General features: G+C 34.7%; 3 protein-coding genes and 1 pseudogene across 3 annotated transcripts; all 4 read left to right on the top strand.

Annotated features, from left to right (window-relative positions):
- Positions 1-28895: 28895 nt before the first annotated feature.
- On the top strand, positions 28896-29378 carry LOC137836029 (uncharacterized). The gene has a single exon (XM_068644839.1). It carries the CDS (start codon positions 28896-28898, stop codon positions 29376-29378), a length of 483 nt encoding a protein of 160 aa, XP_068500940.1.
- Positions 29379-53759: 24381 nt separating this feature from the next.
- LOC137836006 (uncharacterized) lies at positions 53760-57772 on the top strand (annotated as a pseudogene).
- Positions 57773-58571: 799 nt separating this feature from the next.
- LOC137824325 (uncharacterized) lies at positions 58572-60043 on the top strand. Its single transcript, XM_090297712.1, has 4 exons — positions 58572-58691; positions 58923-59201; positions 59405-59509; positions 59591-60043. The coding sequence occupies exons 1-4, from the start codon at positions 58650-58652 to the stop codon at positions 60041-60043; spliced, it is 879 nt and encodes a 292-aa protein (XP_090153838.1). The 5' UTR covers positions 58572-58649.
- Positions 60044-61606: 1563 nt separating this feature from the next.
- Positions 61607-62841, top strand: LOC137823484 (transcription factor bHLH162). Its single transcript, XM_068628650.2, has 3 exons — positions 61607-61790; positions 62070-62423; positions 62524-62841. Exons 1-3 carry the CDS (start codon positions 61662-61664, stop codon positions 62665-62667), a joined length of 627 nt encoding a protein of 208 aa, XP_068484751.1. The 5' UTR covers positions 61607-61661; the 3' UTR covers positions 62668-62841.
- The last annotated feature ends 9248 nt before the right edge of the window (positions 62842-72089 follow it).

Here is a 72089-nt window from a genome sequence, read left to right as displayed (position 1 = left end):
CTTCTTCTTCACCTTTCTCCAAGTGATATGACCCAACCAATCACTCTCCCTACCTATCATGTACCTTCAAGGAAACCATAACTCCATCCAAAATTCAAGAAAAAAATTCGGTCATTAAGGTACCAACCATCACAATATCTCCAATCGTTGATGGAAACTTCTTCGCTAGGTGAGGGGTGGACACTATCGCCTTTAAGCAATTTATGGATGATCGTCCGAGTAGTATATTATAGGAGGTATTTAAGTTAACCAATAAATACCTGATTTTATAGTTTTACTAAGACACCCTTCTCCTCCGAACATAGTAATGGTCGATGAAACCCCTTGTATTCACTCTCTCACCTAAGAATCCAACAATTTGTTCATCATAAGGTTGAATTCTTGTTTCTGGAATTCTCATTTTCTTCAAGGTCTTTCAATAGAGGATGTCCACCGAGCTACCCTAATCCACCAGAACCTTAGTAATTGCAAATTTATCTATTTCCACGATAATCACCATGGGATCGTCTTACGTCGGATCTATTGCAGTAAAGTCGTCGTTGATGAAAGTGATTAGGGGCATCCTCGGTCGATTTCGAGTGGAGGTGGAATGGGCCAACTAGATAGCCCAGAGATGCTTCTTTCTAGCTGAATTAGAATATCCATCTATCGTAAAACCTCCAGCTATTGTATTGATTCTCGTCCGGGAATGTCGAATGATATCGGCCCGTCTATAGTATTGATAACCTATTGGACCCTATGTCTGGTACGATTATTCCTCTCAGGACTTTCACTTCGTGGTCGAGTCCTTCTTACTGGGCTTTTGCTTTGTCTTTATTGTAAAACTTGATGGCTTTAAACTAGAGGGAGGTGAATGGTTTAAAGAAGGTTTTCACAAACTTTTTAGTCTAGAATGAAATTCTTTTAAGAAAACTTGATTCAAAATTCAGTTTGCCAAAAACACAAAGCAATTTAGCACAGCACCAGAAAAACAATCGGTTGTTTCGCAGAAACAATCGGTTGTTTATACCAGTTCACAAATATAAACTAAAATTAAAGACTTCAAGAGATAGAGAGATTGTACACACAGGTTTATACTGGTTCACTCTTAAACCAAGAGCTACATCCAGTCTTCCCAAAAACCACTGGGAATCCACTAAGCAATCAACCCTAGATTACTTACAACACCACCAAAGAAGTGACCTTGATCCCCTCAAGACACACACTTCCTTTGGCTCAGCACAAACACTACCAAGAATGCTGATCTTGACAACCTCAAGAGCACACAGCACTTCTCAGCTTCACACACAGAGTTTTCTCAAAGTACAAAAGGATTACACTTGTTACAGAAAGATCTGAAATCAATACAAGATGAAAATCCTATTCCACACTCTCTTGATCAAAGCAATCTCAAAAGCAAACTTCAACTCTTCAAAAGCCAAATCAGTGAAAAACTCAAATCTGTTTTTCTATGATTAAATCTTGGTTGTTTGTTACAAAAACATAACAAACTATTTATTGCTTTCAAAGACTGGTCAAAGCACTTAAGACTGGAGCGTATTCAGTTATAAAATCATTTAAAACTCAGTCAAAGCACAAAACAGTTTTCTGTTATGGTCCCAAAACAAACAATCGGTTGAATACTCGAATCAATCGGTGGTTTTGGTTTGACAGCAAGTCAACCATCAAAAACAGTTTTCAACCTTTCTAAAAACACCTAAGTATAAAACAATCGGTTGTTTCGACAAAACAACAGGTCATTTTTCACTTAGTTTGAAAAACACTTTCAATTAAAAGGTTTAAGAATGCTTAAGCTTTGGATTCAATCAAGAGTGGATTTACACAGATAATCTACCCCAGATCCTATTCTAAAACACCTCAGCAACAGCAAGAGCCAGCCTTCCATCAAACTTCAAAGGGTTTGGATTCTTCAAAGCTTGGACACATTTGATTCAACAATCTCCCCCTATTTGATGAAGACAAATCCCTGGTTGCTTGTGTTGGATTTGATTGAATCTGATGCAGTTCCTGCAAGACAAATTTTAAGCAAAGCACAATATCTCTGATAGAGGGTTAGAGCAAAAACATAAACAGTAGCATTAACACCAGCAGAAATAAGGCTTACTTAAACACTCATACACAACATAAAATTTGTTGGGTTCAATAGTGTCAAAGTTCAAGAGGGGGGCTGAATTGACCTTTTAAAACTTTCGCGCAGATTCAGATTTTATCACAGTACACAGAAAATAAATCAATTTATTTAGCAATGAACATATTTATTTTTACACTGTTTATGTATTAAAATCGTTTATATCAGTTAAGTACTTCTTGATGTTAAGCAGATTAATTTTCAAGCTACACACACATTGATAATACAAATGAAACTATGAAAACCAAAATCAGTGAACTTCAAATTCTAAAGCAAGTGATAAGTGTTCAATTACTAGCTTGACAATTAATTGGGTAACCTTCCACAATCAAACAGTTCCAGTTGTATACAACAGTTCGTAAACCTTTTTAAAAGAGCCAAATAGGTTTTCCGGAAATCAAGAACAGAACAGACAAACCCAGAAAGAACAGATTTATTATTAATTGAACAGATTTAATTTCTGACAGATTAACAGATAAAGCAATAAAAGAGTGCAGGGATGAAGAGAAATTGAACACACAACAATTATACTGGTTCACTCAAATGAGCTACATCCAGTCTCACCTAATCCAAGGTGAAATCCACTAAACAAACGTATCAAACACACTTACACAGCCACTGTTCTTGAACCCTACAAGAAACTTGGCGCACTAGCTGAAAAACACTATTCCAGCACACACATTTTTCAAGAAACACTATCAAGAAGAGTTTACAACACCACTTTACAAGGAATTGAAGAAAGAAACAAATACACCTGATAGAGAATGCAGAAATCTGCCTTAGACCAGTAGAACAGATTGCTCACACAGTGACAACACCTCTAACCAAGCCTTAGAACCAACCAAGAACAAGCACACTTTGTGATTTGGAAAATCTTTCAAAAACACATGCTAATCCTTTGAAAATTCTTATTTTTCTGTTGTAAAACTTGTTTTCTCAATTGTATGATCAATCACTAAGCGCAGGAACAAACTCTCCTTTTATAGAAAAACATCTTATAACAGTTTTTCAAAAAACAGTTAAAGCTGTTATAAAAAGAACAGATTGAAATTAAAATGAACAGATTTATTTTTAAAGGTAGTTAGAGAATCTGTTATGTGAAGGAGACTTAGTCAAAAACTCTGGTGCAAGGGCAAAACGTAAAAAGCCTTTTAAACGTAAGCATGGCACCAGACTAAAAAGAATCTATTCATTTACAGATGAACATATTCATTTTCAAAACGATAACAGAAACTTCTCAACAAGTAAAAACAGTCGTTTTGATTGAATGAAGACTTAGTCAAAGCAGTTGATGCACAAAAAATGATTTTCAAAAAACATTTAATAAAGGCATCAGTTTAAGAAAGAATCTATTCATTTAGAAAAGAACAGATTCATTTCTTTTTATGCAATAAGGATATTTTTGCAGTGAAAAACAGTTTCAGAAAACTTATGCTTGCTCTTATCACATGGTCAGGGGTTAAGAGGTGAGTTACCTAGCAAAAAGCTTACTCTAAACAACCTTTAAACTATATCTAAGACATCCTTAAAGCAAATGTAAATACAAGTAAAATTTACACAAATGGCTTCATCAAACACATGTCATGAAGGGGCAGCAACCATCTTCAACAAAATCCCCCCTATTTATCTTCACAAATAGACAAAAAGAAGAGATAAAAAGATAATTGTTCCAGATTATACATAAATAGAGAACAGAAGCACTTAAACTGATACAAAGCCAAAAACAATCGGTTGTTTCGTGAATTCAACCAGTTATTTTTCCTTTAATCATCCTTGCCATACTGGAGTTCAAAAATCTGATTCTGAACAGCTTCTATCTGTTCATCCAAGTTCATAAACCGTGTATTCATGTTGTTGAATTTGTTGTCTATATTCTAGAAGTTGTTTACACACAAATCATGAAGAGTCCTTTGATTCTCGGCAAAACCATCAAGCCTATTTACCATGTATCTTTCAAAAGAAGACATGGATGGCATTTCATCTCCTTGATTTCCTGCACTGGTTCCAACACCTAGATTGGTTTCAGGTTGTTCTTCATGGTGAAAATCCATGTCAGCAGTTTGATCTTCTTCATCAAAATCAGCAGCTGCAGCACTTGATGAAGCACCATGATCACCATCTTTGCTCACCCATTTCCCATTTATTTTGGTGAATCCCATCTTGCTAAGAGAGCCATTGTTCATCTCTTGTGTTGACTTAACCAACTCAGATGACTCATCCTCAAGATTCACTTCAAAAAATAGCAAGAATTTATAGATTAAAACAACATATGGATAGTGATAATCACTTAACCTCATGGCTTTTAGCATGTGTTCTTTAATGATGTGGGTCCAGTTGATTTTGATCTTCTTCATGATGCAGTAGATGTATACAAGGTCTTCTTCTGTTAGGACATAATGGTTGCTCCCCCTTGGAGTAAGAATCCAAGTTACAATAAGAGCAAGCACCCTTTCATCTAGCTTTAAGCCTTCAACCGAACAAGTTCTCACTTGGGAATTTTGATTCTTCAAGCAACTCTTGTAGTATTGGACTTTGTTAAAATCCTCCACTACTCCAAGATTTCCCTTATTGATTTTTAGACCAGCATATTCCAGACTAGCAACAGCAGTCCACACATCATAAGTGATCTCCATGTCAACTCCCTTCACATGAGAAACAAGATTGTTTCCCTCAAACTTGAGATTGGTGTAGAATACCCGAATCAAATCAGAGTATATGTTTCCCTTCATCTCCAAGAACCTTCTTAGAGATTGGTTTTTGAGCAGCTTCCTCACATTGTCTAGCTTTTGGCTTTTCAGCCAATCAAAGGAAACAACTTTGGGGTTGTTGATCACCTTTGTGCTAGTTTCAAACCTATACCTTTCAATGAGCTCATTGTCTCCAAAAAACCAGCCCTCTAAACTCCCTCCAGTCCTCACAGCTCTGGTTTTGACCCTCTTTGATGTAGGAGGAGTTGATTCCATGACAGCAGAAAAAGGGGCAAAGAAGACTCACACAAGGAGAGCAAGAGATGTTGCAAGAGATGGCTCAATTGATTGTTCTTATGAGAAAGAACAACTGCAACAGAATTTAAAGAAACACAGAACCAAACTGCATTCAATGATGTGAGTGGGTTTCAGTCTTCAGAGAGAAAAGACTTGACCAAGACCTGCACAGAAAACGTCAGAAAAAGCAGAAAATCACATGGTCATCACATGTGATCTTTGACTAGTCATAAAGGCTCTTAAATTTTCAAGATTTTGGAATATATTCCTTTATGACATGTTGTAACTTCCTCCAGAACGTGATCAGCTTTCAACATTGATTTATTGACTAAGGATTCTTTCATAATTGAGATCTGCAACAGACAGAATTGAAAAAAGAATTAAATTCATTCTTTCACAGTGTTGTCAGAGAGGAAACAATCGGTTGTTTCAAGGAAACAATCGGTTGTTTCAAGGAAACAATCGGTTGTTTTTCTACAGCAGCAAAACAGATTTTGAATTTTAAGAATTTGCAAATAGGATTCAATGTAGATGAAATTAAGTATTTAACCAGAGATATTAAGCATGAATATGAATTTAAAAAGAATTAAAGTTAAAGATAAGGAAGGTTTTATCCTTTATGATGTTCCTTCAATGAGTCATATGACTTTGATCAAAAAGCCTCTTTTGACTATTGAGAACCTTGGACTGATACATAACATTGATTTAGCTTCAATGTTAAACTTTTCCTTCCAAGAACCTGATCAGATGACTCAGCTCCTCATATTCTTCTAGATTCCCTACATGAACATGAATTTAAGCAACAAGGTTTTGTCCCCTTACAAATGTGGGTCCATTTGGTTTATTTTTATCATTTGAAACCTCACAACCTTTGGGAATCCATTTCATAAAGCCTCTGGGAACAAAAAATTTTCTTATTTTGCAGAATCTAACATAATGGCCTTTCTTCATGCAATAAAAGCATCTAACAACCGGTTGTTTCGACTTAACAATTGGTTGTTTTATTGGCTGTTTTGAAAAATTCTTTGAAAACTTATCTTGCTTGTTTTGTGGATTAAAACCTAATCCAGCTCTTCCAAAAACACAGTTTTGAGATGCCAAGACATTCTCAAAGTTAGATTTTCCTTTTGAAAGCTTATCCACAGTACTAACAAAAATAGTGCACTTTCTTTTCAAGATTTTCACAATTTTCACAAATGAGAGTGTCGCACTTGCAAGAAGAGTTTTTGCAATGAGTTTCTAGATTTTCAAAATCACTTTTTGATTTTTCCAGCTCTTCTTCAAGTGCCTTAACTCTCTTTTCAAGCCAGCTGTTAAGCTCTTTCAATCGGTTGTTTGAAAGAACCAATCTATTAACTTCATCATGTGTTTCTTGAAAAGCTTTAAGCAATTCACTATAATTTTCAACATTTAGAGAAGCACATGAACTTACATCACTTAAGTTGCATGACTCATCATCTCCTTCTGCAATCAAGAATATGTTTGCCTTTTCTTCTTCACTTGATGATGAGTTTGATGAGGAGACTTCATTCTCATCCCAAGCTATGTAGGCCCTTTTTGACTTTCCCTTCTTTTCTTTGTAGCTTGACTTCTTCTCCTTGCTTTCTTTATTTGGGCAATCTACCTTTATGTGCCCTTGCTCACCACAACCAAAACAAATATAGTTATTGGAATTAAAATCATTGGATTTTTTGTTTCTATACCTTTCTTTGTTGGTGTCTTTGTTGCGGTTCCTTTTCAAGAATTTGCTAAACTTTCTAGATAGCAAACTAAGGTTCTCATCATCACTTTCATCACTGGATTCTTGTTTGTTTTTGTGTTTGATAGCTTTTAAGGAAATACTCCTTGCATGCTTGTCTTCACTTTCTTGAACATTGAGTCTATTCATCTCCAACTCATGTTCCCTAAGCTTGCCAAACAAAGAAGCCATACTCAATGATGTTAGATCTTTTGATTCAGATATAGCAATTACCTTAGGTTGCCAAGACCTATCAAGACATTTGAGGATCTTGATGTTTAGCTCTTCTTTTTCAAAGGTTTTCTCAAGGCTCATGAGGTGATTGATGATGTGAGTGAACCTCTTCTGAACTTCAACAATAGTCTCACCCTTGAGCATTCTGAACATTTCATACTTTTGGATTAGAGTATGCTTTCTGGCTCTTTTCACTTCATTAGTACCTTCATGAGTTATCGTGTCCCACATTTCCTTTGCTGATTTGCATTGAGAGACCCTGAAAAATTCATCTGAATTCAAGGCAGAAGTTATTATGTTTTTAGCAAAGCAATCAAATTTGGCCTTCTTGCTTTCAGAATCAGTCCATTGAGACCAAGGTTTTTCAATGGAAGATCCATCTTTTTCAAATTTTGGAACAAAGGGAACATTTTCAATTGCATCCCAAATACCTTTATCAAGTGATTCCACAAAGATTTTCATTCTAACTTTCCAAAATTGGTAGTTCAAACCACAAAACAGAGGTGGTCTGTTGATTGAAGCACCTTCCCCAAAAGGTAATCTATCAGCCATATAAAAACAGTTTTAGGATCACACTTGAATAAATTTCAAGAACCAAGCTCTAATACCAATTATAAGAATGTATGGCTTTAAACCAGAGGGAGGGTGAATGGTTTAAAGAGGGTTTTCGCAAACTTTTTGTCTAGAATGAAATTCTTTTAAGAAAACTTGATTCAGAATTCAGTTTGCCAAAAACACAAAGCAATTTAGCACAGCACCAGAAAAACAATCGGTTGTTTCGCAGAAACACAATCGGTTGTTTATACCAGTTCACAAATAAAAACTAAAATTAAAGACTTCAAGAGATAGAGAGATTGTACACACAGGTTTATACTGGTTCACTCTTAAACCAAGAGCTACATTCAGTCTTCCCAGAAACCACGGGGGAATCCACTAAGCAATCAACCCTAGATTACTTACAACACCACCAAAGAAGTTACCTTGATCCCCTCAAGACACACACTTCCTTTGGCTCAGCACAAACACTACCAATAATGTTGATCTTGACAACCTCAAGAGCACACAGCACTTCTCAGCTTCACACATAGAGTTTTCTCAAAGTACAAAAGGATTACACTTGTTACAGAAAGATCTGAAATCAATACAAGATGAAAATCGTATTCCACACTCTCTTGATCAAAGCAATCTCAAAAGCAAACTTCAACTCCTCAAAAGCCAAATCAGTGAAAAACTCAAATCTGTTTTTCTATGATTAAATCTTGGTTGTTTGTTACAAAAACATAACAAACTATTTATTGCTTTCAAAGACTGGTCAAAGCATTTAAGACTGAAGCATATTCAGTTATAAAATCATTCAAAGCTCAGTCAAAGCACAAAACAGTTTTCTGTTATGGTCCCAAAACAAACAATCGGTTGAATACTCGAATCAATCGGTTGTTTTGGTTTGACAGCAAGTCAACCATCAAAAACAGTTTTCAACCTTTCTAAAAACACCTAAGTATAAAACAATCGGTTGTTTCAACAAAACAACTGGTTGTTTTTCACTTAGTTTGAAAAACACTTTCAATTAAAAGGTTTAAGAATGCTTAAGCTTTGGATTCAATCAAGAGTGGATTTACACAAATAATCTACCCCAGATCCTATTCTAAAACATCTCAGCAACAACAAGCACAGCCAGTCTTCCATCAAACTTCAAAGGGTTTGGATTCTTCAAAGCTTGAACATACTTGATTCAACATTTATCTCGTCGGACGTTGGTTGTCATCATGTCGATGTGAATCCCCTCGCCCAAGTCGATCGTAGTGTTCTCTCTGACCTTACACCATACTGTTTTATCAGTTCTGTAAAGAGTCATTTGTGTCTTGAAGATGTTTGGGTGCTCGTCTTGGTCAGTGAAAAAATCGTATAGTTTGATAGTTAAACCTTTCCACTTAGGAGGGAGTGGTGTGTCGATTATCTCATCTGTGAATGGATATCCTCTCGGGTCTTCCTCGTTGTTAGGGAGATGATGTTAGAATTAGAGGCCTTAAACAAGAGGGGGGAATTGTTTTTGAAAGATTTTCGCATGTATTGAAGGTAGAGTCAAAAGCTATGAAGAATTAATCAATTAAAAATTTGTTCAACCAAATAGAAAGCTGTTTTTAGATTCCAAAAAATCAACTAGTTGTGTTCACGAAACAACCGGATGTTTATACCAGCAGATTTGAAAAACAAAGATAAAACAATTTAATGAGTGTAGGGATAGAGAGATTCACACAAGATGTTTATACTGGTTCACTCTTAACCAAGAGCTACATCTAATTCTCAACTAACCACTAAGAATTCACTATGTAATCAAACCTAGATTATAAACCACACACCAAAAGTGAGATTTTGAACCCCTCAAGAACACACACCACTTTTGGCAAACTACACAGTTTTCAGAAACACCTTCTGAAACTGCACCACACCAGAAAACACAGAAATACAATGTTCAAGGAAGAATGGAATAGAATACACCTGGGTAAATCAAAGATTAAAGTTCAAAATTACAAGACCCAATCCTATTCCACACTTAAGATGATCCAAAAGCTCTTTTAAATCTTGAAAACTGTTTTTGATTAATCTCTCTTTCTTAGTTAATGCATAAGAGTGTAAAACAACCTTTTTGTACCCCAATCACATTGTCAAAGCAGTTAAATAAAAAACCAAAAGCAGTTGGAATCATTTAAAACAGATTAGAACCACCTAAAACAATTCTATTAAGGTTTTCAGAAAAACAACCAGTTGAATTCTCGAAACAACCGGTTGAATCATTTTGACAACAAAGTCAAAACAAAGCCAAGCTTTTCAAACTCATTTTAAAAGCCACTAAGTGTCAAACAACTGGTTGAATCAACATTTCAATAGTTTGAAATTTCACACTCTTTAGAAAACTCATCTTTTCAAAAGGATTAAGATTCAACTAACCTTGGATCATTCTAAAGAGTGAATTAACAATTCAAAGACTTCTAAAAACACACACACAACTAGCAGCAAGCTCTTCAAGCATTCCTCTTGGATTTGCAGACATCAAAGCATCTTGTTCAACAGATGAGTGTTTCTGGAACTTTGGTGAGTTTGATGAGTTTGATGGGTTTGATGGATTTGATGAGTTTGATGGGTTTGATGGGTCTGAGGGGTTGGTGGTGGTGCTCGAGATTGGTCTTCCCGTTCACACCCATCAAGCCGTTGTTGTAGATTTTTATTTTGCTCCTACAAAAGGGGCATTTCCTCCTCATGTCGACGTTGATCCTCTTCATTCCACAACTGATCCACGATGTTTTTTTGCCTTCACTCCTCCATTTGTGCCTAGAGGGTCTGGATTATAGTTATCTGCTCATCCTCCATACGGTCATTGTTAACATTATTCCTTGTTGACACCATCATTGTCGCTTGTGACTTGTTGCTGAAAAATCGAATACTAGCTTGGCCCCGCAGTGGACGCCAATTGTAATTGTATAAGCTAAGGGGCACATATAGTTCCTATGACTGGACGTACAGTTTGTTGACGTGTCGGTGGTCTCCCGGTTTCTTTAATTCTCCTTCCTTTAGTGTTGACGCTCTCGGTTGGTTAGGGGTTACCTGCAAAAGGTACTCAGACGCTTTTAGGTGTGTTATGGTAAAATGTGAAAAATGTACCTTACTCCTTCACAGAGGTTCTATTTATAGCATTGGTTTATGGGTCTTAACCCTGATGGGTTGAACATCAGTTATTAACTTATATGTATAGTGGTTCCATGATATCAGGAATGTGTATCTTTCAATTATTCAGTTATTCCGGCATATTCTGGGATGCACATTGACTCATTCAACGCTACTTGTAATTGTTTGTTACTTACTATATTTCCTATGTTTTTTACTCGGGAGGTCGGTCAATGCGACCAAGACTGTCTCGTCCGGTACCGACTGGTACACAAATGCTTCAGGATAACTCTTCAATTCAACTTTCCTTTGAATGAAGAATGAATTCACTGGAAGAATATATATATTCACTAAGGGAATGCATGAACATAATTTACTAAATTCTCTAAGAAAATTCAATGACAATAAGCACCCTTGGAAGGCTTCAAGGTTTGCTTAGTGAATTAAGATTTGCTCATTGAATAACAAATAAAGTTTTCCTTATATAAGTATAACTTAAACATATGAAACATAAATTGAATAAGTGTTGAATCTCCTCATTGTTTCCAATCATGAATCAGCTTATAAAAAACTTGAGTCAGTGATTTGATACTCAAAATTGATCTTAAGAGGATTTGAAAGAATAATAGACAGTACAAGAAAAACACTATATTTTTTTGGTTAAAAACATATGCAAATTATTCAAAATCGACGAAAAAACATTGGATTTGCGTCGGCCAAGCATCAGAGGAAAAAGTCGGGGAAACAAAGTGCCTTTTTCATCGGCCAGCATGAGCGACACATTTTGTGTAAGCCAAACCGAAGTAAAAGGGACGCAAATGTCGTCGGTCAGGCCAACCTAAAAGCGACGTAATATCGTCGGCTTATGCATGGCAAGCCGATGCAAAACTTAAGAAAAAAATAAAATTTATTTACATGAGCTTAGTCAACGCATAAGTGCTTTAGAAAAAATATTTTATATTTTCTTTCCAACCATTTTACCTGGAACATTTAGAACAACAAATCTCTAATCAGAAAAAATCATTCACAACACATTCACAATTCAAAATAACAAATCTTCAATCAACATTTACACCACATTCACAATAAAAAAATCATCCAAATAGAAAAAACAAAGTCATCCAAAAAATTTCATTCAAACTAAATATTAGTACATAAAATAGAACTTAGAATTAAAATAAATCATAAATTAAAATTGTACTTTAGAAATTAACTAAAAGTATTAGAACTTAATATATTCGATAATACAATTACATAAAAGAAGTACAAATGAAAATATAAAATGTGTCCCATGAAATAGAAATAGCAGTGATGTGATATGTAAAAATGTGTAAAAAAATACAAACAACGTGAATAACTAAAATATTTAATATATAATAAAAATATGAAATAATTAAACTTACAATCAGAGATGCACTTTAAGGAAAGGATTGGTCATCATGCTCTGGAGCAAACATGGGTCCATTCTGCTGCCCATCACTTTTACTCCATGCAGCCCCTATTTATTTTATACACCCCCACATATTTGTAATATTTTCTTGAAAAACTTGGCCAATTTCTGCTGCCCATGACTTTTACTCTATGCAACCCTATTTATTTTCTACACCCACCACTTCACTATTTGCAACATATTCTTGAAAAATATGGGCCCATTCTGCTGTCCAAGACTTTTTTACTCTATGCAACCCCAATATGTTTCCTAAACCCACCAATTCACTATTTGCAAGCTTCTTCTTCTTGCACCCCCACGTTTTTCTTCCTGCACCCCACAATTTTGAATATCCCAAATTAACCTTGACCTTCCTTTGTCACGGTTCATCTTCATCATTGAATATCAATCACTGGTGGAGAGTTTTTGTAGTTGTTCGAGGCAAGGTGGAGGAGTACGCTATGTTGCCAAAGTGTTGTTTGTAGAGGTAAGAATTAAGTTTTTTTTTTATGAGCATGGTGGTTATGGAGATTTCGGGGTTACCGAATATCGGGATCCGGTAATGTATTATGGATTCATGAATCCAGAATTGATTAAATTGTGTTTTCCGGATGAGGGGGTGTTCTAAAAGCAAATTTTGCATAAATTGTTGATTTCCGGATTGCTGAATCCGGAAGCCTAATTCTGTTACGGATTGGTGAATCCATAATGCTTTTTTTTTAATTATGGATTTCTGAATCCAGAATGCATATTTTTGTTATGGATTGGTGAATCCATAATTTTTTTTTGAATGATGGGTTTCTGAATGTGGAATGTATATTTTGAATTAAGGATTGGTAGATCCGAAAATTTACTGTCAATCCGAAAAAACGGATTCCATAATCCAGAATGTAAAAAAATAAGTACATTTTACATGCATTTTGGGATTTCTAAAAAATAATAGGGACAATATAGTCTTTGCATAACTTTTTGGTGGTGCAGGAAGAAAAATATAGGGGTGCAGGAAGAAACTGTCCTATTTGCAACATATTAATGAAAAACATGGGCCCATTCTGCTGCCCATCACTTTTACTCTATGCCGTCCCTATTTAATTTATACACTTACCAAATTACTATTTGTAACAGTTTCTTGAAAACTTGGCCCAATCTGTTGTCCATGACTTTTACTCTCTGCAGCACCTATTTATTTTCTACACTCACCAGCTTTTATTTTTTTTTAAATTATATATATGACAAATATTTAAAACACAACAATTTCCTTTAAGTAAAACGGAAAAAAAAAACCTCTATATAATGTACTTAATTATTACAACATAACCAATGAAAAAAAAATAAAAAACTTCTAAATGTATAATGTATTTAATTATTTCAACATAACCAACGGAAAAAATAAAAAAAATTCTGATGAAAAACGCAATTTCCTAAATCATTCTTTAATCTCTTTTCTTTCCAATCATCTCTCCTTTTATTAATTACCTTTCCTTTTATTCTCATTTTCATTCCTTGTATAAGAAAACTTTAACCTTCAAGTCATATTAATTTAATTTTAGTCAAATTGATATGATAAATCCTATTAAATCAGTTTTAGTTAAATTGAGATGAGCTTAACATATGTATTGTGATAATAGGTACACACTCAACACCTTCCTTCTCTTCCATTTTCACGTACATAAGATCTCAAGGTGTTTCATTACAATTCTGATTTTTTTAACTTCAAAACAAAATTATGTTTGTAGTATTCAGGTAAACTCAACAGCAATCACATAAAAAAACAACATTCACATAAACAACACATAAACAACAATAATCACAAAAAAAATTAATTAAAAACTCAAAAATTTTAAAACTTAACCCAGAAAGAATACACATTGGAGCAGCGACGATGAAGGCACTGGGAGCTGAACATGGTGGAGGGAACTGGAGACACGACGGAGGTAGTGAGGGTCACAACAGACTTCAGTTAAAAGAAGAATTTTAAACATTTAATTAAAAATTTATAAACTCAAATAAAACTTTAAAAAAATTAATTTAGTTTATACAATAAAAATAAATAAATAATTCAATTAAATTTAGGTTTGAAAAATCATTTATTCTTACCAGTGTTGTTTCTATCTACTATTATCTAAAAGTAATCAAGTTATTAATGTCTCGATAAAGAATATATTCTCTTATCATGCTTTTAGGTATCCTCTTGAGAATTACGTGCTTTACTTTTTTTTATCTTCATTTATAAACTCGTAAATAAAGGTGCATGGAACTCAAATTTTTTTTTATTTATAACTAATTAAAGTTAAATTTCTTCGGAAAAAAACACATTTTTTTAAGTGAATTATGCCATACAAGTTTCTTTGAATTCATGTGGAATTTTTGCTCATTAGTTGAGAATTTGCTAGGCAAATTATTCAATGTATGTAAATTAATTTTACTTAATTTCCTAAGTAAAATGTTTATCAAAGAGAATTCTCAAAAGCTAAGCATATATACACCTACATTATGAAAAATCTTAAATGAAAACTCACGCAAGATGCATATTTAAATGAAAACAACTAAAGATTTAAAAACTTTTGCAAATATTTAAAATATAAAATTAATGAAAAAAATAGAAATAATAGAAAATTGGATTGTCTTTGAGTAGCACTTCTTTAACGTCACTAGTTGAATGGATGGTGTGAGCACTAAGGATCATTCAAATAAAATATTGTGGTAAGTTTTTGAAATTCACCACCAAGATATGGCTTTATTCTTTGCCCATTAACAATCCAATTGACTTGGATGATGGTTATTCAATCTCAGTGACTCCATAAGGCTTGTCCTCATACATGGTGAAAACCCTAACTATTTGAAAACCAAAATTGATTGCTTTGGACTTAAGTCTCTTTTCATGTTTTTTCTTGTCATGGTACACCTTTAATTTTTCCTTGTATTTCCCAGAAAACTCATAAACACCCAATCTCATTGAATTTTAATCAATAAAATAATTAATTATTTTTTTTATCTCTAAAATTAGTTTTTATTTAATAATTTTCTTGTAGTTTACATTCACAATTTTTTATAAAAGATTTGTCCACAATATAATTAATTTCAATAGATAAATATTTTTAAATTAAAAATATACTTCAATTAATTGTTTTTGTTATATTAGTTTTTGTTGTTCTGATTAATTAAAATAAATGTTAATAAAACTGAAATATAGATAAATAAGTTGGATACAACTTTTAATTGAGAAGTAGTTGCTAAGTTAAAATTAATCAAAAGATAATTTTATACTTGAATTATTTAACTAAGGTCTAGGGTTTGATCTTTGCTTGAATATGAAGTAACAACTAGAGGCATCACTTTACCTTAAAATGGATTGATTCAATGGGAGGGAACTATATTTCCTAATTATAAAAGAAATTAAAGAATATTAGCAGCCACATAAAGAGTTGAAGTGGGTTACTAGGTTGAAGTAGGCTCAAAAGTAAAATGGAACCCATGGGTTTAATATGTATCGAGATAAAAGAGTCACTCCTGAAAAAGAGAAGGAAATGGTGAAAATACTAATAGGTCAAAAAGACTCAAGTGATCATGAGAAATATCAAATTTGATAGCCCAAAACTAATAGGCCAGCCGTTTTTCAGGTTAGGTTATTTTTTCTTTTAAATTAGTTTAAAGAACTATAGGTATCTTAAAAAAATTAATAGAAATAAAAAAATAAAGTAAATCAAATAAATTCAAAATAAAAGTATATATTTTTTAAGAAAAGAAAGAAATCACAAATGTAATAACATACCAATGTGGTTGAGTGGGAAAAAGGCAAGCTCCCAACCCTATGAGAGAATAACAAAATATCCATTATTACTAAGACTTGTATCTCTAAATAAATAGAGTAAAAATAACTATCAAACTCTATACTTATGTTTACTAAAACACATATTTTATGTTCACGTAGTTCTTTCTTCTTAGTCTTATTTATGGTGTTTTTTAAGGACAACTTTACATTCGCTTTAAGTATATATTTCGACATCAAAGATTTTCTCTAAGAGTGTTTCTTCCTGCAACTCCATACGTACTTCTTCCACCTCATAAATTTTTTATATTTAAAAAATGTCCTATGTAATATTTTGAATTACATAATCTGAAAGTCTTTTTCCAAATTCGTAATTAGTTTCTGGATTATGTAATTCATAAGCTTTTTTTATATGTATAATTAGTTTCTGGATTATATAATTTGGAAGTCTAAATTAGTTTTCGAATTACATAATTCAGAAGATACTCTCAAATCCAGATTTCTGGATTATATAATTCAAAAATACCATTTTTTAAAAATATATTTTGGATTACATAATCCGTAAGTTATTTTCGAATTCAATATTAATTTCTAGATTATATAATCCAAAATATAGTGATGACAGAAGAATGATAAAAAGGTATTTTCATGTTTTATATGGAATTTTTTTTTTATCGGCAATATGTTTTATATGGAGTGGCAGAATAACATATAGAGGTGCAGAAATTTGTGCTTGCATTTTGGGTAGCATGCATTTACTTTTCACTTTATGTTCTTCATGATCCTGGACTCGCTATTGGCATCTCTCTTATGCTATTAGCACTCCAACCTAGAAAAATTATCGCCGTGTTCCTCACTCTTTAAAACTCCCATAAGTGAGAAGCTCCTTAAGCCCTTTTTTTTTTTATGGAAAATTCCTCTGTTTTTATTATTATGTTGCTGATTCGACACACTACTTAAAATATTTGAATTTTTTATAGACTTTTTTATTGTATTATCTATATCTATATATAAAAAATTTATCGTTATACACATTTACTTTTTTATTTTATTATTATACTAATATTTTATTTTATTATTTTAAAAATATATAATTAAGAGATTTTTTTGTTATTTTATTATTAATTTGGACATTTCCATCATTTATTGTTAAAGTATTTATTTTTATTTTTCTAATTCTATTCTCTAAAAATCAAAAAGTAACTTAACAATTTTTCACTTTTTCTCTATAAAAAACTTCTCACTTCTTTCTTAATTTATTGTTGCTTAAACTGCAATATTAACATATCTCAAGGTTCATTCCCTTCTCCCACATCTTTTTCCCTTAGATACAAACGTCTCCATTCACACTTTTTTTATTTTCTTTTTTCTCTTTTTTTTAGGTACTACTAATTTTTTTTTCTATTTTCTTTACATGCATTACTTTTTTTATATAAGATTCAAAATTGACTTAGAACTATGGTAACAATAGATGAATTCAAAACTCACTGCAAATTCTAGAATAAACAGAAAGTGAAACCTAAAATTTAGCAAAAATGTCTCGAACGATGACAAAACAGTTCCTTCTTTCTTTATTTTTTTTACCAATTTTTAATTTATTTATTTTTTTATTATTAATAGTTTGACATAAAATATATAATTATATTGCATTAATTTACACTAAAATTATTATGTCATTAAACGTATGAAAATTAAAAAATGTATTTAAAAGTATATGAAATTATTGAAGTTAGTGGAAGAACGCATTTGTAAAAATACTTTGAAGTTACACTAGTTTTATTATATTAAAAGTATAATGATTCAAAAATATCCAAATCACGTGGCACAATTGTGTGTTAGGAATTGTTTATGAGAAAATTACTTACTTGGAGCAAACTGTTTTTATTTGGTTTAAATCGCTCATTCAAAATTCTCCACTAAGTATCATCATTGGTCAACAGCACTTAGCATAAGATGGAAGAACTTCATTTTTTACTAATATTTTTGCATGATGATATTTGATGGTGTATTGTTAATTTATGTACAATGATACACATGTCGAAGCACTGAACTTACATGTCGTAATCAAGCAAAAGTATACCTCTAAGAATACGTTTTAGAACTACCACACTACATTGACTTGCGTATATACTATACCTCATTCAAATTAAATAGTTGTTGAATTCAAACAACTTGCATGTCCTAATCAAACAAAAGGGAAAATTATACCTCTAAGAATACGTGTTAGAACTACCACACTGCATTGACTTGCGTATATACTAGACCTCATTCAAACTAAATTGTGGAATTCAAACAAAATCTAAATTTATATTTAAAATAAAAAATAATTTCAAATTTTAATATTAAATTTAATTTCAAATTTATATTTATATTTTTTAAATAAAATTATTTTAAATTTTATAAATGAGTTTGATATCGGTTTTAAAATTTGTATTAAATTTAATATAATTTAAAGTTAATATTTATTTTTTAAGAATATTTTTTAGAATGAAATTATATTATAATATTTTATAAAATGTGTAATCAATTAATAATTTAAATAATAAATTAATATTTATATTTAGTACATATTTGTTTTTGTAAAAATAAGTATAATGTTATATATATTATATATATATATGTATATCTCTTCTTATAAAAAAAGTATATGTTGTTTTACTTAGTAGTGTTAAAACATAGTTATTAAGAGATACTCATTATACTACTTTAGTAAATAAATATAAAAATAAAATATATATTTTACTTTTAAAAGTTTAGGATTGAAATATGATGATTAAGAGATACCACTTTCATATTTTAGTAAATAAATAAATAAAATAGCATATGTGTTTACTAAACATTAAGATAATTTGAATTGGGTTGACTCAACAACTTCTTTGTAATCCTTTAAAAAAAGTTATACACTTATTAAGAGTTGGAAAAAAATTAAATTATTTTTTATTATCAAATCATAAGCATACAACACTACACATTGTAATATAAATTATATATATCTATATATTGTCAAATCATATTTATATATTTATAATTAATATTTATTTAAATAAATAATGTTTATTTACCTATAAATATAAGTTTTATATAAAGATGTTTTACACTAAATATTATTTTTATTTTTATTATTAATATTAGAAATAATTAATATATTACTATGCTCTTTACATCATGTAATTTCCCAAATATTTATTTATTCATTATTATTGATTTTAAATTATTTTAGATTTAAAATCGATATTGAAAAAAATATCAGTTTCAAAATTGATATGAAACCAATGTATAAACACAAAAATATTTTATTTTAGAAAATATGAATTTGTATTTTAATGTAACTTTTTATATTTAGATTTATGAAATATAATCTGTTTTCTTAACTAGAGATTTGAAGTTAATTCTAATTGAATTATTTGGATGTCTAATAAATTGGACCAATATAATAATGGAGCATATTGGACTTTGTTTTGCACCTATTGCACAAACCTAAGAAGCATGAAAATAATTAAATTAGTATTAGTTAGATTTGGTTGAGTGGAAAGTATAAGCCTACTTAAGCCATTCTTAGGATCTAAAATCCTAACTCCTTGACTATCTGTATATAAATATCTTTATGGAAAGTGAGAATATCTTCCTTAAAGAACAACATAAAAACTTGGTACTTTTCCACTGCCATATAAAACCGTAGTACCTTACGCGTATGTAGGTTCGATTGGGTTGTGATTTGTAAATAGTGTTGTTCCCCTAGTAGGCCAATAACAACTTCCAATATATATAATTATTTACTGCATCACAACTTTTAAAAATAACTGCACTTAGAGGTAGCTATATGGGTTAATGTAAATGTAAAAAGTTATGTTATCTAAAAATAAAATTATATCAAAATAACATGATTTTAATATTAAATGAAATAAAAATTATATCAAAATGATACAATTTCATATAATAAGATAATTATTTATCACTAATAAAATTTGAATAATGACTACTAAAATAATTATCACTAATATAAAATAAAGTAATTACTTAGACATGTAAGAAAATTCGACGATAAAAATGTGGAGTTAAATATTTAAATTTTGTACAGCTTGTTTTATATCGGTTGTCGGAGTAGTCAACTTACAAAGTATTTTTCTTTTACATTGATTAATGTAAGAAAAAAAAAAGTTGTCAATTTCTCTAACAACCAATGTAAAATCTTGTCTAATCCAGCGCAGTCCACTTTGTCCTCATTTTTTCTGGGTTGTTTCGTTGTGCTGTCACAAGTCATGACGCAGCCCAGTACAACTCTCACGTGCATTCAAGTTTAGTCTCGTTGTCGCAGTTGTACCTACCTACTGTTATATACTACTGTTATATAAACGAAACTCAGATATTTCTCATTATTGTCGGATATTTATATCGGACATCAATACTTATACGACATTTGTAGGAGACATATATGTGAAGTGTTTAATTCAAAAAGTATTTGTTGGATTTATGACAATTTTAGTACGGTTTTAATATAATTTTAAAAAAGAAAAATATATTAATTTTTTAAAATCTCAAATTTATTGTATAAATTTTTATTATGATTATAAAAATAAGAAACAAATATTTTTGAACCAGTAATGAAAAACATTTTTCTGCTCCAAAAAATAATCTGAAACATACTTGTGTACATAAATATTTATTGTTAATTTATATAATTTATAATTATATAATATATAGATTCATGTTCCTGTATCCTATATTTTAGATATTATACGTATCTTCGTGTCCGTGTGTTCATGTCGTATTTGTGTTTGTCTTAGTGTCTGTGCTACATATAGGCTACCTACTTTAACTATCTTTACATTCTACTAGTTTTATAGGTAATGATATATTAATAATTTTATTTTTTTATACGTCCAATTATAATTTTAATATTTTAATATTATTCAATTATAAATTTATTTTTTATTATATATTTATATTTAAATCAATCACATAAAAAAATGGTACATAGTTGTTAAAGTATTTTTTTTTAGTTTTATTTATAACTTAGTTTTATGCTATAAGTTGTTGAGAATTAATAGATATTGTTAAACATTCATATTTTAATAATTTTAGCGTTAATTTTTTTTATTGTTTTATAAATCATTTTAAAAGTTTTATTACTCACTTTCATATGTATTAAAAGCAGCTACTCTATAATTTGATATTAATAAAAAATTTATTTATTTTGTTGAATCAGATTAGGCTCTGTTAAGTTATTCGTACAACTACTATTAAAGGTTGAAAGTGACCTATATAAATAGTCAATTGTTCTGCAGTATATGGTAATTCTGACTTAAGACTAACACATTTACTAGGAAGACAAAACCAAGATGATCAGAAGACAAAAAAGTGATAAGAGACAAAAACTAGAAACCTCAATGTAGGTTAACACCGGTACCTACCACCTTGCACAAACACAATTCATCCCATTGGCTAGATAATAGGATTGGTACAAATTCACCAAAGAATATAATGTTTTAGTTACTAGTTCATGCAATTTGATTTATAAGATATATTTATTAAGTATATTTAATCTACGAGTTTATAAACTAACTAATTCATTCACGGAAAAACAATATATCTATGTATAATTTAAAGAAAAATATAATTATTTCATGGTAGCCTTATCATTTGGGTCAACATACAAATAAGAAACTCTGAAAATAAAATAAAAGTATGGAGATTTATTCTCCTTAAGAATAATAGGCCAATTTGGTCACGTATCTCTACCGACCATCACTTTCTTGTGAAATCACAAACTTTCTAACAAATATGTGTTCATATTTGCTTACCAGATCTTCGCAAGTCTAAAACAAGTAAGTTTGGAAGTTTTAAAGACCATCTTTTGGCTGCTATGTAACCACCCCCCAAATATTATCCTCCAATCATTCTCTAGAAACCCTTTTTTTTATCAGCATCTACAAACCCTAAAATGCTTCACCTAGTCAATGTGATCAACTTCAACATCCAAATCCTAATGAGAAAGTAAAGTTCATTCCCCATGTCATCAAGCAATTTCAAGATTTCATCTTTGTTAATTCTATTGTATAAATCCACCAAGTTAATAAGTTCCTAAACCATCACATTTTGAGCTTCCCTTATAGTTATCCCCCATCAATACTTGCATTTTTTACTTTGACTAATATCAACACCTCTATCTACTTTTTTTTTTTTTTTTATAAAAATGCTTTCATAAAAAAAATAGTTAAAATACTTTTGGGTCTAAATAGTTTATATAATTTATTTTTTATTTTATGATAATTAAAATATTCCTAGTCATTATTAGTAGTTTTAGTAGAATGTTAAATTCAAGTTTCATATAGACAATCATTCTCTTATAAAAATTGTAATTACTGGAAGGGTGGAGGATTCAGTCTGGATTGGATCGTTGGGAAGTTCGCTTAACATGGCAAGGATTAACGATCTGGAAGAGGCTGAACAGATTGGGCAACCTCGGAACGGAACCGCCGTCGCACACCGTGCTCATGGCCGACCTCAGAAAGACATCGCATCGGCACACCACGCTCAAAACGAAGCAGCCATCACACTCCTATCCCACACAGTAGAGGAAATGGAGGAGAAACGGAATCAACTACCGCACACCTTGAATTTGGCAACGCAAAAGGAAGGGTTTTTATCCTACCATGCTCAGTCGTCGGTGGGAGAAGAGACAGTGAGGGAGGCAGTTTCAATGCTGTCAATTTGGAAGGTGGAGGATTCTCTTTGTACGACACCCTTGGGGGTGGAAGGGCGATCTCCTTTTCATTATGTTCCAGCCTCCGCAAAGCACAATCACACACAGAAGCATCTTCATTCAGGGTCGAGATCGTGCAGAATAAATGACAGATATTTACCGTTCAATGAGCAAAGTAAAAGGGAGTCTCATCTGGTATTGGATGGAACAGGAAAACAAAAGAAGGAAAGCAATGAATTGATGTCCTTTAATTCCATCGACACAAATGAAAGAAGAGTTTTCTGAATGGGTGAATCAAGCAAAAATAGCAAACGGAAAGATCGCAAGCATATAAGGTCATTCTTATCTCAAATTAGTAATTATGTTTATAACATGGCTATAAACAATTGCAATCGTTTATTTTGGCAAAAACGTGGAAGTTTAGAAACGATTAGATTATGGGAATTGGGTAAACAGTTAGGTGCTACATGTGGGGATGAAAGAAATATTATGTTAAGTCTGGAAGAACTTGAAAAAAGGGATATAATTTTAAAATCTCAAAGGGAAGTGGGGGAAAATATGGGTTATCAATGAGAATTCTATCTTTAAATGTGAGAGGTTTGGCGAGTCCTGTAAAGTGGAGATATATTAAGGATATAATTAGGAAGGAAGGTGTCAAAATGGTATGCATGCAAGAAGTGAAAATGGCAAGTTTCAGTTTAAATAATTGTTGTCAGTTATGGGGGGATAATGATATAGATTATTTTTACAACGAACCAATTAATGGAGCAGGTGGTATTCTTACAATTTGGCACACAATTTTTCCCCAATGTTCTCATCATATTATTAATAGATGGTTCATAGTTTTTGTCGGGATCTTTAGGGAGAGTAATATTCTTGTTGTTATTACAAATGTGTATTCTTCATGTAATTTACAATTGAAAATGCAAATGTGGGAGGAACTAAAAGGAATCAGAAAAAGGGAACCTTGTAACTCATGGTGCATTTTGGGAGATTTCAATGCTATAAGAAATGAAGGGAAAAGGAGGGGGATAAGTCAAGCTAGAGATAACAAGAGAGAAATGCAAGGCTTTAATAATTTCATTGATAGCATGGAGATTGATGGCAAATTTCATGAAGGTCTTCTTGAATCATGTAAGATATGGTGCGGAAGCTATGGATGTGTGTGTGCAAGATCCTCCTAAGAGTGGTGTTGATCTTGAAGGTGCATGATGTGTATGAATATTGGGAGGTTCGGCCAGCCCAAGGAGAGGTGAAGGATGTGAAGTTTAGAGCCTAGAGTTCTAGGGAGAAGCAAAGCTTGGCACAAAATGGCAGCATAACTTTACTCACAATAAACTTGAAAATACAAGGTGTAGGCTCCTCTTTTTATAGGCTAAAGAGGACCATAATGCAACCCTAATGCTAAACAAAATGAAATGCAAATTTACATCACATGGAGCACATGGCCATGTGGAGAATCCTTCTAGAAAGTGACCAAATCTTTAGCAAATCTAGGTCAAGTCTCATGGAATCAAGTTTATGCTATTTACACCACAACTAATACTAAGCTACCCCTAATGGGCCTTCATGTAGCATAAACAAATCTGCATGGATTCGCTTGGCCATGGGCTTAGCAATTTGGTCCTAGACGCTCCTTTCATTGGCCTAGACGCTCTCCACCTTGGGCTAGACGCTCTCCACCTTGGGCTAGACGCTCCTCCCCTTTGGCCTAGACGCTCCTCCCTTAGCCCTAGACGCTCTTGGTTTGGCTTTGGATGCTCATGTCTTGGCTTTTGTCGTTCTTGTGAAGTTGTGCTTGGCCCTCTTCCATCATCCCCTCCCTCTTGAAAAGGATTTGTCCTCAAATCCAATGCTTTTACTTCCTAGGGGATGGTTGTGGCTGGATGGTGTCCATCATCTCCTCCTTCTTTGAGAAGATCTATCCTCAGATCTTCAGACTTGATCTCGGATAGCAGCCTCTTGCTTCGCCAAAGCTTGTCCTCCTGGGTCAAATGTCCACCTATAGAAATAATCAAATAAGGCATAGGTGTTAGTTTGCAAATTAATTTTACTAGGTTGCCATTTTTGTTTTTCTTTTGGTTTTGGCAACCTTGGACAAAGTTTCTCTTTTAATGGTTGTGTGTGGTCTCTAATCATCTTATGTATTTTAAAAGGTTCATTTGTGGTTACTTTCTCTTTAGGCATAAATCCTATAGAAGATGGTAACAACTTAAAAGGAGAAAGATGATTGAACCCACACATAACTTTAAAAGTAGAAATATAAGTAGTTTTGTGAACTACTTTATGGTATGTTTGCTCACCTCTAGAGTTGTGTGTGCACTTCATGTTTATTCTAGGCATAGTAGAAAGAGCTAGATTTTCAAATATATTTTGACCATGCGTTTGAGGATGAAAAGAATTTAAAGTGTGCAATTTAGTTGCAAGTTTTTCAAAGGAAATCCTCAAATAATGGTTTGCGAAATTTGGAACTCTATTCAACACTATGCTTGAAGATAAACCATGAAGATGTATCACTTCTCTAGAGAAGAGTTTATCCATAACCATGAAGATTGAATCACAACCTTTTGTTGTCCTAGGGAGTTTTAATATGAAATTTATATCTTCCCAAGGATCATTTGCAAAAGGTGAAGGAGTATACAGTTCATGAGACATTGCCTTGGGTGTAGTTTGAAAACAAGAATTATACCTAAGGTAATGTCTTTGAACTTCTTTTCTCATGGGGGACAAAAGTTTTCCTTTTAAAAGCTCTAGAGTTTTATCAACTCTAATTTGTCCCATGAGTTCTCCTTCATGAAGACTCTTTCTCTTATGTGTAAGGATAGTCTCGTTGTGACAACCACTGTTTATAAGGATTTGTACACTTTGCAATGGTTGTCTCAATAAGACATGACAAGTTTCTTTAGGCCCTACTTCACATAAAAATTTGTTTTTGTAGATGCTTATAAAAAACTTGACATTCACTTGGTGATATCCTAGCACATATGAGAAATAATCTATTTCATTTTTATCTATGCAAGCTTCTTTTAAAGACTCTTCTTTTTCACTTAGGCTTGCAAGTGTTCCTTTACAAAAGGTAAGGCTTTGAGGTTGTTCAGCAAGACACATATTTTCAAAGGTATTTTTAAATCTTTGGTCTTGTTGAATGACCTTGTGGGAAGGAACACTCTTCTCCCACGCCTTTTGTTCTTCAAGGGTCTTCTCATGCTTTTCTTTTTCTTCTTTTTCTTTAGCTTCCCTTTCGACTTCCCCTCTCTTCTTTTGTATTTTTCTTTCCTTTCTTTCTTTATGGGAAGCAAACAATTTTTCTACCCTCATTTCCCAATCTAGGCAAGCTTCTATATTTTCTTTTCCATGGCAATGGGGTTGTTCTACCCTAACCTCTCTTGGGTTTTCTTGTTCTTTTCTATCTCTTCTATGTCTTCTAGGGGGTGCTTGATAATAATCATTTACTCTAATGCTTCCCTCCCCAAAAGAATCATGATCTTTAGAGATATATGCATGAGAAGGTAATTTTTTAGAATGTGAGACTTCTCATCCTTTGCTTTAGTCAAAACATTAAGTTTAGTCTCACTCTCCAATTGTCTATACGCAATTGATTGCACAGTTTGTGAAACTTCTTTCAAAAGAGTTTTTAAAGATTTTAATTCACTTCTAATAGACTTTGTAGAATGAGAAGAAGAAGACATTGCTAAAGCTTTGAGTATACAAGTATTTTACCTTGAGAAAACTTAGGAAAGTCAAAGAAGGTAGTTTTCCAGGTAAGGGAGGTGAGTCACAAAGGACTACTTAAATACCAAGCCTTTGCCTTAGCCAAAAACTATCCCCCAATGTCTTCACACAAAGCTTTCTCTTAGTAAACTACTTAGAACACAATTAAGTTGAGAAATCAATTTTTTTTTCAATGCAAGAAAACAATGTATGCTAACTAATTAACAAAACTAGACGGTTTTAACAAAGCTTAAAACAACCACACATACAAAGCGTTACTAATTAAGCAATATAGAAACAACTAAAAACAATTAAGAATTGCTAATTAAGGAGTTCTACACTAGTCGGCCCTAGGTGAGGCTTCTTGGACACTTGGAGCCCTTGAAGACACACTAACCGTCTAAGTACGTAATTAAGAAGTAATTAACACAAACTAAGTTGCAAAGAAATTAAGAAAACTCCCTTTGTTGATCCTTCTTTTGCTAAATGCACTTCCTTGTTGTCTTTGCTTGTTGGCCCTCCAAGTGTTTGTAGTGTTTTTCAAGAAAGCTTGTTTTGGCCTTGGCTTTGTTTCCCCTTAGAATGAAGGTTTTAATTCTCCAATTCCAGCACCTATCAAAAGACTAGACCTTACCCAAGTCAAGTTTCCATTCAATTAAGCACCAAAGGAGAAATAAAGTCCAGCACCAAATTAGAGGTCAAAGAACAAAAGCAAGAAACAATTTAATTAAAAAAAACAGTACCACCAAAAGGAGTTAGATTATGACAACTAGAAAGAGGTCCCAGAAATATTAAGCAAGCAAATAAAAGGTACCAAAATAAAGGTAGGCACACAAAAGAATCCTAAGAATGGCACTAGAATTAGATGACCAAATAAAAAAACAGCACCACTGGAAAATGTTGTGGGCCAGAAACGTGTTTTTCCCCAATTTATGCTGAGCTGTGCTTTTAAGATATGATTCTGAAATTTGATATGCAAGATATTCAAGATCTTAACTAAAATCTGGCTTTGGAATCACTCAAAACGCATGCACCAATTTTTTTTAATAAATTTTGCAATTTTGGTGTTCAGTTACGCCAGCTGTAGTGCCTCAGATTTGCACACTGATTTTAAAAGATTTATCATTTTTTTTCTGTTGATTCTTTTGAACTAATTATTTTTTTGTCCTTTCTATAACACTTCAAACTTGCATATTTCAGAGAATCAAAATTTTCCTATGAGTGAAAATATTTTTCTGGAACAAAACAGGCAGCACAGAAAATTTGAAACAGGGGATTCTGGAAACTGGAAACAAAAAACAGCAAGATACCAAAATTTAAACACAATAGAATTTTTGAAATAGAATTTGTGTAGGATCTAAACACAAATGGAACTCAAACTAAAATTAAAAAGGCACCAAAAGATCAAAGAACAGCAAATTCAAAGCAATTAAAGATACCCAAAATCAAGAAATAATCAAGCCAAATAAAGGACTACTAAGAATTGTTCACATTGTGGATGAACATGACTTGACAAAACATATATGGATTCAGAAATTAAAGACTCAAAAGCATAATATGAACCAAATAAGAAAGCAATAAAGACTGAAATTCCTAAAAGAAAAACAGCAACTCAAGGTGTATGGAATCCTATCACAATTTGCACAAGAAATTGTTCAAGATCAATTGAACAAAAGTGCTTTGGTTGGATCTTCCAAATAGCACACCAAAACAAATTAAAATGCAAAAAACAGCAAGACAATTATGGAAATAAGATGAACAACATGAAATAAAGAAGAACTAGAAATGAAAAGACCAAAAGCAACTCATCTTGAAGAACCCAAGCTCATGATACCAAATGATGGCAAATTTCATGAAGGTCTTCTTGAATCATGTAAGATATGGTGCGGAAGCTATGGATGTGTGTGTGCAAGATCCTCCTAAGAGTGGTGTTGATCTTGAAGGTGCATGATGTGTATGAATATTGGGAGGTTTGGCCAGCCCAAGGAGAGGTGAAGGATGTGAAGTTTAGAGCCTAGAGTTCTAGGGAGAAGCAAAGCTTGGCACAAAATGGCAGCATAACTTTACTCACAATAAACTTGAAAATACAAGGTGTAGGCTCCTCTTTTTATAGGCTAAAGAGGACCATAATGCAACCCTAATGCTAAACAAAATGAAATGCAAATTTACATCACATGGAGCACATGGCCATGTGGAGAATCCTTCTAGAAAGTGACCAAATCTTTAGCAAATCTAGGTCAAGTCTCATGGAATCAAGTTTATGCTATTTACACCACAACTAATACTAAGCTACCCCTAATGGGCCTTCATGTAGCATAAAAAAATATGCATGGATTCGCTTGGCCATGGGCTTAGCAATTTGGTCCTAGACGCTCCTTTCATTGGCCTAGACGCTCTCCACCTTGGGCTAGACGCTCCTCCCCTTTGGCCTAGACGCTCCTCCCTTAGCCCTAGACGCTCTTGGTTTGGCTTTGGATGCTCATGTCTTGGCTTTTGTCGTTCTTGTGAAGTTGTGCTTGGCCCTCTTCCATCAGAGATGGTTGATATACCTTGCATTGGAAGAAAATATACATGGTATAGACCTAATGGAAAGGCTAAGAGCAGACTTGACATATTTTTAACTACATTTGAATGGTTGCAACATTGGTTAGGCAACAAACAATATGTCTTAGATAGACAAGTATCTGATCACTGTGCCGTAGTGCTAAAAGCAAATATAGTAGATTGGGGACCAAAACCATTCAGGTTTCTAGACATTTGGCAGGAACATAAAGAGTTTGATAACTTTGTTAAAGATAAATTGGGAAGTTATTTGGTTCAGGGAAATGAAATTTTTGTGTTAAAAGAGAAACTGAAAATGCTAAAGAGCGATTTGAAAGGGTGGAATAAAGATGTTTTCGGTTATATAGATAAGCTCAAAGTGGATATCTTGAATAAAATACAAGAGCTTGATAGGAGAGATGATGAAGACGAGTTAGATGAAAACAAGATTAGGGAACGAAGAGAGCTCTTGAGCTAGTTACAAGATATCAATATGAGGAATGAATCCTTATTACAACAAAAGTCAAGAGCATTATGGTTTAAGAAAGGGGATTCCAATTCTAAGTACTATCACACTTCAATTAAATGGAGGAGGATGGGGAATGAGATCAAAGGAATACATTGTTATAACTCTGATAAATGGGTGGAAGAACCAAGTATGGTGAAGGAGTTGGTTAAAGAATTCTACAAGAAAAAGATGTCGGCTGTCGAGGATATTGGTGTCAGGTTGGATAATGTTGAATTTAAAGAATTAAAAGATTATGACATCAAGTTCTTGACTGACCCTTTTGAGGATAATGAAATTAAGGAGGCTATATGGAATTGTTACAGTAGTAAAAGCCCTGGCCCAGACGAAGTAACATTCAGTTTTATTAAAAGTATTGGGGTTTGTTGGATAAGGACGTGATGGGTGCAGTAAAACATTTTCACAGTGAGGGGAAGATCCCAAAGGGATGTAATGCTTCATTCATAACATTGATCCCAAAGTCTGAGAATCCTCAATCTCTTGAAGAGTATAGACCCATCTCACTTGTAAGATGTTTGTACAACATTCTGAAAAAAGTGTTATCTAGAAGGATTAAAAAAGTTATTGAGAAGGTGATAGATGGATCACAATTAGCTTTTTTATCTAATAGAGGATTATTAGATAGTGTCCTTGTTGTGAATGAAGTCATAAGTGATTTGAAAAGAAGGAGGAAAAGTGGGGTGGTTGTAAAACTTGACTTTGAAAAGGCTTACGATTCAGTGGGTTGGGAGTTCCTACTGTACATGATGAGTAGATTAGGTTTTTGTGAAAAATGGATACAGTGGATTAGAGCATGCCTTGAATCAACTACTATATCGGTATTGGTAAACGGTAGCTCGACAAAAGAATTCAAATCGTTTAGAGGCCTTAGACAAGGGGATCCGATGACACCATTTTTGTTTTTGATTGTTGCACAAGGTTTGGTTGGACTAGTAAAACAAGCGACAAGAAAAAACTTGTTCTCAGGTTTATGCATTAAAGCTGATATTCCTCCAACTTTAACTTTCCATTTTGACATGTTCCAAGTCTAAAAGAGATGCAACAATTTTCTCAGAAGAAATGAGGAATCCTCGTGGATGAAGTTATCAAAAGCATGCAAAAATAATTTTATCACAAATAAGAAAAGGTGTTGTAATAGTACACGTTATTTACAAAGTCTTCATTTAAACGAATTTATCTAAATTAACAAATAATTATTTTTAATAACACTATATAAATAAAACTTCATTTCATTTTATTTCAAATGCAAACTAATTTTATTTATTATTTTAAAAAAATGAAATTTAAGTTGATTTCAATTTAATAAAACTTAATTATAAAAAAGTATTTACATATATTTAGATACTATCAAATGTAGAATTTTTAACATATAATTTTTTACAAGACTATATAGGTAATTTGTAAATGAATAGTAATAACCGTTAACGAATACTGTTATCATAAGTTATAAATGACTATATAATCGTCTTGAATTTAATATAATTTTATAAAATTGACTTATTAATTGAAATGAAGTTTGTATATATTTATATAATATAAATTTAATTTATTATTTTTTGTTGATGTAGAATTTCAATCTATTAGATTCTTAGTTTTTAAAAAAATCTTAAAATAAAAAGAAATGAGGGAGAGTATCTATCTCTAAACAAACAAGGATTGGCATAGTATAGTGTAATAAATGAGTGGCAGAAACAAACAAGAGTAAAAGGTGGGACGATAATGTGAACATAAAGGGTAGAGACAGCGCCACAAATTGAACAGTTAGAGTGAATAGTCACCATTCTCACTATCATACATGAATCTTTTCAAATATGAACACAAAGTTAATGATGAATGAGAATGGACTCAAGAAATATGCTGGTGCCATCTCTTAGTTGTGAATTCCCCTGGAAACTTCGTTACACAAAGTGTTGTTATATTAGATAATTAAGAATACAACGTTTCTACAAAATTATATAACTATGTATATGTAATTACTCTGTTATCGATAAAAAGAAATTACTCTGTATTCTTACATGCAGATTTTTTATTTTATTATAAATTTCTATTTATTTTTCACTTTTATTATTTTAGTAACAAACCTGATCACCCAACCTGAAAAAATTCAGATAGTTTGGTTCCCACTGTTATTTTTTTATTTGAAAAAAACTAAAGTAATTCATAAATAGATTAACATTGATTAAATAAATTTAGATATCTCATAAATCGATCTGCGCTCATCCTTTCTATGCTTGCATGAGTATTGAATGAATTATTACTTAATTCTGACTGAACAGCACTGCAATGAGTTTCACAATTGAAACTTGAAAGTTAATAAATATTTTTTCGTGGGATATTTTAGTAAAATTTGTTGTAGTTATGTTTACAATATGTTCTTGAATGGGTGTTGGGGTTTAGAAAACGATTGTTTTGCTCCTTTTTTCGATTGGTCGCTGTCACTATTAACTTTCTGCTTCGCCTTCATCTTCTTGGTCGTCTGGTCTCACAAGTTAGGATGGTACCTGCAGAAGGCACTCCGACGATCAAGTCAGTTAGGGTGTCGACACTCGATTGTCAGAGTACTATAGATAATGACATACCTGATTCTTGGAATCTGTGATATTTATATTACTTTAATGGGCGAGATTAGGAGGTTGGTTTGTGTTTAGGATTGTGCTAAGCAACCTTAATTATGGATTAACCCTGCTGACTTGGTTAACCCATCGCTCGTTGTCATGGGTAGGTCGGCCATGCGTCGTCAAGTGACCTTCTCATTGTAGTTGAATGGTTGAGTGGTCGAGTCCCTAACCGACTCACTAAGTGATTTGGTCGTCCCAGTACACAATATTTAATTTTATAAAAAAATTATGTTTTTAATCTATTTATTTATTTATTAACTTTTACGCTAATTAAAATTTAGATAATAATGAATACTTATATATATATATTGTATTAATTGGTACTAGACAAGTCAGTCTCGGATTTGGTGATTGACTGAGTAAAAAAAACATCTCAAGTTATGCCATGTATAACAGTAACGACAATTACAATAACACTAAATGAGTCACATTCATATCCCAAAATATGCGGGAAATATCTCTGACAAATCAGCTAAATATTTCAATATACCTATGTACCAATATACTTTCCTATTAATCAGAGATCACGATGCATATCAGTCAATAACTGATATCCAGTCCATCATGACAAGGGCCCATAACCAACACTATAAATAAAACTCTCTCTAGAGGTGTAAGGTACACTTTAATCAGCTTTAGAGAATATACCTAAATCATAGCATTGACTTGAGCGTCGGAGTGCAATCGCAGGTACCTCCCCCGCCCGACCGAGCATTAACATTGAAGAAAAGAGACTTGAAGGAATCTAAAAATCACCAACACGTCAACAATTGTACAACCAGTTTTAGGTACTATCTAGGTCCCTCTTTGTCCATACAAGTATATATATATATATATATATATATATATATATATTTAAGTGCATTACCCTCCCTAATCCTATCACTTTTAAAAATGTGGGTTGGAGGAAAAAAATAAGATTATACCTCTGATGATTAAAAAAATGTTTATAACTTTTTTTAATAACTTAAAAATAAAAAGGGATAATAAAGAAATTATCAAATACTAATAAAGTTTTATATTCCTGGGTAGACCAAATACGTGGTGATTATAATTGCTTCCGCATATAAATATCATAAAATCAGTATTTTATTTTTCCTGGGATCCAAAGACTACAATAACAGCAACAATTATTTTCCTTCCTCTTAACTAATTTTCATCTTAATTTCTTAAGAAAAAAAAGAAGACGTGCAAGTTGAGTCCTATCAGGGTATTGATTAATGTTGAATTAATTCCTTAAGACTTAATGGGACCAAAAATATTAGCTTTTTAAGTGTACTTGTATAGACGAAGCCTAAATAGTATCTGGAATTGATTGTACAATTGTTGAGGTGTCAGTCGCTCAGTTACTTCCTTGCTTTTCAATACTCTAATTCTCCTTCCTTAATTTGTCGGCGCTCAGTCAGGGTTGACATGCAAAAAGTACTCCGACGATCAAGTAAGTGTTTAGTATTTAGAGCATATATTAAGAATTGATAAACAAATGTACCTTACTCATTTGATGAGGATTTATTTACAGTGTTTGGTCATGAGACCTCTGTTATGATGGACTGAATCTATCAAATATCAATGTTAACTGATTTCTAGGAAGTTTCTCTGATTTCCTAGGATGTTACCTAAATTTGGTGGGATGTGATCTTGATTCTCAGGGAGTCTCTACAACTGCCTTAACTGCTATTTATTGTAATTACTTTAATTTGTTCTAACTCGGTCGATCGGTCGTTGAGGTCGTGTGACATGGCTCATCCGGTACCGACTGGTACACTTGTCCCCAGGCTCAAGGAACGTTTACTTCTAAAGATTTGAGATGTGAATGTTGGGTATCTCGAGGTGAGAAGTGACATGGATGCATTACATGTTTATGTTAGAGATGGGACATGCGTCCTTTCAACGCGTTGTTCGAGCTTTAATTTTTTTATCAAAGAGCTCTAACGGTTCAGAAGCAGTGTCATTTCAAATGTCAAGTACTATGCACCCTTGGATGAATTTGAATCTAATGGTGCCGAATGGGACGATGTTTTGTTCTTCCCCTTTGTGAATCTATAAATAGAGGTGTGGGTTGAACTGTGCCATGTTTGCCTCTGCTATCATTGTTTCTAAGTCATATAGAGCTATCCGAGTGCCGATGGCTTTTCAACTTCCTTCCTTTTCTGCATTTGTGCTTCAAGAGGTTAGTAATGACTTCCTCTTCTGGGTCTTTCAGTCTTCCTTCATGTCCGTCTTCTCCTGAGCGTACACATGTCGAACCTAATGAGGTAAGGGATGTATGATATTCTAACTTGTCGGTCGACCTTGCTAGCCGACCCGCCTTGTTATCCAAATTATGAATGAGTTGATCCACGCGTCCTTGATATCCCTACCTGTTTTAGGAGTTCGTCCGCTTTAGATGATTTTTTTGTGTAAACTTTCTATATTAAAACCTGACTTCCCTTCGGATGTGGTTACAATCAATAATTGCAATCATACCGATTGGGTTTGTCACGGTCGAGAAAACGGTGCTCATGATTTTTTCTTTTTATATACCTGTCTTTTTAATGATCTGCACATAACCCTGCCGTTCAACGAGTTTATCATGGGGGTTCTTATGATCCTCAATGTTGCTCTAACCCAACTTCATCCCAATTATTGGGTGACCCTCCAAGCCTTTAGGTTGATTTGTGATGCCTTTAGGTTGATGTTGTCTCCTCAATCATTTCTTTTCTATTATAATTCCCACTCGACCAATCCCGTGGGTTGGTTATCTTTGACAAGCCGTCCGGGCAATATCATTTTTAAACCTTTTACCTCGTCCTATAAAAAATTCAAGGAGAGGTACTATAAAATGTTGATTGAATCGGACGGTAAGCCATATTTCTATGACTCGGAGGGGAAACCGAAATTTCTATTTCATTGGACTCGGTTGCCTACCTGTTACACTTATTGGTCGAGGTCATTTATGAATTTGCAAGATAAAGAATTTTTTGTGTATTCGATCAACTCCCCAATAGACTTCCTACTCAGAAGATCTTAACTGTATATGAGTCGGCCTATCGATGGGCAAATTTTTTCGGTGTGTTTTGTTTTATGCACTTGTATTTTTATTTAATATGTTGATTGTGTGCTTAATTTTTTTTTTCTGAATTTGCAGAGATAATGTCATAGGTCGACCTCAGTTTCATCAATGTATTAAAACAATTAAGGAGGCAAGCGACCAAACGACAAAAGGGGTCGGTCGAGCAGATGAGGGTTGACACATCCACCCTTTTAATAGACCTAGTCCCCCCTCCAACGACGAGCAGTCGACGAAGCTGAAGAAAAGGGGAAGACCTGCTCGGTCACTTTAACCTCGTGTGGAGGCGGGGTCATCTTCATTTACCCCTCGGTCTTGGACGAGCGTCTACAACTCGCCAGGGGTGTACAGGTTGCTCTTACCCCTAAGGAGGAAAGCATTATGGCAACAACTCCTACAAACGACTTGGTTTTGGGCCTCGTCAAGATGTTAAGTCGATCGCTCATGGTGAGCCGAACCCTTGGAAGCGACCTGGAGAGAAATTCAACCATGGTGATGGCGAAGTTAAAAGTTGAATTGAATGAGTCATCCAACTCATTGAAAGCGACCCTTGAAGCGATGGGGTTGCTAGAAGATAAACTGTGCCAAATCAATACTAAAGTTGACAATGTGAAAAGTAAGATTACGGCCCTTGAAACTGACTTACAAGTCAAGCAAACGGAGTGACTGAAGGCCGAGGAGGAGGCAAAAACAAGACGAAAGGCCCTGGCCGAGGAATTGGCGCATTATCAATCGTTTTTGCTTCGGATTAGTAAGCAATGCTTCAACAAAGGGATCCGCCAAGCAACATATTTTCATGGAGTTCCCATTGATGATGCCTGATATGACGAGAATAAAGATGTCATTAATGGTGAGTTGGTCTCGGTCGGGGGGAAGAAAAATAAGAGGAAGAACGCCAAGGTGAAAGCGGTGGCGTGGAGCCAACCAATGAGGTCGAACACTCTCTGCAAAAGAGTTGTTCGATCCTTTGTAAATTTATTTATCTTTTAAAAATTTCTTGGGCCCGGGATGTGGGCATTAAACAATGTAAATACTTGCCTTTAATTAATGTAATGTTTATCTTTATCTGAGTGGCTTATGTTAGAATATATGACTTTAAACTAGAGGGGAGTGAATTGTTTAAAGAGAGTTTTCGCAATCTATTCTGCCTTGAATGAAAATACTTCAAGAAAACTTTGATTAAGAAATCAGTTTTTCAAAACATAAAGCAGAAGGCCCAAAACTAGTAAAAACAATCGGTTGTTTTATCGAAACAATCGGTTGTTTACACCAGTTAACAAATATCAAAACTGAATTTAAAGAGTTAGAGATAGAGAGAATGCACACAGATGTTTATACTGGTTCACTCCAAATCCAGAGCTACATCCAGTCTTCTCAAAAACCCTCTGAGGAAATCCACAAAGCAATCACAACTTGATCACTTACACCACAACCAAGAAAGTGACCTTGAACACCTCAAGACACACACTCTTCTTGGCCAACACACCAACACTAAGATTGTTGATCTTGATCCCCTCAAGAACACACAGCCAATCTCAGCAAACATAGAAACAAAACTTCTTTCATAGAGTACAAGGATTACACTTGTTACAGAAGATAATCTGAAATCAATACAAGCAGAATCCTATTCCACAAACTTTGATCAATCACAAACTTTCAGCAATCTCAGCTCTTTGAAAAACTCAAACACTCTTAGCAAAAACTTGTCAAAGATTTATCTTCAAATCTGTTTTTCTGAATTTATTCAAAGATGTAGTTTGTTATCAAATCTTAACAAACTCTTAAATTGCATTAAAAGATTGGTCAAAGCATTTAATGACTGGAGCGTAATCAGTTAAATCATTTAAAGCTCAGTCAAAGATAAAACCGTTTTTCTGTTATGGTCCCAAAACAAACAATCGGTTGTTTCCTCGAATCAATCGGTTGTTTTGGTTTTAACATCTTAACCATTTGAAAAACAGTTTTCAAATCTTTTCTCAAAACATCTAAGTGTAAACAATCGGTTGTTTTAACTTAGTTTGAAAACATTTTACTTTCACAAAGATTGAGAATGCCTATGCTTTAGATTCGATCAAGGGGTGAATTACAACACTCAAACTACCCCAAAATTAGACTATAACAGCACAGCAACAGCAAGCACAGCCAAGGCTTTATCATCCTTCAAAGGGTTTGGATTCTTCAAAGCTTGAACACAACTTGGTTCAACAACTTATCTTTTTCTTATGGCAACCGATAATACTTGTTGAACTTGATCTCTTTAGTTTTAACTTATAATAAATTTAATAGTTTGAAGTACTGACCGAATGATATTGAATTTGACCTTTTAGATAAAATAAAATTAATGTTGACCTAGCGTACGCTTGAAATAATCTTCACGGGTTTTCTTTAGATAACTTGTAGTCAAATAATCATTTAATATTTTTGTTATGTTGTCCGGGCTATAAACTTTGGCACACTTCTTGCAATGAATTATGATTTTCTTCAACAAAATTACGCGTTAGGCTTCAAGGTTCAATAGAACGTTTAATGAACCAACATTATGTCCATATCAATCTTGTTATGTAGTCATTCGGTTGGGGTTGTTAATTGTTAAGCAACTTCCTTAGTCGATAGCCATTTCTAAGGCAAAATTTTTGATTGTGGGCATGCTTTTATGCATGTAATCGGTAAGGGTTGCTAATTGTTAAGCAGACTGCTTTAGTTGATAACCATTTTTATGGAAAATTCTTTGATCCTGTATGCGTGCAGTCGCTAAAGACATTTAATTGTTAAGCGAACTGCCTATCCGACTAGGTCTTCGTAACTTCAAGTTGATGTTTTGCCTTATCAAAAAGATTAATGTAATGCGTGTTTCAACTGAAATAACAACAAATGTAAATTTAAAGAGCCTCGTTAAAACATTCTCGATCGAAAATCCTCCTTAGGGATAAAACGACCGAGTGAGGAATGAGTGCACTATTAATTATATTAACTGTAATAAAACTTGAGATGCGTGACATTCCATTTTCTCAGTGTAGATTTTCCAGATAAAAATTCTGAATAATAGGCTCCACCGATTGTCGTGTCTTTAACTCATAAAGGTCCTTCCCAATTGCTTGAAAATTTGCCTGCATTCTTCCTAGCATCGTTGTGCATTTGCCATACCAAATCCCCCTTTCGAAAGCTTTGAGGTGTTACCTTTGAATTGTATCTTCTAGCCACCCAAATCTTGCAAGCTTCTTCTCTTATCCTGCTCTTGTCTCTAAATTCATTGATTAGATCGAGTCCGACCGATAAGCTTTCTTGATTGATGTTGATGTCAAACATTTAATGTTGTAGGGAAGGTTCCCTGACTTCTACTGGGATCATTGTTTCAGTACCGTACGTTAGACTGTAAGGAGTTTCTTGAGTGGTGGTTTGTGGTGTGCACCTATAAGCCCACAAGACTTCAAGAAGTTTCTCGGTCCACTTGCCTTTGGTTGGACCAAGTTTCTTCTTTAATTCATTAAGAATTATTTTGTTCGTAGCTTCGGCCTGCCCATTGGTTTGGGGTGCTCCACTGAAGTAGTGATGTGCTTGATATTGAGTTTCTCATAGAATTCAGAAGGTCCACAATCAATGAATTGTCGACTGCTGTCAGTGATGATAACATGTGGTATGCCGAAACAACATATTACATTCTTCCAAACAAAATTTTGAACATTCCGTGTTGTAATCACTGCCAAGAGTTTGATCGCTATCCACTTAGTGAAATAGTCAATTTCAACTAAGAGAAACTTACATTGTCCTTTACTTGGGCAGAAAGGTTCGATAATGTCCATACTGCATTTTGCAAAGGGCCCATGGGGAAAGGATGTAATGCAGGTTCTCGGGCTTCTGATGAGATAAAGTGTCGTACTCCTTACACTTTAAGCATTTGTGCACAAACTCCGTGCATTCACCTTGGACGGTTGGTCAGTAATATGCTTCCCTTAGTACCTTAGTAGCCATCGTTCTTGCTCCTGAATGACTCCCGCACACGCCTTCTTGTATTTCACACTTGGCATAGTCAACTTGATCTGTTGATATGCATTTCAATAGTGCCAGAGTGTATCCTCGTCAATATAGGTCGAAACCGATAAGGACAAATCGAGTGGTCTGTTGCTTCATCATCTTCTCCTCTCGTGCTTCATATTCACCATTTTTCTAAAAATTGTCTAATAGGTATCATCCAGGTTTCTTTTTCAACAATGGCCATGCACTCGTCTGTGCTGACGGTGGGATTCCTGAGGATTACATAGATGACTGACCGTTGGAGCCCTTTCTTTTTAGTGGTAGCCAACCTTGAAAGCATATCAGCTCTAACATCGTGCTCTCGTTGAATGTGTTCGATGTGAACATTTTTTAATTTAGACATCAAATTCTGAACGAAGTGATAGTATTTCTGCACTAAAGACTCTTTCACCTTAAATTCTCCTTTAAGTTGTTCAACTACTAGTTGAGAGTTGCTCCTACAAAGAAGTTGTTGGCCTTTCATGTCATAAGCTAAATTGAGCCCGACCAGGATGACCTTATATTTTGCTTGATTATTTGACGTTTTTGAAACCAACTTCAATGATTGTTCAAGGAGAATATTGCCTGGGCCTTCAAGAACTACCCTTGCCCTGCATGACTTGTCATTGGATGAACCATCCACATGTAAGGTCCATTGGAGATCTTCGTCTTCGGTCGATCAAGGGCTAAGTTTAGCCATGAAATCAGCTAAGGTTTGAGACTTAATTCCCCCCCTTGGTTGATACTAGATGTGAAATTCTGATAATTCAACTGTCCATCCAATCATTTGTCTAACCAAATCAGGTTTAGCTAGGATCTTCATAATAGGATAATCGGTCTTCACTATAATGCGATGATTTTGAAAATACATTCACATTCTTCGTGCGTTGACAACAAGTGCTAGAGATACCTTTTCAATCATCTAATAGCGGACCTCTACCCCGCGTAGGACTCACATAATGAAATCGATCGATCGTTCTTCTTTTTCCACTTCTTGTACTAGAGCCGCGTTGATCGCTTCCTCTAATACCAGAAGGTATATTATGATTGGTCGTTGAGCATCCGATTTTTGTATGAGCGAAGGGACTACCAAGAATGCTTTTAATTGAAGAAAGATTTCCTCACATTCGGGCGTCGAGTTAAACTTAGTTGCTTTTTGCAAAAGTTGGATGATATAGGCTTGGTCTTTTCTGCCAACTTTGGTAGAAATTGGATAGGGTCGTTAGTCGGTCGATCAACTTATGTATTTCTTTTACATTTTCAGAGTTTCTCATTTCAGTAATAACCTTACATTTTTCTAGATTCGCTTTGATGCCACAATGTGTGAGCTTGAAGCCTAAGAGTTTTCCTCCTTCAACCCCGAACGTGCACTTGTTGGGGTTAAGTCGCATACCATGATCTCTGAAAGCTTTAAAGACTTCTTTAAGATCTTGAATGTGATGCGAACATGAATCAGATTTGACTACTATGTCATCAACATAAACTTCAACCTTTTAGGTAAGCATCTCTCTAAACATCTTTTGGACAAGCTTTGTTGAGGCCGGTATAATCCATGCACATCCTCCACTTACCATTAAATTTTTTGACCATAACCACATTTTCCAGCCATGTGGTGTAGAGTTATTTTTTGATGAAGTCGACTTTGACATGTTTTTCAGCTTCCTTGTGTGCTGCCTTGCACTTCTCTTCACCCATCTTTCTCTTCTTTTGGGCGACCGATCTTGCTTCTTTATAAACCAAAAGATGATGTGTAATGAATGACATTCAGACTTACCCTTGGCATGTCAGAGGCTGTTTAGGAAAATAAATCATCATTTTTAACAAGTGTTTGACTCATCAATTCGTTGTCGGTTGACTGTAATGTAGTCCCTATGTGTGTTAAGTAACGGGCGAAGATCTTCACCCGGCTTAATACGAGCTTCACCCTACCTGCTCATCATAAGGTTGGAATTTTTTTATTTCGGAATCCTATTTTTTGAAAGTTTTTTCTATATAAAATGTCGACTGAACTTCCTTGATCTACCAAAACTTTGGTGATAACAAATTTGTCAATTTCCACTGTAAAAAAATTATATGCAATTTGAGTCTTTTCTGGACATTGATTATTGAATGATCAACATGTTTTATTAGGTATTTTGTCTATTTATGAAAAAAACACCAACAGTATTTGTTATGTATTTATAATTTCTTTTATTTTGATTGACTATAGCTAACCTTCCATTCACTTATTCAAAACTCAAGTTACAACATTCATAATTCAGAATTGAATTGACTTTTCCTTAGTAATATTTAAGAGATATATTTTATAAGTCTAAATTAGTTATCTGGTAACTAATATTGTTTCATTTTTAAAATTTATATATTTTTAATCGATTTTAAGTATCATAAGTAGATATTTTTTTATATTTTTTAAGATTTTGGATAATTTTATTGAATCTCACTGTTATATCTCCTTTTAATAGAAGATCAAATTAACTATTCCTAATTAATCCACTATACCTAAGATTTTGTAACTAAGATTTCCTAACAAATAATTTATGAAAATTTAACTAGATAAATATTCACTCAAAATTTTCAATCGTTTCATTCTTTATTCTACTACGTCTTCTTTTTTTTACATAAAAGAGAAGTATTTTATGGAGAAAAGACTTATTTTAAGTCCATCAAATAATAGTCAGCTTTTTATTAATATATTATTATTTTATACTTTATTATTAATTTATTTTTATTAGTACAAAAAGAGTATAACATGTATATACAACAATATAAGCAGAAGCGTCGTTTACAAAAATGCGGTGACAATCTTAAAAATAAGTTCAACCTATAGACTATAGTTCTAATTATAATTATCGTTTATTTGAAATAGCGCATATACACTACGGTTTGGCAATTGCTGCCTATAATGACCATTATAGACTACAATTTTTTAGGCAATCATCACCTATACCTATGTCTACCTTATAGACTATGGTTATTAGATCATAAACTTCATTTGTATGTTTTTTTATTTCTCACTATAGTTTTTTTCGTCTTTGCACTTTCTTTTTTGTTGCTCCCACTGTTGTCTTCTATATGATCTCTTCTTGTTGTCATTGCTCTCGTTCCTTATAATGTGCCTTCCTTATTGTTTTGTTGTTTTTCATACTTTTTGTGCTTTCTTGATGAGTTTTTATCCATTTTTAATGTTGAACGAGTGATTGCCCAAGTTCAAAACTACTGCTCGTGTTCTCCTTATCGCCATTGTTGTACGTCATCGTTGAAGCTCTTGAGCTCCTCCACAACCACTATTCCTTTACCACAATCTCTATCCACCATCTTGAATTTCCACAACTCTAAGTCGTTCTCCCTAAAAAATTTCTCAACGTCAAACTTGGGCAAGAAAAGTAAGAACAAGATTGAAGAAAATATTTTAAGATCACATGCGCTATTGGCGATGGCTATGTACATAATCATTGCCTATAGTGGTCTAATAGATACGATTTTGTGACTATCGTCTATAACTCAAAGCTATAGACGACGTGTGCATATACTATGACTATAAAATTGTCGTCTTAGACCTTCAAAAGCCATTGTCCTTCAGTTTCAGCCATTGGAAGGATGATGAAGCCTTTGCCTTTTCATGGACACTTAAAGAAAGACCTTCCTGTTTTAGTGGAAAGTCAACTTCTTTTCTACTATTGATCATTGTATTCCCTTCATTGTTGCAATTGCTTTTCCTTCCTTTATCTTCTCTTCCGCCTTCAACAATCAACCTCCTAATTTTGAGTTGTAGAAATGCTATCCTAGCCCGTATCTGCATAAATTGTGGCATCATACCAGCAAAACATCACATGGTCCTTCGACTTGAAGCTGTTGCACCGTGTTCACAGATTGGTTAAATGTTCATGAATTCATTAGATATTACTTTAAAATTTTTGACTTCCCTTTTATGAATATTGAGCCACCTCACATTTGTGGCATCATACCAACATACGTCACTTGGTCCTCTTGAAACTGCTATGCTCTATCTAATCATAACCTCTTCTTTCTCTTCGTGTACATTTCATCTTTCCCTTCCACCGCTTGCTGTCTTCCTCTTCCATTGCTGACTGCAGAACCTCCTAACAAATACTGCCATTTGTTTCCCAAGAAACCACCCTCCTGACTCCTTCCTTCATAAGCTTTCGAACGCCTTCATCACAACTTCTTAACTGCATTTTGTTCCTCGTTTTAACAATTGTGACAACATGTCTCTCCTCTGATACTTGTTGTTCTCTGCTCCTCTCCTTGTTTACCTGCATCACAAAACACTACCTTCTACCTCTCTCAAGTGATACAAAAAAACAGAAAATGCCATAACCAAGGATATGAATAATTCAAACTAAGTTATTGGTTCATCCCAGCCTTTCATGCTTTACTTTTATGTCCTAAAATAGTTACACAGATTGCATCAAACTAAACTTACTTAGTTACCATATTAATACTGGTTAGCGGTGATAAAATCCAATCAGAAAAAGAGAAGTTAACTTTCCTTTCTTTATGTTTCATCCACACCCAGGATTGTACTTGTGCCATAGTAAAGATTTCCTTTGTGTCTACTTTTGCTTAGTTAAAAATGACCCTGTTTCTTTGCTTTCATATACACCATACAACTGAAACCCAAAGACTTTTCCATAACCTATTGCCTTCTTGATTTAAGCATATGCAAGAGAATTGTTCAAAATGACACATCAACTCATTGTGGTTCACCGAACTAATCCCCATCCAGCTCAAGCACATATTCCAAACTTTATTTGATTCCTTACACGAGACAAGGATGTGTGAAGTTGTCTCCTCCTCCTTCCTGCATAAAACGCATAACGTATCCCCCATTGCAACTCCCCTTCTCCAAAAATTCTGTTTCATCGCTATTCTATTCGAAAAGGCCTTCCACACATAAAACATAGCTGAAGGCATAACCTTTAGACCTTGGTGTAGTGACACCTGTGATATAATTGACATAAATTCCTCTACCATAGTTTTTTCCCACTCAAACCACTCTCTTCTCAAGCTGAATTTCCACTCCCAACCTTTTGTGGACCATCTTCCAAAATTACTTATAGATTTATCCTTTAACTCGGAGTTATTATATAATCTTTCATATCTTTCTATGAGTTGACCACTGTCTAGCCATTCATCTTCCCAGAATTTGACCTTCTCCCCAACTCCAACTTTCTAGACCAAGTTCGAATTGAACTAGTTGTCGCCTTGGTCTGAAATTCTGACTTTTGTTAAATCCTTCCACCTTCTAGATGATTTTATTAGCCTCCTCGAGCCATACTTCGACTCTATAACTTCCCTCCAAAGTCCTGTCTCTGGTGTTTCCATTTTCCATAGCCATTTAGCCAAGAGTGCCTTGTTGAATAGATCGATTCTCCTGATACCTAGTCCCCCCTCCTTTTTCGATTGACAAATATTCTCCCAGCTAGTCCAAGCGATTTTTCTCCCTTTCGCTCCCCACCCCCACAAAAACTTCCTCTGTAGCTTTGTGATCTCCTTACACACTCCAGTCGGTGCCTTGAAAAAGGATAGAAAGAAAAGTGGTATGGCATTGATGACGAATTTTATAAGATAAACTCTTCCCGCGAAGGACATATTCCCCCCCTTCCATACAAAATTTTTCTTTCTAATCTTTGATAGTACAGGCTCCCAAAAGGAACACCTAGATGGATTACCCCCAATAGTTAGTCCTAGGTATGTAAAAGGTATATCCATTAGGCTACAGTGCAAAATATCCGAATACATTTTCACCTCATTTCTGTCTACTTCAATAGCACCAATTTTGCTCTTATAGAAATTAACTTTAAGGCCAAAGCTTAATTCGAAACATCTTAAAATAGCCTTAATGCACAAAATATTTTGTACCTTCGATTCGTATACAAAAAGAGTGTCATCTGCAAATTGGAGTGAATTCACTTCCACCTTTTTTTCCCCAACTTTTATTCCTGAGAACAGATTTTTTGTTGTTGCTTGTTTCACTAACCCTGCCAAACCTTGTGCTACAATAAAAAACAAGAACAGTGCCATTGGATCCCCTTGTTTAAGGCCTCTAGAAGGTTTGAATTCTTTTGTCAGACTACTGTTTACCAAATCCGAGACTGTAGCTGATTCAAGGCAAGCTTTAATCCATTGTATCCATCTTCCACAGAATCCTAGTCTTCCCATCATGTAAAATAAGAACTCCCAACTCACTGAATCATACGCCTTTTCAAAATCAAGTTTCACAATCACCCCACTTTTTCTCCTTCTTTTCAATTCATCCAACACCTCGTTCACTACTAGAACGCTGTCTAGTAATCCTCTATTTGACAAAAACGCCGATTGTGATCCATCTATCACTTTCTCAATAACTTTTTTAATCCTGTTAGATAACACTTTGGTCAAGATTTTTTACATACAGCCTACAAGTGATATTGGTCTATACTCTTCAAGAGATTGAGGATTCTCAAACTTTGGGATCAGCGTTAAGAAAGAGGCATTACAGCCCTTCGGGATTTTCCCTTCTCTGTGGAAGAATTTCAGTGTTCCCGACACCTCCTTATTTAAAAGACCCCAATACTTTTTAATGAAACTGAATGTTACTCCATCTGGACCAGGGCTTTTATGACTATCGCAATTCCAAATGGCGTCCTTAATCTCCTTTTCATCAAAGGGACCAGTCAAAAAACTATTTTCAGATTCAGATATCTCCTTAAACTCAACATTATCCAGCCTCACTCCAATGTCCTCAATGGCCGACATCTTTTTCTTGTAGAATTCTTTAATCATCTCCTTTACTGTGTTCGACTATTCCACCGAATTACTTGAGCTAGAGCAATGTATTCCTTTTATCTCATTCCTTAATCACCTCCATCTAATTGACGCATGAAAGTATTTTGAGTTGGAATCCCCCTGCTTGATCCATAGTGCTCTTGACTTTTGTTGTAATAAAGATTCATTCCTCACATTTATATCCTGTAATTGGCTCAATAGTTCTCTTCTTTCCCTAATCTTGTTCTCATCCAATTCATCTATATCGTCACTCATGTCCAGCTCTTGTATTTTCCTCAAAATATCAAGTTTTATTTTATCAGTGTACCCGAAAACATCCTTGTTTCATTCTTTCAGGTCACTCTTTAGCATTTTCAATTTCTCTTTTAACACTATGAATTCATTTCCCTACACCAAATAACTTTCCCATTTTCTTTTGACAAAATTATCAAACTCCTTATCTTCTTGCCAGATATCTAGGAACCTGAATGGTTTTGGTCCCCAATCGACCACATTTGATTTTAACACCAATGCGCAGTGGTCAGAAATTTGTCTATCCAAGACATATTGCTTACAACCTGGCCAATGTTGCAACCATTCAAAAGTAGTTAAAAAACTGTCCAACCTACTCTTAGCTTTGCCATTAGGTCTGTACCAAGTAAATTTTCTTCCAATACAGGGTATATCCACCATTTCCATTTCATTAATAAAATTATTAAAACCCTGCATTTCTCTCTTATTACCACTTGCACGTTTATCCCCTTACGTTCCCCTTCTCTTCTTATGGCGTTGAAGTCTCCCAAAATACACCATGATTTGCAAGGTTCATTGTGTCTAATCTTTTTTAGGTCCTCCCACATTTGTATTTTATCAAGCAGAGTACAAGAAGAATACACATTTACTATGACAACAGGAATACTACTCTCCTTAAAAAACCCGAAAAACACAATGAACCGAGTACTAATTATGCGATTTGAGCATAGAAAGAAATTTTTGTGCCAGATCATGAGGATGCCCCTGCCCCATTAGATTGTTCGCGATAAAGGTAATCAATGTCATTTTCTCCCCACAACTGACAACATTTATTGAAACTGAAATTTACCCCTCTTACTTCTTGCAAACACACCATTCTGACATCTTCCTTTCTAATAATATCCTTAATATATCTCCATTTCACCGGACTCCCGAACCCTCTTACATTTATTGATAAAATTCTCATCTACAACCATTATTTTCCCCAGCTTCTCTTTGGGATTTTAGATTCCTATCCCTTTTTTCCAGATCTTCTAGATTTGTCATAGCATTTCCTTCAATCCCACCGTAGCACCTATATGTTTTCCCAATTCTCATAATCTAATCGTTTCTAAAGAACCATGTTTTAACCAATATAGTCGATTGCAATTATTTATAGCCTTGTCAGAAATTGAATTGCTAATTTGAGATAAGACTGACCTTAGCTGCTTACGCTCTTCCCACTTGTTGTTTTTGCTTGATTTACCCACCCAAAAGACTATTCTTTCTTTAGAATCCACTGAATTAAAGGATTTAATACCGTTGACTTGCATTGTTTGATTGTTCTTCCCTTCTGCCGTTTGTTTGAACCCCACTTTGCTCTGCTCTTCGACCCCCGTCTTCCTCTGCTCCTCAAACGGTAAGTAAATGTCTTTTATTATGCCCGATCTCAAACCAATCTGATTGTGGCTCTGCGTATTTTTTTCCATTTTGACACTTACACTATTCGCCCCCGAGGGTAACAAGCATAGGGAATCTTCCACCCTCGAGATTGACAGCATTGAGTCCTCCTTCCTCACCTTCGTTTCTCCCGCCGGCAACGATGCTTGATAGGATGGTGCTCCTCCCTCTTTCTCTACCTTTGACGATGAGCACGGAGTAAGTCTCTTTCTTCCCTCCGTCGTCGCGATTGTGTTGGTTGAAGGAGAGATGATTGCCTCGTTACGAAGCTTCTTTTGGTGAACGGTGGTTTCATTGATCCAGTTATGTCCCGCCTGTTCTAACTCACCTAAAACAAAAGGTTTTTTCGAAAAGAAAGTGTTTCCCAGAGACCCCTTCCATAATTTCTCCTCCTCCATGTTGTTAGTTGGGCCATTTTTCGACCGAAACTCATTGTGATTTCGATCGCCGCACCTCCCTTCCACATCCAAGTGGGTTGTTTGGTTCAACGCACTTTGGGCCGATTCTGAAGGCCCAATCCATTGTGCCACGTCAACCTTGCTTAGAGCCGTTAGGCACACCGAATCTGGTTTCTCCTTTCCTGTTAATGTGCAGCAATTGGGTGCCGAAAAAGCTCCCACGGAATTTGTCAAAAAAGGCGTATAATTTTGTAACGGTACAATTGGTTATGATCTCCAACAATTCTGTGTCGACGAAGGTTGTTCACCGCTCATTTCCACCGTTTGTTCTTCGAAATCGCAGCTCCCCGATTTTACTAATGCGTGAGACGCTAATGAATCTGCCTCTGACTCGATTCCCTCAGATGTTTCACCCCAATGACATTGGCACAACTTGTGTTCTGGAACTGTGCATTCTTCCTCCACCGATATCTGATACAAATTCTCGTTGATCCTCATATAGTTGGTTAAATTTGCTTCGCATCCCACTGACACATTGATTTTAAACCTTGCATACTTGAGTTCTTCCAATGCTAGCGTTGCTTTATCAACCTCAACAAGTGTCCCCATTAAAGCTGCAATGTGTTTGAAACAATCTGGATTCCATAGCTTCAACGGTAGACCCCAGCATCTCACCCAAACCAGTTTTCCACTGCTACAAATTGTTCTTCCCATGGAATGATGGTATCAAATAATTCTTCAAACCACCTTTTATTTTCCTCTATCGCTTCTTGGATCTTTGATTCATTTTTCCCCATCAATAACACATGGAACCCACCCAAAAATTTTACCTTTATGTGGTTGAGGTCGCCGAGAATAAAGCATTCATTCAAACTTGAAACTTTACTTAAATCTGAAACCCTCCCAATATAACACTTTTTTAGCCAATCCCTGGGGGTTTCTTCTGCTCTAAAATGTATAGCCTGCACCCTTGCCCTGTTATGTGTTTGTTCGTTGTTTCTTATACCATTCTTAACAATGTTTGCGTACGTTTTTATTTCTTTGGCCCTCCACACTTTTTTTTATCTCTCTCTCTGGCTCTATTACCTTCTCTTTCAACTTCATGTTCCACTCCTTCCTTGTTTTAGCTGACCTATTGTATTTCAGTTTGTTAACGTTCATTTTCTAGCTCCCAATCCATATTGTGTTCAAGTGATTCTCTAGCTCCCTAATGTTCTGCACCCCTGAAATCTCACAAATCCAAACCTTTGCTTCTTAATGTTCAATCTTCTTGATATGAAAACACCACTCACCCTTCTCCAACTGCGAAAGATTTTCCACAAATCTAATTCTTTGATATCGAAGGAAAAGTTGGAGAAGAAGAAAGGAGTCCCCTGTTGACCTTGACATTGAAGATGCTTTTATATAAGGAGTCACTACAAGAAAAAACTGTATTACCCATGGATAATTACCCATGAACTTTTTTTGGTATGTAAATAGGTTTTTACCTACCAAAGATTTCGTAGGTAATGTTATTCTACATAAAAAGGGGAGAAATGACTTTACGTACGAAAGTTAAGGTGGTGGGAAGTTTTAATGTATTTTAAAGTAATTTTTTTAAAAAAAACATATGTTGGTTTCCTTCTGAGGAACATTCCTCTCCACTCACCTCTCAAACACTCTCACACTCTTGCTCCCTTCACTGAAACAGGTTTCCTAAACTGAAACACTGGAGTTTTTGTTTGAAAACGTCAATGGAGGTTCTGAAATCCTAAACCGAACCGTGAGAATGTGAGAAACCGAAACTGTAACACCTTCAAAGCTTTAAAACGTCCCAAGAATGAAACTTTGAAGTTCCCGTTTTTTCTCTCCCAGTCTCTGTTTCGTTCCAAGATTTCAACCCAAGTTCGTGTCTTCCCAAATCTACACTGAAATCCCCAATTTTTGGTTTCAATTTGTGAAACCAAAAGCCCTAATCTGGTGTTCCTGATTGTAAACCTAAATCCTGAATGGTGACTTCGAAAATGTTGTGAAAACGCAATGGAAAGCTTCGTCGTGGTCGTGATGGTGGTCTGAAGCGCAGACGATTCAAGGGCGATTTACGAACTTCTTCATCGAGAGAAAGGTATTGAATTTTTTTTCTTTGATTTAGTGTACGATAATGTTCTGTTGGATATGTTCTATTGGATTACTTGACATTTAAAGTGAGTTTAGAGAGGTGAGCGGTGCGGTGCTGTGGCTCACCGCTTCCACCGTTTAGCAAACGTAATGTATAATTAGATGTTGTGCATAAATAGCTACAAATAGGATCCCAGGTGATAAGATGAGTTAAGCTTAAGGTGAGAAGTTGTTGGTCTGGGTGAAGGACTGCTGTATGAATTTTGCCTTCTAAGAGGTTGATGCAGGGGATCTAGAGTCTTCCAGTTTGGCCTATGCTGACTTGTGTATATAGGCGGAGTTTCTGGAGCTGAGGCAAGAAGTTTAGCAGGTCCTAGTTTGTGTTGTTTTTTTACCCAGCAGGGTCACATGAACCATGAATATGTGCTCAGGTTTTGTAGAACCTGTTATACAAGGTCACGTGAGGGTTTATGCTCCATACTCACTGTGAGACTTGGAGGACTCCCAGGATGTCAGCACAAGCTTGAGCTGGTTGTACTGGAAGGAGGTGGTATGGAGGAGGAAACTGAGTTAGTTGAACTTTGGAATCTCTAGGAGCTGTGTGGATTCTGAGGTAGTATATAAGGATCTCGGTCTGCCTGATAAAGGAGGGGTTGGATGGAGAAGCTTTGCTGGACAGCGAGCAGATGGTGTAATAAGTGCTTGAATAAAAGCAAGCTGCACCAACAATATGGGTTGGAAGTAAATTGAAGAAATGTAGGACTTCTTGTTATCTATAATAGCAATCTCCTAGTAGAGGATCTTCAACACTGGAATTAAGTGGGCTCCAATTTCTTTTAAACAACCAACCTCTCTGAGATCATGTTTGGTTGATGACCTGGCTGTAGATAACGTTGTATGGCATTAAGTCTCGTTGTTTTCCACGAGTAGAAGGTTGTCTAGAGAGTCTTTTGCTAGGAACAAGGAATTTATTCTGTTCAGCCTGGTGTTTTATGATATAATGGGGAATTGCACGGGTATATGGTCCAGGTATGGGGCAATCTTTGAGGCTGAACTGATGTGGACTTGCTAAGTGCTCTGCTGGTGTTACTGGAAGGCGGATGGATTTAGTGACTGCAGTAGGTGAAGTTCTAGGCTGCTAAATAAGGAGAGTTGGGAAGATGTCTGTCACCAGTTGTGGAATGCTGCCTTGGCTGGTACAACTATGTAAGATGACTAAGCTGGGTTGGGAGTGGGATGTTGGACGCTTCTGTAAGAATGTAGGATTTAATACATATAACCAGCTCTCTTCCAATACTCACCAAGAAAATCAGGATGCAACTTAGAGCCTTTCTATGCATTCAAAGCTTCTGGTGATGCCTAGGCACATACTCTGTAGGCAGGGGCTGTAAAGATTCTGGCGTAAGCATAGAGATGACAAATCACAGCTGCCAGACTTGGTTCTACCTAAAGTGGGTGTAGTTCTGCAGGTATATCTTTGTACATTGAAGTGTTGGTGCCTCCAGTCGTATTGGAGTAAGAAGGATGGAGCAAGAGGTGAATCTGAAGCCCAAAAAGTTAGTCACAGGGAGAGAGTTACTCTACGCTGCTGCTTCAACCGTTCTCTTTTTCTAGTTCATGCTTATCCAGAGTGCAGCAGCATTGGGGGCGTGGTTGGGTGAAGTGTGGGAGTTGTCCTGCTCCTTAAAATGTTGGCTGCAATCAAAGGATTGGCTCTCATGTTATGTGGTTTTATCTCGTTTAGTTGGAGGCACTGGAATTCGATTTCTAGTTGTTGCCACAACTTTTAGCTTTAGGCTTGTGCTGGTATCTCTGCTATTGTTTATAGTAGTTATTAGACTGTTGTTATTCCTTGTAAGAAGAGTAGTTGCTTATTGTGGAGGATTACCTCTTGCTCTTGAAGTCATTGGAACTTATTTATATGGAAGGACGAAAAAAGAATGGAACAGAGTATTGTCAATATTAGACAATAATCCCCGGTTAGACAATAATTGAGTAAGATTATTCTTTATATATGGTCTTCATTTTTGGTCATGATTTGGTGGTTAAGAACACAACTGTCTATCTGATATGTAGTGAATAAATTGACTTAGAAAAGGAACATGTGCCAAAGAAAAAATCTCTCCTTAAATTTATAAAGAAAACTCTAATGTGAGTTCTAGTAAGTAATTTATCTTTGAGAACTTTTAGTTATAGAATTAATCCTTGTGTCCTTCATTGCAATTTAATTTTTCTGATCCTTTCCTTGTTTTTCTTTTAGTATAGCTCATAGTTACGAGATTCATACTTATTTTACCTTGTTTCTCACTCCTCACATTGTGCTTCCTTGGCTTTACTTGAACTGTTTATTGTATTTTCTTTGTCGTTGTTACATTTGTCATTCAGAAAACCAACAAGACTCAAACAGAACATAATTAACAGATACATCTAATAAACCATTCTTTCTACCAAAAGTTTTTCAAATAACGAAAACAAGTTGTGCCAAATAGTGAGCCAGATTTGATCCTGCTGCACAAGTTCCTCACCAGAAAAAACCATTGAAACATATTATTCACATCGCCACCATGTTGATATCCGTTGATTCAGCAGCACCAATCCTGCTACTTAGAGATCTCCAACAGACTCCCACTCCCTCTCAGCTCCCTCTTTGGCCGAGCAGAATCTTCTTCGACACCAATCTGATTTGCTTTCTCTGCATCTTCCAAATCTTGAATATCACTCGTCCTTTTTCTTACCAGCTCCATCTTTATTGCCTCCTTTAGCCCGTCTTAGTGTTGTACTACTAGGCACGTACCTGCATCAAACCACCTTTCTCAACCATAAACTGCACAAATAATGTATAACTTAGCATAACTCTTGTTTCCTTCATAATCCAATAAACCATTGCCCATTATATTCACACTTCTCCCTTCTTCAAATATTGTAATTGTTAGAGTAGAAATGAAAATATTAGTCTCAATTAATTATCTCTTAGGTTGTTGATTGTTGGGATATCATTTATCTATTTTTCTTTCTCAACTTCTCTTAGTAGATATTATCTTGAGCAAATATTTTTAAAACAAACTAATATTTTTGTATTATAATTTTGATTGTACTTTTAAAATTGCAGGATGTTGCTTTGAAGGTTTTAAACAGTTTAGGATTTTTATCATATCAGTTGAAAGGATTTGTAAGAGGTAAGTCTTTCTAAAATAGATTTAAGTATGCTCATATGCCCATTGCAATTTATTAGGATGTACATTATTTTCACTAATTGGTGGCATGTTGAACCTCTTTTACTAGAATAAGTGGGTCTAAAATTTGCTTTATTTTTTGTTGTTTTGTGAATGGTATTAACTGAAGTTACATACTATATAGACCTGTAGTTTATGACAATTGTTTGTTTATATCATAATGGAGAAAAGTAGATTATGAAGTGATTGATGTCCTGCATAGAACTTATATAAGTAATTGATGTTGTCATATAATGCAATAATTTATGAAACTCTTTCTTATTAAGAGATATCTTTATATTGGTTTAAGAGATGCTTTGTTCATAGATATCATTTTTTAACACCATTGATTGTTACATTACTTGCTAGTTCAGGGTGAAGTAACTTATAATACTCTTTTTTAATACATTAAAGGGCTAAAGGCATCTTTGTGGCAAAATCTTTAGTTGCCGTTAGTTCAGAACATGGAATGGTTTCACGTAAATCGTAGTTGGATGTACGATAGATGCTATATTGGCAGAGGGGGTTTAAAGAAAGTTTTGTGAATGGGGTTGAAGAGTTTGTCATTAAAGCTTGTCAACAACAGTCTTATTTGAATGAAAGGAAGCTTAGATGTCCATGCGATAAATGTGAATGTACAAAGATTTTTCCAATTGAAATGGTCAAGCTTCACCTCTATAAAAACGGTTTCATGTATGATTATCATGTTTGGATTCATCATGGTGAACAAGTGCCACATGTTAATGACAATGACGATCACGTTTGTGTTTCAAGTAGTGATGTACATGTGGATGAAAGTGAACAATTTGTAGCAATGCAAGACATGGTGTACGATGCTCTTGGGCAACATGAGACATTTGAACCATCTAATTTTAATAACAGAGAGGAGCCTCCCAATGAAGAAGCTCAGAGATTTTATGATCTGTTGTTAGAGGCTAATGAGCCATTGTTTGAAGGGGCTGTAGATTCTAAATTATCAATGTGTATGAAATTGTTAGCTTGCAAGTCTAATTGGAATGTTCCTAACCAATGCTTAGATTTCATCACAACAATGTTGTCGGATGCTACACCAATAAAAGAGGGTTTGCTAAAAAGTTACTATGATGCTAAGAGGTTAGTGTCAATGTTGGGGTTGAAGGCTAAGAGGATAGATTGTTGTGTAAAAGGTTGTATGCTTTTTTATGACAATGAATATGGGAAAAATGATGGACGACTACTACAGTGTAAATTTTGTCATCATGCACGATATCATGACCCAAAAGTTGGAACAAGTAAAAGAAAACCAATTCCTCTGAAAAGAATGTTCTATTTTCCTATAATTCCAAGATTACAAAGATTGTTTGCATCTATGCAAACTTCAGGACAAATGACATGGCACTATGATAATAGAAGACCTTCGGGTGTGCTACGACATCCCTCAGATGGTGAAGCTTGGAAACATTTTGATCAATTACATCCTGAATTTGCCGCTGAGCCACGTAATATACGACTTGGTTTATGCTCTGATGGATTTAATCCATATATTCAAGCATCAGCAAAACCTTACTCTTGTTGGCCAGTAATTGTCACCCCATATAATCTTCCTCCTGAAATGTGCATGTCTAGACCCTATATGTTTTTGAGTTGTCTCATTCCCGGTCCACATAATCCGAAGGCTCGTATCGATGTTTATTTTCAACCACTTATCGATGATCTTAAAAAGTTGTGGAGTGGTGTTCAAACATACGATATTTCAAGGAAGCAAAACTTTATGATGCGAGCAAGTCTAATGTGGACAATTAATGACTTCCCTGCATATGGCATGTTGTCTAGTTGGGGGACTTAAGGTAAATTGGCTTGCCCGTATTCCTTACTCTTGTTGGCCAGTAATTGTCACCCCATATAATCTTCCTCCTGAAATGTGCATGTCTAGACCCTATATGTTTTTGAGTTGTCTCATTCCCGGTCCACATAATCCGAAGGCTCGTATCGATGTTTATTTTCAACCACTTATCGATGATCTTAAAAAGTTGTGGAGTGGTGTTCAAACATACGATATTTCAAGGAAGCAAAACTTTATGATGCGAGCAAGTCTAATGTGGACAATTAATGACTTCCCTGCATATGGCATGTTGTCTAGTTGGGGGACTTAAGGTAAATTGGCTTGCCCGTATTGCTTGGAGCACACAAAGGCCTTTAGATTAGAACATGGAAAAAAAAAATAGTTGGTTTGACTCACACCGTAGGTTCCTGCCTAATGATCATACATTTAGGAGGAATAAAAAGGCTTTCAAAAAGGACAAAGTTGAAATGGGTGGACCACCACCTATGTTGACATCTGAAGAGGTTTGGAGTATAGTTAGGAATCTACCAACAGTCATAGATGAGCCTCACATGTCCAAATTACCAGGTTATGGAGAGTGGCATAATTGGACAAAAAGAAGTATCTTTTGGGATCTTCCATATTGGAAAGATAATTTATTGAGGCACAATCTTGATGTTATGCATATAGAGAAAAATTTCTTTGACAATATATTTAACACCGTCATGGATGTAAAAGGTAAAACAAAGGACAATGATAAGGCAAGAAAAGACCTAACATTGCATTGTAGGAGACCTGATTTGGAGTTAAAGTTGCAAGCTAATGGGAAGATTCTAAAACCAAAAGCAAATTACACTTTAACTACAGGGGAATCAAAGTTAGTTTATCAATGGATAAAAGAACTTCGTATGCCTGATGGTTATTCTTCAAATTTGGCAAGATGTGTGGATGTAGACAAGGGGAAGATGCTTGGAATGAAAAGTCATGATTGCCATATATTCATGGAGTGTTTACTTCCTATTGCATTTCATTCATTACCAGTGCATGTTTTGAATCCACTTATCGAAGTCAGCCATTTCTTCAAAGATTTGTGCTCGGCAACAATAAAGGATCATGACTTGGTTAGAATGGAAGAAAACATTTCAATCATTCTTTGCAAGTTGGAGAGAGTATTCCCCCCTGCATTCTTTGATTCAATGGAACACCTTCCAATTCATCTTGCAAATGAAGCAAGACTTGGTGGACCAGTTCAATATAGATGGATGTATCCATTTGAAAGGTATGAAAAATATTATTGTTATTATGTCAAAATAGTTCATTTATTTGTCTAAATCTATCTCCAATTTACTTAATTATAGGTTTATGGGTGATTCTAAACGCTCAGTGAAAAATAAGGCTCAAGTTGAAGGATCAATTTCTGCATCTTACTTGCACCGAGAAACAATTCACTTTTGTTCCCACTATTTCAAGAACTTCATGTTGTCACCATGAAATCGTAGAAATGAAATACCTCGTGGAATTGAAAGTTTTCCATCAATGTTATCCATCTTTAACCAGCCTGGTCGTTCTTCAGGAAAAAGTTAATCCATTGGTTCAACCATAAAGAATGGAACTCTGTCCATGTTCATGTTTTGATCAATTGCAACGAAGTAAAACCATACCTCGAGTGAGTATATCAAATAATTGACTTCAATTTTTGACAAAATTGATCCTCTAAATAAACCATTCTTTATTGTGTCAATATGTTTCACAGTTCATTCTTGCAATCTAAACAAATAAGCTCATCAAATGCATCAAATGATATACATGCACATTTCCCTGAATGGTTTACGGGTCAGGTATGATCAACTCAATGTGATTAAGTTATGTCTTATATAACCTAAAAAAAATATAAATAAGTCAGTATCTCTTGCCTTTGTAGGTTACAAGTGAACCTTTAAATGTAAGAAACATACACTTAAGGGAATTATCATATGGCCCTTTCACATGTGCTAATGAATGGCACACTTACTTCGTCAATGGGTACAAATTTCACACTCATGCATGGAGCAAGGGAAAAAAACAATAAATAGTGGTGTTTATGTAAAGGGGCTCACGGAAGGAGGCCATGATGATTTCTATGGATTCATTGAACATATATATGAGCTAGAGTACAATTCTTCGAGCTCCCCAAAGAAAGTGGTGGTATTTTATTGTCAGTGGTTTGATCCATCACATAGAGGTACAATAGTGGATCCTAAATATGGAATTGTGGACATTCACATGGAGAAAAGGTATTTACCCTTTGATTCATTTATCCTTGCACATAATGTAAGACAAGTATATTATGTCCCCTATCCGACATCAAGAAAGGACAAAAAAAGTTGGTGTGTTGCAATTAAAACAAAGCCTAGAGGTTGCATTGAATCTCTTGATATGGAAGATGATGTTCCTTACCAAATAGATGAAATGTCACATGTAAATGAAGTAATTGAAGTTGAAGGTATTTTAGGATTCCAACATTCGCAGGTTCATGTTGAAGAAGTGGACGAAGATAATGAATTTCAAGATTTTCAAGAAGAGGATAATGAAGAGGAGGTTGAAGATAGTGAAAATGGGGACACTGAAAATGATTATACTGGAGAGGATAGTGAAGATGGGCAACTTGAACGAAATGATTCAGAAGAAGACAATGAAGAACATGAATTTGATGATGATTGAATTATGTGTTATGAATACATTATGTGATTGTTAGTGTTGCTATTTTCTTGTTTATGTAATAACACAATGATTCTTCTGTGAAAGAAACTTTTATTATGTTGTGTGTTTTTAATTGCAGTATGTTCCTTTCATTTATAATTGATAATATAATTTTTTTTGTTATAGATGTCTTCAGGAGGATGTGACCAACCAAAACCTTACTTATCTGGTCAAAATAAGGGGAAAAGGGTAATGAAGCGTAAAAGGCCACGATATGTGCTTAAAGTAAATATTCCACCCCCACCAAATGCACCTATTGCACATGTACCTTCCCCATTCCCAACTCCTGCACATACATCTTCTCCTACCCCAGGTCTCACGCCTATCTCTACCGCTGCATCTTTTCCATGTCCTACGACTGCAGACATACCTTTTCAATCAAGAAGAGACAATTCTCCCACCACATCTTCCCCAACCCCAGTTGTGGCATCAGCGCCTTCTCCATCAGGTGCAGGACCCTCAACATCATCAGTACCATCACCATTGCCAAGGGTTACACCATTATCAACACCCTCACCGCTATCAGTGCCTTCTAGAATCAATGATTGTGCTATTGGGGAAGGTGCACAGATTTATCCTGATAGAGGTGATGCAGAATCAAACAATGAGGATGACACTCTCTCAGTTGGTCATGCTCTTCCTATGATTTCACCTTATGGTAATGGGTAAGTAAAGACCATAAATAAAATCTTTCACATTATTTCTTTTATCAATTTATTATCTAATAATTTCTTTATTACTTGTTTTTTTAAGGTTTCATCCATGTAGGGTTGCATCACAGGCAATCACATTCATCATTAAACAACAATATTGTCAGCCATGGCTTACATGGGGTTCAATGACTAATGAAGACAGAGAAATCTTCTTCAAACGTTTTAAAGTATTTCTTCTTATACGTTTTAAAGTATTTCTTCTTATACGTTTTAAAGTATTTCTTCTTATATTTAATATTAACAATACTTGTTATATTATACTTGTTGCATTTAATTAAAATGTCCATTTGTTTTGGTATTTGGCATCTTCCATAATTGAATTCTCAGTTATTATTTCTTTAAAGTGTTGTATTAAAAAATTCTTCACTTTTTTAACTATAAATTTTGTGTTTACATAGAAAAAAGTCTGTTGGAAACCTGAACATGAGGAAAGGATTAAAAAAAACTTCCACTCAAAAGCTGCACATAGGTTATCTGAAATGTTCATGGAAGCTAGAAAAAATGGAAAAAAGCCTATTTGGATGTTTGATGATGTCTGGACTTCTTTGCTATCTCAGTGGAATTCACCTGACTTTCGTTCCAAGTGTATTCAAAACCAAAAAAACCGAACATCTGATACAGGTGGTTCTTTACACACAGGTGGCTCCATTAGTACACATGAGCATGCCATTCGCATGGTATGTATTCACGAAACATATAAGTTGCATTGGACTTTGTTTGTAATTGGTTTTGAATTATGTTTTATGATTACATATTATTCTATTATACAATGTTTGAAGGTTAGATATTTGATAATACTACATTGGATTATATCAAGTTTAAGAAGTTGGATGATATTGTTTTGCATAAAAATAATATTATTTATGTTTGTTGTTTATAGGCAAAAGAATTGGGTCGTCCTGCATATATTGATGAGGTATTTATGCAGACTCATATACGAAAAAGTAGTGGTGAATTTGTTGATGAAAGATCGAGACGTACACACGTGAGTTACATTTTGTTGTTATTTGTCTTTATTTTAGTTATATATTGTACATATGACATTATTTTTGTGTATCCATAATAGGAAGAATTTCAGAGTAGACTTTCACAAGTCAGATCAAAGGTTGCATCTAGATCATCCCCTATAGATTCTGCAGAGGAAGACAGAATTAGACTTGAAAGTTGGCTTCTTGCAGCAGTTGGCAAGAAGAAAGGTCGAATCTACGAAGTTGGAGACTTGGCTCATAACTTTAAACGTGGTAATACTCTCACCTATAATCAACCTTCGAGTTCCTCCGAGGATTCACCAAGCGTTTTGTTGCTAAAGGAAGAAGCTCGAAATTATAAGGAACACAATGATAAACTCACCGAGCATGTGAAATCATTGGTTAGTGTCATTCTTCCTTTCCTTCCTCCCGAAGCACGAAGTTCTGTTGCACAACAATCTCAACAAGTATTGTCGCCACAAGAACCACCAAGGCAAAAGGAACCACCTACGCAACAACAAGATGACGATAATCATTATGCAGACTATTAGGATTATGTTTGTAGTTTTTTTGAACAACAAAATACATTACAAGTTCACTTGATTTTTGAATTAGGATCTTTAGTTATGTTTCAAGTTTGTTTTGATTTTTAGATGTTTCAAGTGGACTTGACTTTATATTATGTTATCTTTTATATGATGAGATTTTAATTATGTTATATTTGAATTTGAAATTAAATGTGTGTTGGATATGTTAAATTATACAGGTTTTAAAAAAGGCATTCATTTAAATGTATGAATAGACATTTTGATGGATGTATGATTACATACGGAATTACCTACGGACTGATGTTCGTGGGTATTACCCACGGACTGCTGTTACCCACGGGTACATATTTCGTAGGTAAATTACCGACGTCAACATTACATACGAATTTTTTTCCGTGAGAAATCCGTAGGTAATGCTGATTTACCTACGAATTTCTGCTCTTACATACGGATTTTGTCCATAGGTAAATCGGTTTTTTTTTTGTAGTGAGTGACAATAACATCTAAACTTTGTCTTTAATTCATTAAGATGGAGTGATTTATTATATTGAAGGCCAATTGATAAGTAGTCTATTTTAAAAAAAAAATACATTTCATTTTAAATTATACTTATATAAACATTTTCTAAGTCTTCAATTTATTATTACTCATTTTTAATTAAAAAAAATAAGAAAATGATTACTTTTATAAATTGAATTATTCTATTACAACAAGTAAAATATATTTTTTAGGTGTTGATAATTTAAATTATAATGTTATTGAATATTTACCGTTTTTAACAATAAAAACTTATAATACTTTAAATGATATGTATTTTTATTTTAAATATAATATATTAAAAATAAGGCTGAAATGATTAGCGCGCCATCCTAATATAAAGGGTGGGAAAATTTACGTGAAGTTTGGCTAACCATTTATTTTTGTTCACTTTATCCACTTATCCATTACTTTCAACAAAATTTAAAACATTTTTTAACTACCCTTTTTAATAATTAATAAACTTTTTAAATATATATATATATATATATATATATATATCCATTACTTTCAACAAAATTTAAAACATTTTTTAATTACCCTTTTTAATATCCCAGAAGTTAAAATTAATAAATTTTTTAAATATATGTATATATATATCCATTACTTTCAACAAAATTTAAAACATTTTTTAATTACCCTTTTTAATATCTCAGAAGATAAAATTAATAAATTTTTAATATATATATATATATATATATATATATATATATATATATATATATATATATATATGACGAAGGCATCACTATCATATAAAATAATAGGAAAAGTATTTTGTTAGTTTTACGCGTTAGCGCATATATTGAAGTGAGAAAGAAAAGAAGGAAAGTGCATAATAAAGGAAGATGTATATTTGGACGGTAGAGCAAAACTAAATGACTCAGACATGGCAGACTCAAGAATATGACATCACGATATGACGTTTCCGATATCTCACAATTCAATTCATTTATTGCCATCAATCTCGTACCCTTTCACCATTCTATCACGTATATATATATACCACATGCACACGCCACTTCATTCATCTTCCTATGTTCTAAACTCACATTGCTGCAAAATTTAACTGCATCTCTTAATAATGGATCGGCTAGGAATTCAGCCCTCTTCAACCAAGGTTGAAAGAAGGCTCGTTGAAAAAAACAGAAGAAACCAGATGAAGATCCTCTTCAACAAACTCAATTCTCTTCTCCCTAGCTACAACCCCAAGGTTTTAAATCTTCCTTCTTTTGTTTTCTTACCGACTTTTTTCTTGCATGGAGATTTTGATTCCTCTATAAATTATGTTTATATGGGTGGCTATGGTTTACAAAACTTAAATACAAAGTTACATACTGTTTAGATCACAAATGGTTGATATATTGCTTTGCTACTGATACCTATGATGATTTCTCATAGGTTAATGGCCTGAATTGTTTTTCTCAGAATGATTGGTGTGTCTTTCGAGTTTGAATGGTGTTATTGATTTGGTGTGTTGGTAATGACGCAGGAAGTATTGCCACTGCCAGACCAAGTGGATGAGGCAATCAACTACATCAAGAGTTTGGAGGCGAAGGTGAAGATGGCACAGGAGAAGAAAGAGAGTTTGCAGGGTATTAAGAAAAGATCCCACGGTTGCTTCTCCAGTAGCAGAGCTACTTTTGCTGCAACACGTCTCCCAAAATCTCCACAACTTGAGATTCAAGAAGTGGGTTCCTCCCTACAAGTTGTTCTGATTACTGGGATAGACCACCAGTTCATTTTCTGTGAAATTATTCGAATGCTGCATGAAGAGAACATAGAGGTTAGAAGTGCCAATTCCTCACTCACTGGAGACTCGGTGCTTCATGTTGTGCATGCTGAGGTATGTGTCATCATTTTCTGTTGTTTAATTTGTTCTTCTTAACATATATATCTCATATCTTATTCCTCTAACTTTTAAAAAAATTGATGGGTTTATGCAGATTCCTCAATCTTTTCTGCAATTAGGAGCCGCCAAAGTAAGTGAGAGGTTGAAAAGGTTTGTAAATGGATCCAACAGTGACGTTGAAACACAAGACGAGTGGTGGGATTTTGATAATTGTAGTGATGATATGTGGGGTTTCTAGATCTTACAGTAATATATGCAAGGATGTATTCACCAAGAGTTTTGTAAATTATACGAGGAAAATAAGAGTATTTTGGTCCGTGATAATTTCCATTGTTACAATGAAACCGTATAGTTTAGCAGGTATTACTAGCAATTACAATCTAAATTAAGGATCCTGATCTTTTGTCCCGTCTCTTAATTCTCAAGGTACTTTAATATCATTAATTTAAATTGATACTAACATAATAAAGAGGTGAAAAGGCCGTCAGCTTCAATAACTGTCTTATAAATATGCTGTATATCCCTTCTACTTTGCAAGCTATTATTTATATATATCAGGTTCTCAAACCATAAGAACACATATACTATGTCTAGAGATCACCAATTGTATTCATGCTAATCACAGATTCCAAAAGTTTCTTGAAAACCTCTCTCACTATGAGGTTTTATTTGATTTTGATACGAAAATTAAAAATTGTTGGAAAATTCAGGGAACCAATCTAAGATATTGGCTAGGAAATAAGTAAATTGGTTCAAATAACCATAAAAATTGAAGAGTTTGGGAGCTGTTAACGAAGCTCTCTCCTCCATCTCTATCTAATTCAAGTATTAGCACACCAAAAAAATAACTGTCGGTCTTGTATTTCTTTGAGTGGCATAGCAGCTCTTTTGGATACAAAGGTATTTAATTTTTTTTATCTGCAATATAAAGAATAAATAAATAGGAAAAATTGAAATATTCAACCCAATTACAGAAATTACATCAATTAGCCTAACTTACATGTTTCAACAGAAAAAGAAAAAATCCCTTAAAAACCTCTCTCACCCTTTTAAAAAGGACAAGTCCTTACCCAACCTTGAGTTGTCTTACAAAAGACACATAAGGTATACAGAAAGATGGTGCATCTAAGAAAAACAGCAAGCTACAGATGATTGAGCCAGCATACTGGATCACATAAACATTTTCCTGCCAAACTTCCAAAACGCCAGCTGCTGGGATTAGCCAAGCTGTTTCAATCAATGCTGCAGTCCCTGAAACAGATGCAGCAGAGCCTGTATTCCCGATAGGCTGCTGCTTCTTCCCTCTTCACAGAATTTTCTTGTGCCATCCATGAATGTGCACATGGTCAGAGGATTCAGATTCTGTTCTAATGACAGCAGTCTCACTGTCTTCCAAAGAATCCTTTTTCTGTCACATCAAACAGGTTGGCCACATAAAGGTATTTACTTGCTTTGATTTTGTATATAGATTATTACATAAAGGTATTTAATTGCTTTGACTTGGTATATAGATTGTTACTTCCATTTATTTATTTTTTATTATCGGTAAAAAAAAATTAATTACTTTTATGGATTAGACAGTTCACAGAAGAACATGCAGCATTACCCCTGATGAGTTCATTTACAAATATATCTTGTTTCCCTTGTAATTCAATTGGTTTTAAAAGTTAAGGTATTAGTGTGTGAAAGGGTTGAGAACTTGAGATTACAAGCTGTACACATCTCCCATCACTGCTTTTGGCCTTTTGTTAAAACTTGACATATTGTAATGGTAACTGGCAGAATATAATTATAAGAAATTAAATTAACTCAACCAACAGACACTGTTTTTTTTCCTTAATATTCCTTTGAACCTTTCTTTGCATGAAACAACAGGAAAATAAGATAAATTGTTCTAATTCAAGGTAGTCTTATCAAACACATGTTGAATCAACATATGGTTTAGGGTATGCTCTTTTTGTTTATATCCTTTTAAAAAGTGAACATCTATGATGGCATTTTATGAAGGTCTTCTTGAATCATGTGAGAAAAAGTGGTGCGGAAGCTATGAAGGTGTGTGAGCAAGATCCTTCTAAGAGTGGTGTTGATCTTGAAGGTGCATGATGTGAATGAAGCTAGGGAGGTTCGGCCTACCCAAGGAGATGTGAAGGAAATGAAGTTTAGAGCCTAGAATTCTAGGAGAAGCAAAGCTTGACACAAAATGGCAGCATAACTTTACTCACAATAAACTTGAAAATACAAGGTGTAGGCTCCTCCTTTTATAGGCTAAGGAGGACCATAATGCAACCCTAATGCTAGCCAAATGAAATGTAAATGTGAAGCACATGGGTGCACATGGCACATGGGTGCACAAATGAGCACATGGGGAGGGGTGTGTCTAGTTTTTATGCTCACCCCTCCATGGGCTTTCTAGACCGGCCTTGGTAAATTTAGAGGTTTTTTTAGAAACTCTAAGTTTACCTAGGTTGGTGTTTTAGGTGCCAAAATTAATTCTAAGAAAATTACAAATAAAGTTCCTATGCTAATTTTGACAAGAAATTAAAGTCTACTCTACACTAGAGTTTATGACATTTGAACATGTAAAAGAACGTCTTCTTGGATCCTCTTGGCCATAACTCTATGGTTGGCCCAAATCTACCCTTTGGTGGGCTTGCATGTGGGCTTGTGCTTGCGCCTCTTCCATCATCCCCTCCCTCTTGAAAAGGATTTGTCCTCAAATCCATTGCTTCTTCTTCTTCATGGCTAGGGGAATGGATGTGGCTGGATGGTGTCCATCATCTCCTCTTTCTTGAGAAGATCTATCCTCAGATCTACAGACTTGATCTCGGATAGCAACCTTTTGCTTCGCCAAAGCTTGTCCTCCTGGATCAAACGTCCACCTATAGAAATAATCAAATAAGGCATAGGTGTTAGTTTGCAAATTAATTTTACTAGGTTGCCATTTTTGTTTTTCTTTTGGTTTTGGAAACCTTGGACAAAGTTTCTCTTTTAATGGTTGTGTGTGGTCTCTAATCATCTTATGTATTTTAAAATGTTCATTTGTGGTTACTTTCTCTTTAGGCATAAATCCTATAGAAGATGGTAACAACTTAAAAGGAGAAAGATGATTGAACCCACACATAACTTTAAAAGTAGAAATATAAGTAGTTTTGTGAACTACTTTATGGTATGTTTGCTCACCTCTAGAGTTGTGTGTGCACTTCATGATTACTCTAGGCATAGTAGAAAGAGATTTCAAATATATTTTGACCATGCGTTTGAGGATGATAAGAATTTAAAGTGTGCAATTTAGTTGCAAGTTTTCCAAAGGAAATCCTCAAATCATGGTTTGCAAAATTTGGAACTCTATTCATGATGTGAATGTAACTACAAGAATACATGATTCTTTGACATTCTTAGGAGCAACTTGAGCTGGTCATAGTGGCACTTTACTTAGAATTGGATCAATGTTCTAATTCAAGAACTCACCAAGACTTTGCATCAACCAAAACTCATATGGAAGTCCATATATTGTCAAATGGAATCAAACAACAAGAAAGGAAAAACACAAATTGAAAATTGGACAGAATTGAAAAGCTAAGCTACTGCACCAAACAGAATCAAGGAAACAATGCTGGAAACACAAAATTAAACGGTAGAAAATGAAGTAAAACTCTAGGAATCAAAAACTACCGAATGGAAAAATTGAAGAAAAAGGAAGAAGAACACTTATAGGAAGATGCTTGCTGGATTTTGAGAATTGGAAGAAGCCATTCACGCCACTTGGAACCTTGAACCAAGATAAGTGATGGAGTGCCGCCACTTGAAGCTCACCATTGCTCACAAGATAAGGCAAAGGAAGAAGAAGACCCAAGACTCACAATTTCTCTCCAAATTTGAGTATAATCTCTCTACTATAAAATTCCAATCTGAATTGTGAAGGACCTAAGCCCTCCTTTTATAGGAGTAAGGGCTGGTCATTTACATAGCTTATTCCCTAATCTACCCAAAAAGCTCCTAAGATCACACCCCCCTTACTAAGCTCACTCCCCAAGCTTCTAGAATTTGCTAAACTAAAGCCTAAAGATGCTTTTACAAAAGAGGTGTCTCATGTTTCCCTCTAAGCACCTTTCTAAACATTATTCTATATTATTTACAATTTAAAAGAAACTATAAAGAGAGATATTTAATATGAAGCCTATTATTTGAGAGTTTGTAGACTTCTTTATCTTTAGGCTTGATCTTCTCTTTGACTTCTTTTAATTTGTGAGAAGACTAGAAGGAAGAACTTCAAATGTGTAGGTGAAAATCCTCTTCCTTCATTAATAAAATCCTCTCCTAGTGGATATCCATCAATTCAACACTATGCTTGAAGATAAACCATGAAGATGTATCACTTCTCTAGAGAAGAGTTTATCCATAACCATGAAGATTGAATCACAACCTTTTGTTGTCCTAGGGAGTTTTAATATGAAATTTATATCTTCCTAAGGATCATTTGCAAAAGGTGAAGGAGTATAGAGTTTATGAGACATTGCCTTGGGCGTAGTTTGAAAACAAGAATTGTACCTAAGGTAATGTCTTTGAACTTCTTTTCTCATGGGGGACAAAAGTTTTCCTTTTAAAAGCTCTAGAGTTTTATCAACTCTAATTTGTCCCATGAGTTCTCCTTCATGAAGACTTTTTCTCTTATGTGTAAGGATAGTCTCGTTGTGACAACCATTGTTTATAAGGATTTGTACACTTTGCAATGGTTGTCTCAATAAGACATGACAAGTTTCTTTAGGCACTACTTCACATAAAAAAATGTTTTTGTAGATGCTTATAAAAAACTTGACATTCACTTGGTGATATCCTAGCACATATGAGAAATAATCTATTTCATTTTTATCTATGCAAGCTTCTTTTAAAGACTCTTCTTTTTCACTTAGGCTTGCCCGTGTTCCTTTACAAAAGGTAAGGCTTTGAGGTTGTTCAACAAGACACATATTTTCAAAGGTATTTTTAAATCTTTGGTCTTGTTGAATGACCTTGTGGGAAGGAACACTCTTCTCCCACGCCTTTTGTTCTTCAAGGGTCTTCTCATGCTTTTCTTTTTCTTCTTTTTCTTTAGCTTCACTTTCGACTTCTCCTCTTTTCTTTTGTGTTTTTCTTTCCTTTCTTTCTTTATGGGAAGCAAACAATTTTTCTACCCTCATTTCCCAATCTAGGCAAGCTTCTATATTTTCTTTTCCATGGAAATGGGGTTGGTCTACCCTAACCCCTCTTGGGTTTTCTTGTTCTTTTCTATCTCTTCTATGTCTTCTAGGGGGTGCTTGATAATAATCATTTACTCTAATGCTTCCCTCCCCAAAAGAATCATGATCTTTAGAGATATATGCATGAGAAGGTAATTTTTTTAGAATGTGATACTTCTCATCCTTTGCTTTAGTCAAAACATTAAGTTTAGTCTCACTCTCCAATTGTCTATAAGCAATTGATTGCACAGTTTGTGAAACTTCTTTCAAAAGAGTTTTTAAAGATTTTAATTCACCTGCAATAGACTTTGTAGAATGAGAAGAAGAAGACATGACTAAAGCTTTGTGTATACAAGTATTTTACCTTGAGAAAACTTAGGAAAGTCAAAGAAGGTAGTTTTCCAGGTAAGGGAGGTGAGTCACAAAGGACTACTTAAATACCAAGCCTTTGCCTTAGCCAAAAACTATCCCTCAATGTCTTCACACAAAACTTTCTCTTAGTAAACCACTTAGAACACAATTAAGTTGAGAAATCAAATTTTCAATGAAAGAAAACAATGCAAACTACTAATCAACAAAGCTAGTCGGTTTAACACAAACTTAACAAAATAACCATGCAAAGCGTCACTAACTAAGCAAAAGAAAAGGCAATTACAAACAATTAACAATTGCTAATTAAGAATTCTATACTAGTCGGCCCTAGGTGAGTCTTCTTGGACACTAGGAGCCCTTGAAGACACACTCACCGTCTAAAACGTAATTAAGAGGTAATTAACAAAAATTAAGTTGTAAGGAAATTAAGAAAAACTCCCTTTGTTGATCCTCTTTTTGCTAAATGCACTTCCTTGTTGTCTTTGCTTGTTGGCCCTCCAAGTGTTTGTAGTGTTTTTCAAGAAAGCTTGTTTCGGCCTTGGCTTTGTTTTCCCTTAGAATGAAGGTTTTAATTCTCCAATTCCAGCACCTATCAAAAGACTAGACCTTACCCAAGTCAAGTTTCCATTCAATTAAGCACCAAAGGAGAAATAAATTCCAGCACCAAATTAGAGGTCAAAGAACAAAAGCAAGAAACAATTTAATTGAATAAAACAGTACCACCAAAAGGAGTTAGATTATGACAACTAGAAAGAGGTTCAAGAAATATTAAGCAAGCAAATAAAAGGTACCAAAATAAAGGTAGGCACAAAAAAGAAACCTAAGAATAGTACTAGAATTAGATGACCAAATAAAAAAACAGCACCACTGGAAAATGTTGTGGGCCAGAAACGTGTTTTTTCCCCAATTTATGCTGAGCTGTGTTTTTAAGATATGTTTCTGAAATTTGATATGCAAGATATTCAAGATCTTAGCTAAAATCTGGCTTTGGAATCACTCAAAACGCATGCACCAATTTTGTTTAATAAATTTTGCAATTTTGGTGTTCAGTTACGCCAGCTGTAGTGCCTCAGATTTGCACACTGATTTTAAAAGATTTATCATTTTTTTTATGTTGATTCTTTTGGACTAATTCTTTTTTTGTCCTTTCTATAACACTTCAAATTTGCATATTCAAGAGAATCAAAATTTTCCTATGAGTGAAAATATTTTTCTGGAACAAAACAGGCAGCACAGAAAATCTGAAACAGGGGATTCTGGAAACTGGAAACAAAAACAGCAAGATACCAAAATTTAAACACAATAGAATTTGTGAAATAGAATTGTGTAGGATCTAAACACAATATGAACTCAAACTAAAATTAAAAAGGCACCAAAAGATCAAAGAACAGCAGATTCAAAGCAAATAAAGATACCCAAAATCAAGAAACAATCAAGCCAAATAAAGGACTACTAAGAATTGTTCACATTGTGGATGAACATGACTTGACAAAACATATATGGATTCAGAAATTAAAGACTCAAAAGCATAATATGAACCAAATTAAAAGTGCAATAAAGACTCAAAAGCCTAAATGAAAACAGCAACTCAAAGGTGTATGGAATCCTATCACAATTTGCACAAGAAATTGTTCAAGATCAATTGAACAAAAGTGCTTCGGTTGGATCTTCCAAATAGCACACCAAAACAAATTAAAATGAAAAAAAACAGCAAGACAATTATGGAAATAAGATGAACAACATGAAATAAAGAAGAACTAGAAATGAAAAGACCAAAAGCAACTCATCTTGAAGAACCCAAGCTCATGATACCAAATGATGGCATTTTATGAAGGTCTTCTTGAATCATGTGAGAAAAAGTGGTGGGAACCTATGAAGGTGTGTGAGCAAGATCCTCCTAAGAGTGGTGTTGATCTTGAAGGTGCATGATGTGTATGAAGCTAGGGAGGTTCGGCCAACCCAAGGAGATGTGAAGGAAATGAAGTTTAGAGCCTAGAATTCTAGGAGAAGCAAAGCTTAGCACAAAATGGCAGCATAACTTTACTCACAATAAACTTGAAAATACAAGGTGTAGGCTCCTCCTTTTATAGGCTAAGGAGGACCATAATGCAACCCTAATGCTAGCCAAATGAAATGTAAATGTGAAGCACATGGGTGCACATGGCACATGGGTGCACAAATGAGCACATGGGGAGGGGTGTGTCTAGTTTTTATGCTCACCCCCTCCATGGGCTTTCTAGATCGGCCTTGGTAAATTTAGAGGTTTTTTTAGAAACTCGAAGTTTACCTAGGTTGGTGTTTTAGGTGCCAAAATTAATTCTAAGAAAATTACAAATAAAGTTCCTATGCTAATTTTGACAAGAAATTAAAGTCTACTCTACACTAGAGTTTATGACATTTGAACATGTAAAAGAACGTCTTCTTGGATCCTCTTGGCCATAACTCTATGGTTGGCCCAAATCTACCCTTTGGTGGGCTTGCATGTGGGCTTGTGCTTGGGCCTCTTCCCTCAATCTAGGTTGTGCAATGGTAGATGGAAATTTTCCTAGGTTACTGATAAAAGATGGAGCTGACACTTTTATTTGCACTATGTCCTTTAATTACATATTATATTTATAATGGAAATTGATCCTATCGCCAACTCTAACGTGGAGGAATTGCTTTGTCGCTTCCTTACCCCGCCTATGCAGCTGTGCTATCTGCAAGAATGCTCTTAGAACCTTCTCCGGGAACTTCAAACGCAACCTGCAAAACACACAGACGGCGCCTCTAGCGGCCGTTTGCATTCCGACGCTCAAGTTAGGTCACAGAATCACCAACAAAAACAATCTCACTCAATCTCCTTTTGATTTACCCTCTGTGTATGTGCCTAACAGAATTCTGTTACGCTGTTCTCTGCGTGTGTCAGAATTCTGTTACGCTATTGTCCGAAAACGTACCACAATCAGTAAAGACGTGGGTGTCTGTGTTTTCTGTGTGTACCTTTCACGACGCGGAGTGCACCTTTATCTTGGTCGCGCCCCTCTCAGATGGTGAGACGTGGAAGCATGCAACTCACATCTAACCGTACACATGCCACTACCTGAAGGGCTCTAGCACATCTCTTTGTGCGCCTAAGTTATTCCCTTGCGGAGTAACTTAGCGCATTTCTTCCATCTGGGTGAATCGCACACTCCCAGGAGAACGCCAGGTGTGGCTGTACTAGGCACACTCACCAAGCATTGCTCCCTGCATACACGATTTCCCCTTCACGATGTCATGCACGTAATGGGTTAAGAGAGTCACCAATCACTAACTGGTTTACTAACTCCCTCAGGCCACCCTCGTGCACGATTCTTCCAGCGAGCAACTCCTCTTTCTCTGAGATATGATCATGCGAAGTCCATGCGTAACGCTCTCGCTGGGAATCTCAGTCCCAATTTAACTGCGTGTAACACGAAACCCCGATGACCATGCACCTGATGACTGATCGGTGCTCTATTGCTTCTCGCGTTCTCCCCCCGGGTGTTTTTCTTGGAACTGATCTGTCGGTGACCACCGATCTCCATACCGGGTGATCTCCTCCCTGATTTCTCTGCCACCTGATCCACGTGTCACCCTGCGAGTGGTCCACGTGGTTATCTGCTGCTGACGTCATCGACTACCGATGACCGACCGGATCAGAAAATGATATTTACTTATAATTTCTTTAAGCTTTTCCGATACCATTTTTGTAATAATGACATTTAGAGAAAGAGAACCTGTTGAGATGCTTATTATTTCATTGACCCTAAAAGAAATACTGAAAATGTGTTTAAATATAATTTTGTATTTATAATCTAGAGGAGAAATTGTGTGTATGTGTAGGTTATGTTTTATAAGTTATTAATTATATTCTTATATTTAACTCATTTTTTATAATTTACCCTTTTCCTTTCTTTCCATCTCTATCATCAGTACACTTTTATCAATTTATCTCTCTTTCACCTAGAATAAAAAATGAGGTGTCTATGTTTATACATTTTACAATTCACTACATTTTTTTTGTCTTACAGGTTGAGGTTGAGTTTGTTGAATTAATGGGAGACTATGT

Source organism: Phaseolus vulgaris, chromosome 11, assembly GCF_051622355.1.
Source record: "Phaseolus vulgaris cultivar YP4 chromosome 11, ASM5162235v1, whole genome shotgun sequence".
Taxonomy (NCBI): Eukaryota; Viridiplantae; Streptophyta; class Magnoliopsida; order Fabales; family Fabaceae; genus Phaseolus; species Phaseolus vulgaris.
Note: the sequence above shows the minus strand (reverse complement) of the source record. Positions and strands in the feature narration are given on the sequence as shown.

What these genes read in the sequence shown, in the direction of transcription:
- LOC137823484 (XM_068628650.2), top strand. Translation starts at nt 61,662, where the DNA reads ATGGATCGGCTAGGAATTCAGCCCTCTTCAACCAAGGTTGAAAGAAGG. An exon ending in TCCCTAGCTACAACCCCAAG is followed by an intron (nt 61,791 to 62,069) that starts GTTTTAAATCTT and finishes GTAATGACGCAG; the next exon opens with GAAGTATTGCCACTGCCAGA. An exon ending in TTCATGTTGTGCATGCTGAG is followed by an intron (nt 62,424 to 62,523) that starts GTATGTGTCATC and finishes GGGTTTATGCAG; the next exon opens with ATTCCTCAATCTTTTCTGCA.
- LOC137836029 (XM_068644839.1), top strand. Translation starts at nt 28,896, where the DNA reads ATGGTTGATATACCTTGCATTGGAAGAAAATATACATGGTATAGACCT.
- LOC137824325 (XM_090297712.1), top strand. Translation starts at nt 58,650, where the DNA reads ATGACTAATGAAGACAGAGAAATCTTCTTCAAACGTTTTAAA. An exon ending in TCTTCTTCAAACGTTTTAAA is followed by an intron (nt 58,692 to 58,922) that starts GTATTTCTTCTT and finishes GTGTTTACATAG; the next exon opens with AAAAAAGTCTGTTGGAAACC. An exon ending in AAAGATCGAGACGTACACAC is followed by an intron (nt 59,510 to 59,590) that starts GTGAGTTACATT and finishes TATCCATAATAG; the next exon opens with GAAGAATTTCAGAGTAGACT.